The sequence below is a fragment of the Musca vetustissima genome, unplaced genomic scaffold (assembly GCF_032173495.1).
Source record: "Musca vetustissima isolate MV318-11 ecotype Yass unplaced genomic scaffold, APGP_CSIRO_Mvet_v1 utg22059, whole genome shotgun sequence".
NCBI classification, from domain to species: domain Eukaryota; kingdom Metazoa; phylum Arthropoda; class Insecta; order Diptera; family Muscidae; genus Musca; species Musca vetustissima.
Window position 1 is genome coordinate 104,475 of NW_026880791.1, and position 68,006 is coordinate 172,480.

General features: G+C 33.9%; 2 protein-coding genes across 2 annotated transcripts; one reads left to right on the forward strand and one right to left on the reverse strand.

Annotated features, from left to right (window-relative positions):
* Nucleotides 1-2,924: 2,924 nt before the first annotated feature.
* Nucleotides 2,925-55,977, reverse strand: LOC133326631 (phosphopantothenate--cysteine ligase). The gene is made up of 5 exons (XM_061535262.1): nt 55,841-55,977; nt 27,265-27,708; nt 11,090-11,275; nt 6,049-6,186; nt 2,925-3,090 (listed from the first exon to the last, which is right to left on the reverse strand). Exons 1-5 carry the CDS (start codon nt 55,964-55,966, stop codon nt 3,043-3,045), a joined length of 942 nt encoding a protein of 313 aa, XP_061391246.1. The 5' UTR covers nt 55,967-55,977; the 3' UTR covers nt 2,925-3,042.
* Nucleotides 47,526-48,956, forward strand: LOC133326633 (L-2-hydroxyglutarate dehydrogenase, mitochondrial). The gene is made up of 2 exons (XM_061535264.1): nt 47,526-47,641; nt 47,701-48,956. Exons 1-2 carry the CDS (start codon nt 47,526-47,528, stop codon nt 48,950-48,952), a joined length of 1,368 nt encoding a protein of 455 aa, XP_061391248.1. The 3' UTR covers nt 48,953-48,956.
* Nucleotides 55,978-68,006: the final 12,029 nt, after the last annotated feature.

Here is a 68,006-nt window from a genome sequence, read left to right on the forward strand (position 1 = left end):
ATCCAAATTGCAAACCTGAATAACGAGAAGTGCTTTAATTTGAAAAATAAAATAATAAAAGTGGATAAAAGGATTTAAATAAAAAATAAATGACAAATCAAAGAAATTTTTCAAATGAATAAAAAAAACAATTTTGAAAAATTATAATACAAAATCCAAAATCAAATAAACAAAATTAAGGATTATAATGAAAAATGCAAAACAAAATAAGTTTTGCAAAATAAAATGTTCAAAGAGGAAAAACTAGGGATTCAAAACAAAATTCAAAATAAAACACCAAATTTAATTCAGAAAATGTTCTGAGACTTTCATTATTATTTCATTGACAGACACCCAAACATTTATGTTATCCATAAAAATGTCCCACCAGTCGGGAATTTATTTGCATTTAATTGCTGTTTCTATAGTTTATTTTTCCTTTTCGACCTCCTAACCTTTAATTTCTAATCATTATTGACTACTACCTTATCTGACTGTAAATTGTAATGAATGTTACTGAAATTTGTTGTTATTTTACATGCCTCAAAGTCATTATCATTTATCAACATTGTATTGAAATTTTATAGTGTCGCGACCAATTCATTCATTCATGAAAGAAGGTTAAAGGGAGCGGCCGAATGGTAGGGTTATGGCTGCTTAATTTGCATGGCACAAATGGAAATGACATTTTTATCAAGGCTTTCCAAAGGCAAAGGAAATTAATTGCCCAAAGGATAATGCACCGACCGACAAATTGAAAACAGTGGAAAATTTCTATAGGGCTTTTGGTATAAAAGTTATGGGTCAATAATTCATATTACTTCCATAACTTGTAAAATATGAACTTATTAGGATGGCAAATAATGGTTTACGGGATTTACGCTTTAAGTCTGTCAAAAGATTTAGTTTACAATTGCTTTTACCTATAAATCGAACATGGAATTGTTAATATAAATTACCACCCAGCCATTCATTTTCGTATCCACCCATCCATCATCGGTCTACAAATTCCCATACATACATTACTGACACATTTGTCAGAAATATATTACCGCAGTTAACATTTTACAAAAGCGAATACCAACAGCAAAAGGATATTCAACATTTATATGAGGTGTTGGTTGTGTTGTTTTTTGCTGTATGTTGGATTTTTTTTATAGATTTGTCCTTGCATTTAGTAGGTTAGGGTTTTGAAGCCTACAACGTTCGTTCGTTGGTATTTTGATATTCATACGAAGTCTTTTTGTTGTAGTATTTTGTACTTTTTCCATTTGTGTTTAGATTTTGATGGTGGCGGTAGTTGGCGTTAAACACTTAAAGCAGGTCACGAACTTGGTTTTGATATTTTGTGGCAATTTATGAGTTCTTTTTTTATTCTTTGCGCCATTAAAAAGGAGGTAAAAACGTTTAAGTTGGCATACAAACGAGAAGGAGTTTTGGTTTAAAGAAATTTAAAGGCAGTTTAAAACTTAAGTGGATAAAGTCGGAAAATAAACGGGGAGAAAAATTGTGGCGTCGAATATGAGAGTCTATTAAATATTCCACTTTACATTGATAGAAAGTTCAGCCTTTGATAAGTGTTGTTTAGAAAAATATTGAGAGCTATGCATAAGACATCTAAAAGAATGCCTATAATCTGTCTTACATCAGATAATTTTTAATCGACAAAAACTCTCTGAAGAAAACGATATTTCGGAACTTGAACGATATTTAGAAGGCATTTCTTGCAGAGCTCTTCTTTTCTCTTTCAATAGAAATTCTGTGTGGATCTTTAACATATATTCAATTGATTTAGGACCTCTGTGGATATTATACATATATTCAAAGCTTAAACGATATTAAACGATCCTGTGGATGGCACAGTTTTTTGTAATATAATAATATCACAAATTCTATTGGCGCCCAACGTATAGCACAATTTACTAAATTCCAGTTTAACCCTGAATTTAATTCTCTATAAACCATTTGACCCCCGTCAAGGACCTGCAGAATTTATCATAATGAATATTTTTGTTTTGTGGAGTGGTCATGAAATGTTGACAACAAAAAATGACACAAAAAAAATGATGATGAAAGTGAATAATGATGATTGATAGGTAACTGATAATAATGGACACCAGGGAAGGATGGCCATTGCATGACACTCTAACCCTAATGAAAAAACCAAACAAATTAGGACTTAATTACTTAAATGTAATAATAAACCCAAAAACCCCAAGACAAACAATAATAATATTAATAATGAAAAAATATCCCTAGACATTTACAATAAAAAATGTAGTCTTCATAAAAATTCTAATTATGTTTAAAGGTTCGTGAAGAAAGTTCGGTTACAATTGTTATAGCTTCTGTAGCTTATAGTTAATTAAACAATAACAAAAAATAATATTTATAGAATATTTAAGTTATTTATAGAATAATAGCTGAAGAATATAAGGAGAAAGAAAACAAACTAATAATAAACTAATTGATACTAAGAATAGATAACATTTTTACTAAACTACATTCTGACTTTTACTCCTCCCACACACGCAGTATTAGATGTCAAAACTGGTCACAAAATGGATCAATAAAAAAACAACAGAATGTAGACCAACGGGCTATCCGGTAGATATATGAGGGATGGGGGTCTCCGGTATAGGTTATGACTATCCCAAAACAGTATGGGTATGTTTGTCTGGGCTTTGCGGGAGTTATAATTCTCTCTTGGGTGGCGTCGTGGTGATAGTCGGTGTAATTTGGGGGAGGAGTAAAGTCTAATAACACAAATTATTATTTGTTTACCTGAATATGTTAATTTGTTTGGGTGGTGTTGTTGTTCTTGGTTTTATGATGTTCTGTTTTATGGGATTGGTGTTGTTTTCTGTTACGGGATTTATATGTGTTGTTGGTTTGGTGTTTTTGTTTTCGGTTTTTAACGTAAACTTAATCATTTTCCTTTTTTCAATACCGTCGTCCAATACCAGGTCCAGGATTCAGCAATCGACAAAAATGCGGCGTTGTCACGCGACAATCAACTTGCATGTGATGTCGTTGCTGTTGTCGCTGTCGCATTGACATTGGTCATTGTCGAGACATACCCGAATTTATGAATTCGCTGTGTTTTTGTACCTGTAGAAAAGAAGGGGAAAATAGGTGAGATGATGTAGGAAAATTATAATTTGAAATTTATTTAAATTATTATAATAGTTTGGATGTAAATTAAAACTAAAAAAATATTCTATAAGTGAACCACCTTTGTAAGGTTTTCTACGTGAGATACCAATATCGGGTGTCGAGAGAAAAAATGCGCCAAAGAGTCATTATAGAATGAAGATACGACATATATTACTTTATAAGGACCTATATCTATATACGACATATAGATTTTGCCCAAAGGATGGTCCATATACAAATTTGTACAAAAAAGGGCATCTCAAAGAAAGTTATTTAAAGCCTTAAAGTTTTCTCAATGTGCCTGAAATTTAAGGATTGTAATAAAAAAAAAACATCCAAATGGCCTCACACATATATAAGAGGCACCTGAGGGATCCTTTCCTCTGAAAAGTGTTTAGTGCTCGTAGAATCCGATTTGAAGGTTTCCTGTGAAGACTTGGGAATGACTCCCCTGAATAAGAAAAATTCTCTGTGCATGGAAAGACCTTTAAAATTTCGCCTGACCAAAAAACTCATTTCAAATTTCTTATATCTGTATTAGACATCTCAAAGATTTCTTGTACAATGTATTATATCCTTGTGTGACCTGAGGAATATGTCCAAGGCATTACAAAATTATACAGGACATAGACGACCATATGTTCTTAACAAAAAGGTACCTGAGAAATAATGTTCTATTAAAAGACATCTCAAAACCTCTGTTTGCCATGAATACTTATGTTATGACGATAGAAATCTTAGGGAAGGACTTTTGAGCCAAAATTATCTGAAAATCTCCTACATAAGAACGCTTGTTTGGATATTGAAGTTTTCTGACAGGCGTCCCGGTAGATATCTCAGTAACTCTAATTAGGAAACTTAAAGGCCTTTGAAAAGTCTGGTAGGTATGAAGAAGATGTTTTTGGAAAGTCCCCTGGTTCCGGCTCTGAACGGTTTCCATGAGACAGAAGATATTCGAAGGCATTCGAGTCCTCTGAAAGGTCTTATATATCTATAATGACCTCTGTAAGCTTTTGATAAAAAAGTGTCATTAACTCCGGAGTATTAAAGGTCTCTGATGAGTCTCCGGCATAGGGAAACACCTAGGAAACTTCTAAAAGAAATTTGAAAGTGCTACAAAACCGGTCTAAAATTTCTTCGGGGTATTCTAGAAAGCATATAATATTCCTGTAACGCATAGGACACAATTTTTCTTTAAAGTACTCTCGCAGGCCAGGTCCAAAGACCATTTTTTCTAGAGAAAAAAATCGTCCAATCCAAACGATAATTTTTTCTACAAAAACAAATTCGTCAGGTCCGTAGGATAATTTTTTTCTATGGGAAAGAATTCGTCAGGTCCGAATGATAATTTTTTCTATAGGAACAAATTCGTCAGGCTAGAACAAACATTTGTGTCTACAAGAAAAATTCGTTCGAAGAATCATTTTAACTATAGGAAAAAATTGTCAGGTCGAAGGATCATTTTTTTCAATAGGAAAAAATCTTCAGGCCTAAGAATAATTTTTTCTATAGAAAAAAAACTTCGTCAGGTTCGAAGGATCATTATTTTCTATAGGAAAAAATTGTTTTCTATAGAAAAAATCCAAGGATGATTTTTTTCTAAAAGAAAAAATCGTCAGGTCTGAAGCATAAACTTTTTCTATAGAAAAATGTTAGTAAACCCCAAAGGATCATGTTTTTTCTATAAGAAAAAAATCACCAATTTGAAGGATAATATTTTCTATAAGAAAAAATTCGTCGGGTCCGAAGAATAATTTTATATTGAAAAAAACTTCGTCAAGTCCGAATGATCATTTTTTAATATAAGAAACATTTGTCAGGACCGAATTTTTTCTACATTTTTTTTATTTTTCTTCCAATGAAAAACATTTACAGGTTCAAAGAATCATGTTTGCTATAGCAAAAAATTCGCAATGTAAATAGGAATATATTGTTATAGAAAAAAAATCGCCAGATACTAAGAAATATGTTTTTTTATTAAAAATATCTGGAATATGTTCTTCATTTCGAGTTTACTGGCCATAGAAGATCACTAAACGTCTCTATATGATTTCCTGGGCATAGTACCAGGAGAAGATCTCTTAAAGATACTTTCAAAATACCTTCTTCGCTGCTACTGGAAGAATGCCTGAAATTTATCCAGGTTTTGAGGCATTTGCTGGAATTGAAGTCTATTGAAATATAATGGTCTCTGAATAATCCCCTGGGAACAGATGCGTCCGCAAAGTTTTGTGGGCATAAAAACCCTTTACATTTTCTAATTTGTTTGTAAAAACTTTTGTAGGTCAACGATTTTATTATTATTTTTTTTTTCAAAATAATTTTTTCGAATATCCTTTACCTTTATAAAACATTTAAAATGGACACATTGTGGAGAATGTTCTAATTTTTCTTGTTTAAGTTTAAGACATTCAATACCCCATACCACAACACATTAGTTCGAAGAAACAATAATTTTTGAAAGCTGTTTTAATATTAATTTCAAACGTCAAAAGAAAACAAAAACAGCAAAAAACTTTTTTTGTAAAAAGTATGAATGTTGTGTTGTGGCCTAATGAAGTCAAAAGGTTAAAATGACGTTGTAGTTGTTGTTTTCTTGTGTGTTTAATATTAAAATGTGAGTTTTGACGTTGATTTCGTTGTTGTTGCCGTTGGTGGATAAGGAAAGTTCAAACAAAAGTTTATGGCATTCCACAACCATTGTCCCTTTAACATTCTAAAATGTTATTTATTTTCACAGTTCAGACGACTGCCTGTTTGCAATGGCAAGCAGAAAATTTTCAAAAAAAAGGCCAATGTTTTTAGGACCCCAAGAACAACAAAAACAAGTGTAACAAAGAAAAAGGAAAAGTGAAAAGTTTTTTGTGTTGTATTTTTTTAGTTTTTGTTGTAGTTGTTGTTTGTTATACTTACTACATCAGCAACAATTGGTTCCTCAATTTCAAGGCCTTGCAGTGCTTGTTCTCTACTTAGGTGTACTTCATAGGAGCTGTTGGGCGTAACAAAGACCACACGATGTTTACGTGTTTGCAAAATGTTTGCAATAACCAACTACAAAGAGAAATGTGAAAAAGTAGAAAGAAATAGAACAATTAATATAACTATAGAAGAAAACTATAATATATATATATATATATATATATGTGGTAAATAGTAACAATTGAAAGAGAAATAATTCGGAGGTGGCCGGAAAACAAGTTTGACGTATGTTTTATTCACACCACCCTACATTTCTAATATCCTGGTCAACACAGAAATGCTGAAATATAGACATAAACCAGTAAGGAAAGTAGTAAAGTAGGACTAGCCCGACTACATATGGATCCTGAAATATACCTAAAATCGGATGAAAATATATATGGGAGCTATATCTAAATCTGAAGCTATATCTATGTCAATGCATGTACGTCCTATACTGAACTTCCAACAATCGCAATCGCACTTAACTTCTTTTGCATTTTATCTCAGAGTGTATATGGTGTAAATATCTCTCTAAATTATTCTAGTGGACATATACATATGCTTGCATGTTTGTCGCACATTTGTGTTGAAATTATTGTGTAAATACTTTGGCAACCTGCTGTAATTCCATAGTCATTGAAAGGTATTACAAACAAAAATGTAACTATGTATGAATGCAACTGCATACAGGACACATTTTACACCTACACACAATCTTACATACATATAGAGTATACTCATATAGACAGCGTGTTGTTTTCAGTTACAAAAACATTGTGTCCAGCACTTCGTTGTCAGTAAATGACGACGACAAGTGTTCGAAATGAAAATGAAAATTGCAAAATACAAAAACACACACACATACTATGATACAAAATACACAAATGTGAAATATCCTTCCACAACTGTTCACAATTTTTAGTTTACTAGTCGTGTGTTGTCATTGTTTACATGTGTTCGAAGAAGATAAACAAAAACAGGATATTTGTTTAACAAAACAGAAAAAAACAATGCACACCTACTAGTGTTTAGACACACTCACATATACACGATGAGTCCCGAGAGTGAAAGGATGTTTAGTGTTGTCAGCTAGCAGAGATAATGTCGTCATTTTTCCTTTTTGGTTGTTTTCTGTTTGATTATTTGTATGTAGAACACGTTTGATATTAGCACAAAATTAATTTAAGGATACAAAAAGAAGAAGGAAAAAAGTTTTCGAATTTTTTATGAAATTTAAAAAGAATATTCGCTTCGATTATAAACTGGAGATTTTTTGGGTATTAGCATATTTAAGCAAAAAATAAATAAAATAAAATAGAAAGGTGTGGAAATATTAACAATAGAAAGACTGGAATTTTGTATATACCTATATTGCCTAAAATCGGTCAAAATGACCTCATTCTGAAAGAATTTTTATTTTGTAAAGAAATTTTTTTAAACTTATTTTTTAATACTTTTTACATTATTTACAATCATACAAAACGTTGTTATTATTTGTTTTCGGCGGGAGGGCACTCGAGTTTCCCTTTTTGAAAAATAAGAACGCAGACAAAATGTTCCAAAAAGAGTAAGTCTTTACTCTAAGAGTGAAATCGACTGGAAATATAAAATTTATTTTTCCCGATTTGTGTGTTCGTTTGTGTTTCTAGAGTAGCAAACGGGTTTCGATGTTGTTGTACTGATCTGGTCATATAAGAAATTTACTTTATACCAATTTTAGGTCATATAGGTATAGCACATGTGAATACGGGGAATGAAAAATGGGAGGAAGCAGCTGCTATGATTAATAAACGTAGTTCTATGTCACCAAATTTTAAAAAGCTGTGTCATAATATACACAATTTTTTTTGTACTTGAAATTGAAAAACCGTCAAAATGACTGCTTTCGGCAATCTAGTGTTAAACAAGAGGAAGAGGGATTTAAAAGGTCATGGAGTTAAAAATTAATAGTTTTTAGAAAGAATTTTGAATTATTGTTTAGAAACGTACCAAAAATCCTTTTAATTCCGAATATCCCCCACATATTCGGATCTATCTTGGAGCCATCGTAAAAAATTGTCCAATATTGATATGTTTTGGTATCAGCAAATTCAAATTACAGCCTATCCAGTTGAAAAAAACGTGCCAAAAATCCACAAACTATCGAAAATTTGGCGGTATTGTTGTATGGGGACTATACCAACACGTATACCGATATATCCCATTTTCAATACCAAACATGCGATGAGTAGTAACAATTTATTTGCAAAATTTAATATACACCCCCACATATAGAAGAAAGACATTACTCTTCACACATCAGATTTTTGGAAGGTTTTCTAAATGCCTTAGAAAGGATAATTGAAGAAATATCTTCTACAAGGAAAGGAGACTTGTATAGACCTCAAAAAGGCACCCAGATACAGAAGACTTTTTGAAGTATTTTTTTATACACAGAATTTTTTAAAGTTATTTCCATAGCCTTAAGACCAGAAAATTGTCTTATATAGATGAAAGACCTTCAAGACCTTATGTATACAAAATACATTCTTATTTCCTTTTATAGACAGGGTATCTTAGGAATGACTCTATGAATATCGACAAGACGGATGTAATTTTGGATTCTAATATAATCGGTAAAGGCTGTTTTCAAATAGATGCCATCTAGGATATCTTTCAATAGTCAGAAGACCCTTCTAAAGATATTCTTATATATGTACTTGGATTTTTCTAAAATCAATATATTAAGAATAATTTATTTCCAGTGATATTCCTTAGACATGAATCCTTTCTAAAGGCCTTTTTTGGACAGAAGAGATTCGTCATATAATTTATAATAGACTTCGGGACAAGGCTGAGAAGTCTTAATCTACCAAGAAGGCATTTGTGTTCTTTTTAAGACACCGTATCTCTCTAAAGAACTTTGAAGAAATTCTCCTATAGACCGAAAACCATTCCAGATGTTTTGCTATAGGCTAAACCTTTCTGATAGCCTTCTATCTTAGGCTTATATTCTTGAGATTTTACAAACCAATTTTGACAAATAAGAAGTAAAAAGTGTCAGTGGTTGCCGATCGACAAAATCTTACTTACTTATTTAGCTGGCTTGTTACAGAACGGTTGTTCCATAAGCCGAGCTTAAAAAAGATTTCAACGCGTGTCGGTCTTTTGCGCAAGTCCACCAATTTGGAAGATCACGTTCCAAGATTTTTTGATTTTGTGATCGACAAAATCAGCATATGATTTTTCCAGGTTGTCTTAATTACACACATGTTTTTATCAAAGAGGTTTCAGATTCGGTTATTCAATTTGCTTCAATTTATAAAATTTACAATTTTATAAAATATGGACGCTTTCTGGAGGATGAGGATATGCCCCAGGATTTGTGAAGATAATAATATATTGAATTTATAAATATTGAACATTTTGACCACTTGTGGGGGAGGTACCGGAAGGATTGCACCTATACATCCCATCTTCCTACTTGATCTAGGGTTGGTAAAGATAATACGTTGGGCAAAGTTTGCTTCAAATCGGACATTCCATTTGCCTCATATTTCATTTAAAAATATTGAAAATGTTGACCCTTTGTGGGGGAGGTACCAGAAGGAGTGGGCCAACGGGTCCCATCTTCGAACTGGGATTGGTAATGTTATTGTGTTGTGCAAAGTTTGGTTAAAATCGGATATACCATTCGCCTAAATTTGGAGTTGTAAATATTGAACACTTTGACCATTTATGAGGCAGGTGTCAGAAGGAGTGGATTAATGGGTCCCATCTTCCTACTTCATCTAGGTTTGCTAATGATAATAGGTTGTAGGTTTGGTTCTAATCGGATAGACCATCGCATATTATTATATAATTAATTTTTTCAACAATTTTGACCATTTTGTGGGCTATGTACCAGAAGATGTGGACCGATATTCCCCATTTTCGAACTAAGTGTGGAAGAAATATTAAGATGCGCAAAGTTTGGATAAAATCGATTACTACCTTCAAGAGTTATCGTTTGCACCAGCCGGCTAGACTGACAGCCTTTTTAAAGGTCTCCTAGGGCAGATCATTTCAAGAGACCTATAAACAGAATACCATTGAAATTGCTTCAAAGACTTCTTTTTTATATACGGACCTTTGATAAACCATTTAAAAACACCTCATATCTACCATTATCCGTCTCTCTCCCTCTCTTTCCCATACCTATTTTTCTATAGAAAGTTGTCAATAAGACCTATATCGAAAATTGTTGTTCTAACAAAATCATATATGAAGTTCCCGCCCATTTCCGTTATGTAAAAGATCACCGTAAAATTTGTCAAGGTGTTATTTTCGCCCGAAATTTTTTAATTATTGTTTACAGAGGATAATAATTCTCCTGAAATACCTTTCTCGAGAACTGATATGTGCAATTCAAAGTTCAAAAACCTTCTGAAAGCTTTGAAAATTAAACAGAAACTTCAAGTCCCTACTGGCAGAATAATGCCCCTACATGCGTAAAACCATCAAGGAACTTCAAAGGAAAAAATTCCGGAATCTCCAAGTAGCATGTCATCTCTTGAAATGCCTAATTAATCCTTTTGGAGAATTTTCATAGGTACCTAAATACAGAAGGTATTTAATAAGTCTTCTAACAAAATTTTCTCTAATTTTAAGGGATGTTCTTTAAAAAAAGGGTTTAAAATGCCTTTATGGAACATTCTATAGACAACATACGATTTTTAAGGCTTTGAAAGGCGTAAGATTATTGAAAGTGGTCTACTTAACAATGCCTTTCGCATACTTATACTTGGAAGTCATTTGTCAGTCAAAGGAGTTTTGAAAATCGTCTAGGTCTACCATAGACACTGGGTGGACGCTTCTAATGACCGTCTAGGTCTTCAGTAACTATATAAAATAATAATATATAAAACTCTCTTCAACTATATAACTTCTATTATGAATGACATTTTTTACCCCTAATCCAAACTAAATTTAAATTTTTATCTTTAACTTAAATCGAACATTTTTCGTAACTTACCTTGTGCTTGTATTTACTCAAACTATCACGAGCTTTGGTAATCAATAAATTCTCATCGGTTTCCAATTTAAAGGAGACAACAAATGCCTGCGGCACCCAAAGGCTAACCAATGGTGCCAACATTTTTGGCACCAGCTGTAATGAAATTGTGGGCGCACCTTCACCCGATTGCATTTTGTGAGTGGGCTGTAAGAAAAAGAGAAAATAAAAACAAAAATTAGAACATGTTGTGGATATACAACAAAAAAATTTTAAATATAACTATATATAAGGACACAAGAATAAGGGATGTAGACAGGTATAGAGACTGCGGCTAAGAAAAAAATTTCTATGGAAAAAAATTATCAAAAAACTTTTAAAGATACCTTTTAATAGAAGAAATCCAAAATTTATTTCCGGCGAATTTTTTGGAGATTTTATAGAAAATGACACATTTAATTTAACATTTTTTGTTATTCCAATTTATTGAGTATTAATATTATGCCCTGTCAGTGTGGCGTATAACTATTGTCATCAGTTATACGACACGCAGACCATATTAAACACTAAATTTCCTATTTGATTTCAAATAAAATTTAACTAAAAAATATTAATTTATAATTCCACTTAGAATCTCAGTTGATTTTTTAAAGATTATGTAGAAAATGTCACATTTCATGAGGATTTACTTGTTTGCTATTCCCATTTATTGAGTATTAATTATTATGCCTTGACATTGTGGCGTATAACTGTTGTCATCAGTTATACGACACGCAGTACCATTCTAAAAAATTAATTTTCGATTGCATTTTAAATAAAATTTAACTAAAAAAAAAAATTATTAAATTTATAATTTCATTTTGTTTTTATTATCTCGCCGTGAAATGTATAAAATACCACAATAAAATGCACCGCAGCCACAAACCACATCATATCGCGGTCAACAAATTGCCGTTTTTTCGTTGGAAATTAATTAAATTCACCACAATGCCAAATGAAACATTTAATGTCACTTAAATTGTTATGACCGGATATTTTTTCCTAACTACCACGATGAAGAAGGCAAAAAAAGGATATTTAATTTCAGTTACAAATTCAAGTATATAAATTATTTGTATGAGAATTTGTAATTTGTTGTAATTTTATTATTACATAGTTAGGAGGTTTTGTTTGGTCATGTGTGGCATACTTTTGGCACATATTTTTTTGCTATTTTTTCTAATTTAGAAAACCCTTACCACACAAACAAGAATTTTACTCAAATTCAGTGTAAAAATTTTGTGTGGCTATTTTTCATTTCTATTTTTCTAACAGATGAAGGATGAAAGTCAGGATTTGTGAGCAGTTGCAGCAATGTTGTACAAAATTATTTTGTTGCCATCCAACCATCCATCGATCCATCCATCTATGGGTATGGCAGCAATGTGCTTTAATTGTTTTTGGTGTTTCGATGGTTTGTAGTTCTACGAAAGCTATTGCAATTCGGAAAATATGTATGACCACCAGCAACCAACTTAAATAAGTTCACTTGTTTGGCGGTTATGATGAAAGGATGTTGGCTATTTGGCGTGTGTTTTTTTCGGAATAGTAAAAATTCCCATCCACAACAAAGAATAATTTTCAAATGAAAACAAATCGTGCGGTTTCTTGTTATTTACAATAGTTTATGGTTATATGGGGTTATAGTGTTGTAGTAGTACTTGTTGTTTTTTGTATTGTGTGGGATTTTTGTTTCAAGTTTATTTGTTTCGTTTTTTGTTCGGTTTGAGTATGCTTTACTTTTTATTGGTAAAAGAGTTTATGATGGAATTCAAGGATTTGCATTAAAATGTTGTGGAATTTAATTGCTGGTATAATTTGAGGAGTATATAATTGGTTAATTTTTTAAAGAAATTAATATTGTTTCGTGAAAAAAATGTGAATATTAAACATATTAAATCTGCGTGAATCAAATGTGCGTATACGTGCCGTCAATACGTATACGCCAACTGGGTGCAAATATTTCTGAAAAATTAAATCAGTAATTTAGAATTTTTTGGTAGAAAAACTTGATCATCTTTAAGGAATATAATTGGCTCTCAGTGACAGGCTATCATTCTATGGAAGAAATTTCCAAGACAAAAAGAAATTAATATTTATTTTCTATAGAGGACAGTTTTTCAAAAACAAAAAATCTATCAGTTCTTGGAAAAATTTGTTTCTATAGAAGAAATCTAAGTTTTAGATTTGATGATGATTAAAGGGATCAATTTATGAGGTTTGTAAGCAAGAACATTTAATTCAACATTTTCAATCTAACACACAGAGAAAATTATTATGAAATATAATCAGCTTAACTTCGGAGCAATTTATTCTGCAAAAATTATGACATAGGTATCATTCAGAATAAAATCCCCTAACATAGGCAATCATTTTTCCCCTCCGTAAAAATTAGTATTATTAATTAATTAATTTTCGAAAAAATAAATTTCAATATCCAAATGAAAATTTGTATAGAAAAGAATAACAGAATTCAATAGGGAACTAAAGAGTTATATTTCATAGAAAAAATCTACGCTCAGTTGTAACCTTAGATCCAAACAAAAAAAAAAAACAATTTTCATTGGAATAGAGTAATTTATGGTGCATAAATAATAATAATTGCAAAAAGTATGCCATAGGTCGTATAAGTACTGTCGTAATTCATACGCCCTGCTGTATCATTCAGAATAAAATCACAGTAATCCTCTAATACCAGGCAATAATTCCCAGCAAATAATATTCGAAATAAATGCCATAGGTCGTATAAGTATTGTCGTAATTCATACGCCTTGTTGTATCATTTATAATAAAATCACAATAATCCCCTAAACATAGGCATTCATTTTTTCCCTCCGTAAAAATTAGTATTATTATTTAATTAATTTTCGAAAAAATAAATTTCAATATCCAAATGAAAATTTTTATAGAAAAGAATATCAAAATTCAATAGGGACCAAAAAGAGTTGTATTTCATGGAAAAATCTACCCTCAGTCGTAAGCTTAAATCACAAAAAATTATTGTTGGGACAGAGCAATTTATTCTGTATAAAGTAATGCATTTTTCTGCCAACGTATAGTCCCTTTAATGCAAGTAGCTTTCATTGGAATAGAGCAATTTTTCTTTATAAATAATGAAAATTGCAAAAAGTATGCCATAGGTCGTATAAGTGCTGTCGTAATTCATACGCCCTGTATCAATCAAAATAAAATCCTATATCATTCAGAACAAAATCGCAGTAATCCCCTAATCCCAGGCAATAATTCCCAACAGATAATTTTGGAAAAAAACCGATTTACAAATGATAATTTGTATAGAAAAGAATAACAGAATTAAATAGGGAACTAAAGAGTTGTATTTCATGGAAAAAAATCTACCCTCAGTCGTATCCTTATATCACAAAAAATTAATTATTGTTGGGACAGAGCTACTATACAGAGTAATGAATTTTTCTGCCAACGCTTAGTCCTTTTACTATAATTTACTCAGTACAATAATCCTTTGCCGTTTAATAAATTAAATATAATTTATTCTTATAGGAAAATTTGTCATGAGAATCCACAGTTATAATCACAGCTTCCTTAAGGAAAACACTGCTCAAATCCCATTAATTCCAATTAGGGGCAGAATAAGATACTCAAGTATCTAAATTTACAAGTCATTTGCAATTTGAACAAATATTTATACGCAAATTATCTTTATCTTCCTTTAAGCCCTATTTTTGTTGGTTTGGTCCCCAGTAACGTATACATGTTGTCATAAAGTATACGCCACTTTGGACCCTTCCCAACAAATAAAGTAATGCATTTTTCATTTGGAACGGAAATGAATACAAATTATTTACATTTTTATTTCGAACAAATGCTAATTTTATTAAGAGTATATTTATACGAATCGTTTTCCCCCTTCAGTTCATATATTTAAATAAATTCTTTTCGTTTACAAAACATTTATATTTATGACCTGTCTTTGTCGAAGAAGAACTGAAAAGAAGAAGAAGACAAGAGTAAGCCAATGTCTTGGCATTGTTATGGCAAATGAAAAATGATATTCAACTGTATTCAAGATACAGTAATAAAATGTTATGAGCTCTTTGGAAATGTCTGTAAGTCCATAAAGAAAACGAAGAAGAGAGAGATTTCATAAACCATTTTAGACAACAAGGAATAGAAATAACAAAATTTTTGAAATTGAAATTTCAATTAAAAGGAAATATATAGCAGAAATGAAATTAAATGAAATACAATAAATTCATATTTTATTGATCCGATTACGATAAATCAATTTCCTTTGTTAGCTAAAATTGTATCTTTAAATAATTTCCAAAAAAAAAAACTTAACATAAATTTTAATGAACCCAATAATTGCCCCAAAAGTCAAACCACAAAAGCTCTTAAAATCAGTAAGTCCATCAGTCAATATTTAATGAATATTAGTTGAATTCTGTGCACCATCCTCCCCCCTTAGGGTTTGAGAACACAACCACATAATGATAGGCTTTTGAAGCTGCTGTCAAACACAAATAGGATTACAAAAGGCAATTTTTTTGTCTGGTCCTTGTTAAAGTGTGTGCCTATGACCTTCGTCATGCGTCTCATTATGGGGACTATTGTGTGTATGGGTCTGTGTCAATAACAATTAGATGATTGTTCAAATTTGCAATGGAAGAAGACATATTTAAGTCAATGTTTATTTTATTGCCTAGAAACTCATGTGTCATGATGGCTAACACTTATGTGTTGTACTCGTATACTAATCTACTAGACGTTTTTGAGATAATGAAGGGCGTATACATACTGTCGTTATGTATACGCAGGGGAATTTTTTTGTAGTGACAGAAGGATAGACATTTTTATATCAAAAACATAATCTCCATAAGCGAAGTTTAATTTTTTACAAACATCAAAATAAAATAAAAAAAAAAACATTCAAATGAAAAAAATCTTTATTGACATCTGAGGATTTTTATAGAAAAGAATTGCGAAATAAAGAATTTTATTCCATGGAAAACAAATCCAACCTCAGAGTAATAATCTTAAATCACAAAAATCAATTTTCATTGGAATAGAGCAATTTATTCTGTATAAATAATGATAATTGCAAAAACTATGGCATAGATCGTATAAGTGCTGTCGTAATTCATACGCCCTGCTGTATCACTTAGAATAAAATCACAGCAATCCTCTTATTCCAGGAAATAATTCCCAACAGAGAAATTTTCCCCTTAACAGTTATTACTATTAATTAATTTTCAAAAAAATAAATTTCGATTTATAAATGAGAATTTTTATAGAAAAGAATAAAAGAGTCGAATTGGGGACTGAGGAGTTGTATTTCATAGGAAAAATCTACCCTCAGTCATAAGCATAGATCGCAAAAAATTAATTATCGTTGGGGCAGAGCAATATATTCTGCACAAAAAAACAAAAATGCAGAAAGTATGCCATAGACCGTATACGTGTTGTCGTAATTCGTACGCCCTGTGTCACTCAGAATAACATCATAGCAATCCTCTATTTGCATAGTATTTCGACGCAACTCACATTGTTCTCTGTGTCACTATTTTCATCCCCTGATATTATAAACCCAGGCAATAATTAACTTCAGACAATAGAAGACTCTGAATCGTCGAGGATTTCTTAACATAGAATAACATAATTCAATAATAAACCGAAGAGTTTTATTCCAGGGAAAAATCGAACCTCAGTCGTAACCTTAGATCACAAAAAAACCATTTAAATTAGGGCGTATACGTGCTGTCGTAATTCATACACCCTTTAGCACTCAAATTAAAATTGTAGAAATTTGCTATTAGGGCAGCATTTTGACTCATTTCTTTTTGTCTGTCTTGATATTAGAAATGCCTTTTTATCGTTAGAAAAAAAAAAACAGAACTAAGTTCAGATCTCGGTTAAGATTTTTTTTTCTATTAAAAAATCAATGGCCTCAGTTCACAACTGGACGATTTTTTGCTATATAAAAATCTCTACGACTTAATTTCCAAACTACGAATGAGCCAAAGGCAAATAATCTGGCTTCGGGCCCTGATATAAGATTCTTCTCTGTTGAGAAAAATTGTCAGATGTTTGTATAAATAGAAAAAGGGAATTACTTCTAGGCCAACAGTGCGTAAATAAAGTCTACAGCTCTTTTATGAAAATCTACCTAGGCATCAGTTCGTCTTAAAAGACTCCCATCTGCAGGCCCATAAATACTGCCATGTAGCTCAACTATAAAACTCCTTTCAGCTCGTCTATAAACACTCCCATTCAGTTCGTCTATGACTTTAAGACTTCATTTTTTTTTTAGATAATTTTTTGTAGAGACGAATTAAATCCTAAATTAATGAAAATCAAGCCGAACAATATTTTGGGGAAAAAATACCTCCAGTCGTATACGTGCTGTCATAATTCATACGTCATAATGTACCCAGAAAGATTAGTTTCTGTAAAGACAATTCTTCATATGTTTGTATATTTCATATATAAAAAAAACGTATACCTATATAGATTAATTTACCTATATTGAAAAAAGAAATCACTCCCAGGAACTGTTTCGAACATAAAGACTCCAGCTCATAAATACTGCAATACAATCTTCTATAAAAACTCCTCTTCAGCTCGTCATAAGTCTCTAGGGAAATAATTTTTCTATGGACAATTATTTGTATACAAAAATTCACTCCTTAAAATGAATGAAAATCAAGTCGTTCAATATTTTAGGGAAAAAATACCTTTGGTCGTATACGTGCTGTCATAATTCATACGCCATAATGTACCCAACATTAAATAAAAATTCAGATTTTCTCTTTACAGCTATTCCAAGCAAATCCTCCAAGCGAATTACCCAACAATTTCACAACTTTTTGCTAATCTCTTGACATTAGTAATGAAATTTGAAAGCAAGTAAATTTAATTCAACATTTTCAATCTAACACAGAGAAAATTATTATGAAATAGAAAGAAGCCTTTAACCTTTTAGTCAAAGGCAGACGCAATTCACTTAAAAATAGATCAAACAAGTATTAAATTTCATCCTTCTTGTTATTTCAACAATTAACCAGAATTGAAGAAAGGGGTGAAACATCATTTTATTCATGGGAGCAATCCTATAACACAGAAAAATAAAAATTCCCCATTTTTTGGAATATTATTTTCCTATAAAGAAGTTATTAGTACATTAGTCGTATTATTAACGACATTATGTATACGCTACGAAGCACACTCGCTAAAATAAAGCATTCTTGTTGAATTTTAAAATAAAATTCCATAACATCAATGAATCTTAATAAATGTTGCTTTTAGTAACTCCTCCGTTTGAAAACTTTTTAAAACAAAATATTTAAAACTTTTTCATTTGGTTAAATTAAAAATCAATTTCCCACTTTTCATTCAAATTAATGGCATGCTTTGTTGTTTTACTACAATAGAGGAAAATCATTAACAATATTCCGCTCCCTCCCTTTCCCCCTCACGCAATACTGAAATTAAATTATGGTATATGGAAGTTATGCCACCCATCCCTCGACAAAGGAAACTTATTAATATAACATTGAATAAAATGCTGCTGATTATGGATATTTATGTGAACATTGAAAAATGAGACGGATGAACACCATCACCACACCTTGAAGGGCATGTCAAGGTATTTTTTTTTTTCGCTTAATACGCAATCTTCATATACACATACAGGCCAAAGTGTCCTACTTGCACAGTAAGTGATGATATGACACTCTTCTCAACCACTTACTTAATCGAAAAAGGAAAAAAGAAAAGAAAAAAACTGTGAACCTGACAATACCATCGTATGCCTTCAACAAGATTACCAAGGGCAAAATGTAAATCTCCAACACACTCAAAAGCCCACGACCTTTTCAACAAGAATAAATGAAAAATAATTTAAATAATATTCATCTTGTTTTATTCTCCTACTGCCGCTGCTGCTGCTTTCAAATTAAAGACCCCTGAAAAATACATGACATTATAAAAAATCCTAACATTTCATTTCCAAAGCACATCTTTTCCCATGGAAATATACAACCGAAAAAAAACGAAATGAAATCAAATTAAATGAATTTTTGGTGGCGAATGTGGTTTAGAATTTGCACTTCACAACAATCACTCTGCGGATTCTATTCATTTCCAACACAGACAACCACCAACATTTTCGGTGGAGAGGTGCTCTTTGACTTTTCAAAAGAAGACGATGAAAAAAACCCCAACAAGGACGAACGATTACTTGGTACTCAAGTCCCTATACAGCATCAAGTTTTTTTGTTTGTTTGATCCTTTTTAAATTGAATTATGTCTGCTGTTCTACTACGAACTACCATGTCAGGCGGTGTTAGGTTGAAAGGTAAAAACCTTCCTTCTATTTCGTAATAATTTGGATTGAAAATGTTGAATTAAATTTCTTTGCTTTCAAATTTCATTACTAATGTCAAGAGATTAGCAAAAGTTGTGAGATTTGTGGGTAATTCGTTTTGTTTTACAGAAGTAGCAAATTAAATAACGAACAATAGGATTTGCTTGGAGAAGCTGTAAAAAGAAAAAATATTATTTTATTGTGGGTACATAAGGGCGTATGAATAGTGACAGCACGTATACGACCGAATGTATTTTTTACTCAAAATCGATTTTTATTCACTTAGGACAGAATTTTACAAAAAAAAATTGAATATTAAGTAAACATACGTCCTTTTGTTACTGAGTTCTCTAACTTCCATATAAAAAAATACTTCTATAGCCAAAAATAATTTCGTTGTGAACTATGGATCTATACATGTCGATCCAAAAATGCAAGTGTGATTTTCAGAGTGATTTTCTTCCTGAGTACAATGAGGCGTATGAATTATGACAGGACGTATACGACCGTAGCTATTTTTTCCTCAAATATTGTGAAAATTGATTTTAGTTAACTGAGGAGTTGTATTTCTAAATATTAGGTTGTCCCATAAGTTTCTTCCGCGCCAAAGTCTCTATTAAAATTGTTTCTACCCTGTTCAATATGGAGAAGCAAAAGAAGCATTTACGGCATGCTATGCTTCATTGCTTTAAATAATGCAATAGTCCAAAGCACACGGCATACGAGATTTGCACCGCAATTGCTTTAAGAAATTTAGAGCCGGTAGTTTTGATTTTTTTTATTTGCAAGATGAAAACCGCAGCGGCTGCCTAGAACGACGGATGCGGACCTTATCAAGACTGTGCTCGCTGAAAATCCGCGAAATATTGGATGATACTAACATTCCCAAGACAACGGTAACTACACAAGAACGAAGAAACTTATGGGACAACCTAATAAATAATTGATGAAAAATATTTCCTTTAGAGACTCAGATTTCGCAAAATAAAAAATTGTATCAGTTGGATACTCTATAAAAAATTGATTTTAATGTAATACAGAGGTCAAAATGATTTCTTCTACAGCTCAAAAATGTCTCAGTTAAAAAATAAGGTGTGAGTTAAATAAATTTATTTGCACAAAATACAAAGCGTTGTTCAGATCAAAGTGCTTTTCTATCTGGGTACAATGGGACGTATGAATTATGGCAGCACATATTCGACTAGGGTATTTTTCCAAAATATTGTGAGAATCCATGGAAGAGATCCTTTTTAGGGACTGAAATTTGTATCTTCCTTATAGAAAAATGAGCTCAGATGGATGTGATTCTGGATCTGTAATGTTTCTTTTGAGAAAAAAATATTGAGTTCAGTGTGCAGTCTATCAGATCAGACTAATTAATGCCAAGGTGTTTTTCAAAACGAGCTGAAGTGAGTCTTTTTTAGACGAGCTAAAGTCTTTATAGACGACTATATGAAAGTATTTATGGACCAGTTGAAGGGAGTATTTTTAGACGAGCTTATGCCTAGGTAGTCATCCATAGAAGAGCTGAAATCTTTATAGAGGAACTGTTGACCAAGGAGTGATTTCGTTTTTTCATATAGGCAAATTAGACATAGTTTTTTGAGGATTTTTCCTATAACAAATAGAAACATCAGTTCTGAAGGATTGTCTTCAAAATACATATCTTTCCTCCGCAACCGAAACCAGTTTATTTTCATTTGGTTCGTTCACAGTTTGGAAATGAGGCCGGGAAGATTTTTCTTAGCAAAAAAATTTTCAAAATTTGGAGCTGAGGCCATTCAATTTTTTTCATACATTCATTTTTTTCTGTAGAAAAAACATCGCCCTAGTCGTGTTCTGAAGACCTTGAGAATTTTTCTAAAGACACCAATCAACTCAATTAGTAACTGAGGTCGTTAGGATATTTTCTATATAAAAATCACATCAATTGGTAAATGAGTTCTTAAAGATGTTCTACTTTAGAAAAATGTCCTAAATTAAGAACTGAGATCGTAGGAATTTTGTTGCATTAAAAATTGTCTTATTTAAGAACGGTTTCGTTGAGATTTGTTTTTTAAGAAAAAATTTACCTTCGTCGAAAATTGAGATCATTGAGATGTGTTTCTATAGAAAAAGTTCTCTGTTAGAAACATAGATCGTTGAGATTTTATGCGAAGGAAAAATTGCCTCAGTTGGAAACTGAAAAATATTTAGCACAATAAAAAATCTCTGCTGGGAAAATATGTTGTATTGAAACATTGTTTTCTATAAAAAAAAATCGGCTGTGTTGGGAATTGAGATAGTTGCGATTTCTTTTCTGTAGAAAAACCGATAAAACCTTAATTGGATAATGATGTAGTGTAGATTTTTTTTTCTATATAAATAATCACTTCAGTTAAATTTTATTTTTATAGAAAAATTGTCACATTTGGGAAAGTTAGAACAGTATAATTTTTCCTATAGAAAAAATACCTCAGAGGAGGAAAATAGTTTTTTTAATACCAAAAAAAAAAAAAAATTGCACCCTTTATTTTTTTGTTTCTTTGTTGAATTTTTAACCTCCACATCTTTATCTCCATGTTCGAATGTTCATATTAAAAATTTGTACTTAGTCCGCTTATTTTTGCCAGCATCTCACCAAATCCCAGCTCAACAAAAAACCCACTGACTGACCTTTTTAGTGCAACAAACACAAAGGCACCTCAACAAAAATTCCCAACAGACGATGAGAAGTGACCAAGTTAGGAAGCAGATGAAATGAAAAGCTGCTTAGGACACAAAAAAATGTGTGCACCATGACAACAATGTCAAGATTACAGAAAAGCACACAACAGAAAAAAATTTGGTATTTATTTTTTTAAATAAAAATTTTCAAATTTTCTTTTTGGCCAACGAACGAGAAAACACCCACAGACCAGAATTCTCTATAGAATTTACAAAGTCATTGTCATTTTTATGAGGATCCCACAGAATAAAGAAACATAAATTCGAATAGAAAAAAAGTAGTAGTAGTTGAAGAAGAAGAAGAAGAAGAAAAAAGGAAGTGCTAGAAATAATATATACCAACATCATGTCGGACAGGATGTTCCTAAATAATAACCCCTAGAAGTAGGTAAGGACAATGACGAAGAAGGAAGAACATTGTAAAATTCACTTCTACTGCTCGCACACACACACTCTGAACCACAAATTATGCAAATGAAATTATTATTTGACGACAACGATGACATCGTTAAGGATTCTGTAAAACATGAAGTGACAACGACAATGACAATCACTTTTCATTCATTCAACAGGAAGGAGAAAGGAAGGCACACAAAAAACCTAAACGAATGTGGGAAGGTTAAAGAAAATGGAAAACGCCAACACTAGAAGGCCAGCAAGACCAGATTCAAGAGGCCACAGAAAAAGAACCAACTTCTAGTAAATGTTCCACAAGAGGCACCTCATCTGGGTGACATCCCTGAAAACAAGAAACAACACAAGTTCAAGACAACGTCATCTGGTTGGCTGGTGGGTTTTTCCAACAACCGCCTCTAAAGATGTTGCATTTACCAACATCAGGCCGTCGTCAGCAACATCATCACGGTCACGATTCACACAAAGAAGAACAGTCCATGAATGATTGCTGCTGTTGTTGTTGGCGATGTCAAAAGGTCTGGTTAGCTTTGAAATCCTTGAATTCTCTCCATTTGCTTCAATGTTGCTGAGTTGGCGTTTAGTTCCTCCACTAATGTCAATGTCAAGGCAACATCACCATCATCATCATCATCTACCATCACTCTACTAAGCCGTGTAGTACCACCACTTTCACTTCAACCCGCGCCCCGGGGCAATAAAAAACAACAACACCAGTCGTCTCTAAGTGTTGTTAGAAGAAATTGAGCGGATGATAATATTAAGGCTTAAGGAAACCAAAGCAATGTGCCGTCATCACAAGCAGTCATGTCGTTAAAAATAGAACACCCATGGCCCATTAGAAACTGAAGCAGAAAAATAGAGTTCAATGTCAGGCGGCTATGTGGAGGATTTAATTTATGAGTTGATTAAAACCGAGAAGAAGAAGACGAAAAAGGATAAGGAAATCGAGCAAGAAATTGTTTTAAATTGAAAGAAGTAATAAAAATATGAAAATTAAATATTTTTTTAGCCACAAGGCTGAGTATTTATAGAGGTGTGGGATGCTTCGGATTTTTTGAGGTGATCTGATATAGGATATAGGCAGCCCATACGATGATCAGAAAATATTATAGGCAATACCTAAATCTTTATAGGGTAGGCTAGAAAATCTTTCTGGGTGTGTTTAAGACCACTGAGCCTTTATAAACGAGCTGAAGAGTATCTTTATAGGCGTTCTGAAGGGAGCCTTTATAGGCGAGCTGAAAGAACAGTTTATAGATGAACTGAATGAAGATTTATAGGTGGGCTTAGGCCTAGGGAGTCCTTTAAAGAATACCTAAAGCCCAGGTAGCCTTTATATGCGGTCAGAAGGGTCCATTATAGCCGAGTTAACGATCGTATTTCTGTGTGAGCTTAAGTAATTTTTAGGCGAGGTGAATGGAGTCCTTGTAAAGTGAAGTCTAGGGAGTCTTTCTTAGAAGACTCTAAGCCCAAGTAGTCTTTAAAGACGAGCTGAAGGCCTGTGAGTCTCTGAAGACTCATAGAAGTCTCTGAAGACTGACTGGAAGAACCTTTACAATTTTAAGTTCGGAGAACCTTTATAGACGAACTGAGGGTCAGGAAGTCTGAAGACAGAAGAGTTTCCATAGGGGAGTCTCTACAACCAACATTAAGGCTAGAATGTCTTTATAGATGAACTGAAAGAAGCCTTTAAAACCCTTATAGACCTTTATAGACTTGCTGGGAGTCTGCACAACCGATCAGAAGTCCGGGGAGTAGCAAATACCTCACTTCACTTAGATATATTTTTTGTATAGAAAAATATCGCCGAGACCTCAGTTACCAACTGAGAGAATTTTTTCGTATAGAGAAAACTTCGGCAGACCTCAAATCCCAACTGAGTACAGAAAACAAATCGCCGAAACCTCGGTACCCATCTGAGAGCATTTCCTTCGTATAAAAATCGCAAAGACCTCAGTTCACACTGAGGGCATTTTTTCGTATAGAAAAAAATCGAAGACTTCAATTCACTGAGGGATTTTTTTTCGTATAGAAAAAAATCGAAGACTTCAGTTTCCACTGAGGCATTTTTTTTTCGTATAGAAAAAAATCGCTCAGACCTCAGTTCCCACTGAGGGCATTTTTTTCGTATAGAAAAAAATCGCTCAGACCTCAGTTCCCACTGAGGGCATTTTTTTCGTATAGAAAAAAATCGCTCAGACCTCAGTTTCCACTGAGGGCATTTTTTTCGTATAGAAAAAAATCGCTCAGACCTCAGTTTCCACTGAGGGCATTTTTTTCGTATAGAAAAAAATCGCTCAGACCTCAGTTTCCACTGAGGGCATTTTTTTCGTATAGAAAAAAATCGCTCAGACCTCAGTTTCCACTGAGGGCATTTTTTTCGTATAGAAAAAAATCGCTCAGACCTCAGTTTCCACTGAGGGCATTTTTTTCGTATAGAAAAAAATCGCTCAGACCTCAGTTTCCACTGAGGGCATTTTTTTCGTATAGAAAAAAATCGCTCAGACCTCAGTTTCCACTGAGGGCATTTTTTTCGTATAGAAAAAAATCGCTCAGACCTCAGTTTCCACTGAGGGCATTTTTTTCGTATAGAAAAAAATCGCTCAGACCTCAGTTTCCACTGAGGGCATTTTTTTCGTATAGAAAAAAATCGCTCAGACCTCAGTTCCCACTGAGGGCATTTTTTCGTATAGAAAAAAATCGCTCAGACCTCAGTTCCCACTGAGGGCATTTTTCGCATAGAAAAAAATCGCTCAGACCTCAGTTCCCACTGAGGGCATTTTTTTCGTATAGAAAAAAATCGCTCAGACCTCAGTTCCCACTGAGGGCATTTTTTTCGTATAGAAAAAAATCGCTCAGACCTCAGTTCCCACTGAGGGCATTTTTTTCGTATAGAAAAATTTGCACGACACTGACCTTCCTTTCGATAATCTCTGAGGTATTCTATTCTATATAAAAATTGATCTTAGCTTAGTACTACAGAAAAAATTGGAACTTTGTTTTGAGGTATTTTTCTATAGAAAAAAATCAGACCATCAGACTAAGGTTTTTTTTTGTGAAAAAAATTGGACCTCCTGACCTTAGTTCTGAGGTATTTTTTTTTATTGAAAACAAAAATCGGACCATAAGACTGAGGCATTTTTTTTTTCTATAAAAAAATTGATCATACCGGAGATAAATTTTTTTATAGAAAAAATGTATTTTTCTGAGGTATTTTTTTGTTGAAACACATCAGCCCTCAGTTCTGAGATTATTTTTTCTATATTTTTTCTATAGAAAAAAATCTGACCTCAGAACTGATGTTTGATTTTTCTGAAGTTTTTTCTACACCAACAAATCAGACCTCAATTTTTTTTTTCTATAGAAAAAACTCTGACCTTAATATGGAGGTATTTTTTCTATTGAAAAAAATCAGACTTCAGTTCTGAGGTATTTTTTCTTTAGATTATTTTCTTATCTCATTCAAATTCAGACCTCACGTATACTTTATAGACAGTTCTTAGATATCGGACCTCACTTCTGAGGCATCTAATCTCAGATCTGAGCAATCAGACTTCACATCTGAGGTATTAGACCTCACTTATGAGATATCAGAAAGGTCACAGTTTAGAGGTATTATATCTCATTTCTGAGGCAATAAATCTCTGTTCTGAGGTATTATACCTCAGATCTGAGGTAATATATCTCAGTTTTTAGTAATTAGATCTCAGCTCGGAAGTATGAAATCTTATATTTTCCATAAAATTCTATAAATCCCATAATCTCCGAAGACCATAAAAAATATATATGAACAATTCTAGTTCGAAGAAAATAAAATAGAATAATAGAAAAAGGAAGGAAATTTACTGGCATTGTTCGCAAGACAATAGAAACCTAAATGTTAACATGAAAATGAAAAAAAAACGTGACAAAACAACAACAAAAACACGCATGAAATGTTTTTTCAAATCAAAATTCTCAGACTAGTATTGTTGATGCAATGACGGGCAAAAAGAGGTGGTGCAATGGGGCCAAAACGGGTATTGTGTTACGACAAAAAATACGACATAGTCTGGGGTTTAAAACAAAGCAAAAAAACTAGAAATGAACAATGTTGTCTGACGACAGATCGGGTGGTCTTCGTATGGTTTTGGCACGTGGATGGCATTATTAAATTAGAAAAAAGAAATTTCCTTTTGAAATCATTTTCATAAATCAATATTGATTCAATAAATTGTCATTGAAAAGAAAGAGGTGAAAAACAAAGAAAATAGGTGGACTAACAGAGATGGGAGGTATTGGCGTTTTTATTTCTTCCTACAATGGCACATGAGCATTCATAGGGCGAATATAATTACTGAGGCCTTTGATTTGTTAAGGAAAAAATACCTTAGAACTGAGGGTTTGATATTTTTCTCTAGAAAAACATACCTCAGAACTGTGATGTTATTCTATGGAAAAGAATACCTTAGAACTGAGGTCTTCGATTTTTTATAAAAAATATATATAATTATACATTTTATAATAATCAAAGGATTTCAGTCCTCATTTTCGTTATTCACATATGCATCTTTGAAGCGTTGCAGAGATGGGAGTTATTTTCCATTTTTTATTTATCTTCCTTCAGGAACTGTTCACATATGCATCCATTGCGTTAAGGAGAGAGGATTCCCTTATAAATAATTTTCTCTTCTTTCATTTCACTACTCACCATCATATCCTGTGGTATATAAAAGTCCGATACCGCCGCAGCCAAATACAACACCGCACGATCTTCAAATGCAGCCAAACATTCGCAGGCTGCCCTCAACAGCCACATATAGTCCACGACACTTGTAAAGCTGACATATAAAATCATTTGGGATTCACGAGCCTGTTTATACTTCGCCAAAATCGGTGCAAAAACATCTACCGAATCAGGATTCACGGTAATCGAAGTACTCTGGCCATTATCGGTTATATCGAGCATATCGAAAAATTGCTGACCGGTAAAATGGCGGGTAAATGGTTCCAACGATTTGAGACGATGCATAAATATGACCGCATAATTATGATCTAGGAAATATTCAGCGGATGAGGAGCCACGTGTACCGGCACTAAAATTATCCACAAAACGTACAGTGTTGTGCTCCAATGGGACGGTTGTGCCACCTGACTGTAAGAAGAGAAAAAGAGAGAGATAGAAAATGAATTAGTAAAATGGATACAAAAAATGGGGAAAAATCTAAGAGGTCTAATTTTTGCATATAGAAAAAAATGCCTTAACAAACTGGGGTCTGATTTTTCTATCGAAAAGTCAAGGACTTCAAGTTCTGAACGGTGGTTTCCTATATTTATATTTATACCTCAGTGGGAACTTAGGTCTATTCGAATTTTTTTCTATTCGAAAAAACTGAGGTCTGTTCGAATTTTTTTCTATACGAAAAAAATGACCTCAGTGGGAAATGATGTCAGGGAGATTTTTTTCTATAGAAAAAATACCTCAGTGGGAACTGAGGTCTTCGATTTTTTCTTCAGCTCGCCTATAAAGGCTCCCTGCTTCAGCTCGCCTATAAAGGCTCCCTGCTTCAGCTCGCCTATAAAGGCTCCCTGCTTCAGCTTAGCCTATAAAGGCTCCCTGCTTCAGCTCAGCCTATAAAGGCTCCCTGCTTCAGCTCAGCCTATAAAGGCTCCCTGCTTCAGCTCAGCCTATAAAGGCTCCCTGCTTCAGCTCAGCCTATAAAGGCTCCCTGCTTCAGCTCGCCTATAAAGGCTCCCTGCATCAGCTCAGCCTATAAAGGCTCCCTGCTTCAGCTCAGCCTATAAAGGCTCCCTGCTTCAGCTCGCCTATAAAGGCTCCCTGCTTCAGCTCGCCTATAAAGGCTCCCTGCTTCAGCTCGCCTATAAAGGCTCCCTGCTTCAGCTCGCCTATAAAGGGCTCCCTGCTTCAGCTCGCCTATAAAGGCTCCCTGCTTCAGCTCGCCTATAAAGGCTCCCTGCTTCAGCTCGCCTATAAAGGCTCCCTGCTTCAGCTCGCCTATAAAGGCTCCCTGCTTCAGCTTGCCTATAAAGGCTCCCTACTTCAGCTTGTGTTTAACTGTTAGCTTCAGACTTCAAATGAGCTATTTATTATTTCTGTAGAAAAATTACACGTCATTTATTCTGAGTAATTAAATTCCTAAAAGGATATTACCAGCCTACAAGCTACATAGTGACCAGTAGGAGGTATCATGATTAATGCGACACTTGTAGGCCATGCTGGCTTAAATGAATTTCACAAAATTAAGAAAATTACCAAATTCTAACAATCGTAAAAAGGTCGTTCAAATAAATCCTCCTTAGCAGAGAGGGAGAGAGAAAAACAAATGACCACTGACGAGATTAATTTGACTTTGGGACAAGTGGGTGCCCACCAACCAACTGACAGCTGTTAAATCCACCATGCCAATTCAGATCCAATCAGAAATTACAAATCAAGCATGGAAATCAAGGCGAATACAAATCAAATTAAATGGTAAATCATATTTGAGGCATGTCCAGTAAAAGTGAAAAATTGCCAACCCCAAAAACCGTTCGTCATGTCTCTCATTCTTGATATGTAAATCTGACAGTGATATTTATAATGGGGTTCTGATGATGATTATGATAATGTTCTTGGTCATCGATTTGTGGATATTTGCCAATTTGCCTACACACACACATTTTTAAAAATAGAAAATCAAATTGTAAAATGTGTAACTGTCATGTCTGCATTTTTTTTCAATTTCTTGCGTAGCTAGACATGAATTAAAAAAAACAAAACACCTGTTTCTTTTTGTATTTAATTTTAAATGACGAGTCATTTAGGTTTGGTGGCTTCTGTGTGTTAAGATGTAGTTTATTTTAATTTTTTTAATTCAGAAAAAATAATTACTCCCATAATGATATTTATGATGATTTTAATGAGGCATATACACCGAAATTACAATTCAACTGCAGCCATGGCTACAAATAATGACAAATGTTTTTCTTTGACTTATATTTTAACTAATAAATATGAAAACGACAGTTTATTCGAATTCGATACCCGGGGCTGAATTTTTTGGGGCATTCGGTAGGTGACCTAAATTGTTGATTTATTCATTATTTTTTTCGTTTGGGATTTTTTGTAACGTCGCATAGAATGAAATCATTTATGACGAAAGTAATCCTTATGGACAATATAAGGAAGGTGAAGGGAATATTTCATACACGATCTGAAAGGAGTCATTCATAGACGATCTGAAAGCAGTCTTTCATAGACGAGCTGAGTTGAAGGTAATATTTTCAAAATTTTTACACAAACTGGATAATGTCACTATAGAAGAGCTGGACAAATTGTTATAGAAGAATTGAATCGAGGTTTTTATAGACAGAGCTGATGAAGAGAGAGTCCTTGTAGGTGGTCGAGATGAAGGTCTGGCATTTAAAAGAGTCGAAAAACAGACTATACAGTCTTTAGACGATGAGTCTTTATAGACGAGTCCATTATTCCGGTTTCTCTCAGCTCGTACGTATAGTCCTTATAGGTAGTCCTGGTCAATATAATATTTACCTTAGATCATTTAAAACCAGAAAAGTTGGACGGGGCCGACTATATGATACGCTTCACCACTTTGGGTATATTCAACAGATCCTAACAGACACCTCTTTTCATTGGGGCAGATTTAGAGTCGTTTATGTACAATGGGGCAAAATTATGTAAATATATTTAAAGCAAACATGGCATACGATATTCGGTATGCTGCTGCACATCGGCATGTCCAATTTTTTATGCCAATTGGACACCTGATGATTATTTGGTGATCAAGATATGAGAGATATGTCTGTGCCTCCACCAATCGCCTAACTTTGGACTTTAGTGCACCATTTAATTAAAATCGGAAAATAATATATATGGGAGCTTTATGTAAATCTGAACCGATTTTCATGAAATTTAGCACACATCATTCTAGACTTAATTCAGTACACTATGCCAAAATTTGTACAAATCAAAGGAAATATAGGGGCTTTGGTGCCCCATTTACATAAAAACGAAAGAAAATATATATGGGCGATCTATCTAAATCTGAACTGATTTTCACGAAACTTAACACATATCATTCTACACTTAATTCAGTACGTCTTATCAAAATTCGTGCTAATCGAAATTTATATAGGGACTTTAGTGCGCCATTTAAATTAAATCGGACCAAAAAATACATATCGACGCCTCCGAACCATAGTATGCTAAGACGACTTAGCATGTTTTAAAGTTCTTTACGTTTTAAGATTCTACGGTCCTTAATTTAAATTCACTGAAATTTTGGTAATCATCGGCCAATCCAAACCAAAGTTATAAGCAAAAATGTACTTAGCATGGCACGTACGATTAAAGAAACTTCCATACTTTGAAAGCTTCTACTGAAAAAATCACTTTTCAGACTTAGCATACTATGGTTCGGAGGCGTCGATATGGTAGCTATATCTAAATCTGAACCGATTTTCAAGAAATTTTGCACACATTCTACTAGACTCGATTCAGTACGCTACGCCAAATTTCGTGCTAATCGAAAGATATATAGTGACTTTGGGGCATAATTTACATTAAATCGGACTAAAATATATGTATATGGGAGCTATATCTAAATCTGAACCGATTTTCCCAATTTGAGTAGTGTTTGCCATTTTACCAATTTCGTGATTTTTGCAAAATTTTATACAATTCCGATGACAAATTCGACCTGTACTTTGTTTACAATTTAACATGGACAGGCAGATGGACGGACGGACCAAAGGAAACTCATAAATCGACTCAGAAAGTGAATCTATGCATATTCTCAAAGGAACCAAGGGTCTATCTCGTTGGTTATGCAAAATGCCATACATTTTTTTAGCTCCAAAAAATTAAAAAAAGAAATGTTTATTTTAGGTTGTTTTAAAGGCTAAGAGAGCTTAGGCCAGTTTTTATAGATGATCATATTGAAATTTCTTGTAGCCGAACTAAAATGGGCCTCTTAATAGATCAGCTGAGGTTGACCAGTCATAATAAACCATAGAGAGTTTAGAGTCGGAGAATCCTTGTAGACAAAAAAAGAAATATGAAGCCTATGTAAGATTTATAGTCAAACTGGAGCCAAAACTTCTTTATATAAAAGTCAAGTCAGCAGAATGATTTGTTATCTCTAAAGGGGCGGATTCTCCATAGACCAAACACTACAATATTTACGAAGGAGCTAAAAGTCAAGACGATTTTACTATGTTCGTTCTGAAGATCAAGAAGTCTTTATAGTCGAGTAGAGGACATAAGGTACTTGTAGTCAAGAATATGCCACGGCTGCGGTATTTATTACCAAACTTAAGTCCAATGAGTCTCAAATAGGAAGCTAGTCTTTATCTGCTACCTTAAAACTAGGTAAATTATAATTGAAGATTATAGTTGAAGTTGAATTATGTTTGGAACAGCTGGAACACTAAGTGAGAAGCTATTTTTGAGCAAACTCGTAGTCGAATTTTTATAATCATTGAAGACAAGAATTACTTCAGAAAAATCCTGAAGTAATTCTTCGAAGATCTGAAAATGGTATTTCTTTTCCCGTTGAAACGGGAGCATTTTGCAACCACCAAACAATTTATAAAATTTAATTTTGTTTTTTTTTTCTATTTAAAATTTTTAAGCAGCAAATAAAAAAATCTCCTTTTCTAAATCAATCAAATTAACATATCATCGTCAACTCGAAACATCGACAACTTTCCATTCTTCTACGCTACCTAGAACATGTTATTTGCAAGTGAAAACTTAGCAGGAGGTAACATAGAGATTATATAAAAGAGTATATAAAAAAGAAACAACAAATACAACACTAACCATATAAAGAAAAAATAGCGGCATTTCTTTTTTAAAGAAGTCAACAGCAGAAGTGATACAGCAATGTGGGGGAGGAGAAGAGGGAGAGTGCGGTTCTGTACTTTAAAAATAGGCATTTTCCTAAAAGATACAACAGAAGTAGCATCAGAAACGTGTCCATAAAATACGAGCGGTGCATGATGGCACCAACAACAACACATGTTTGTCTATATAGTTCTTCATATAAAAAAGACCGAAACGAACAGCAAACCCAATGAAATGTATTCCATGAAATGTAAATCTTAACCGGTTTGTTTCATTCTCCGATGTTTTTTCTTTTCACTTTATGGGATTTAAAGCAGCCAGAAGAGTCGCATCATCACCAGACATCACCTTTCTTTTTTCGTATTCAATTTTGTACGAGTGTGTGTGTTTTGTTGTTGTTGTATTTTGGAAAGTGATTTTTTGAATACAATTTGTAAATTTCCTGTTAATCAAAGTTTTGTGTAGAAGGGCGTGGGGTTAATCAAACCGTTAAGTCTTTTTTATTCATTCATCCATAGATTTGATGTTGTTCCACTTGAAGATCAATGACCCAATGAAATTTTGAAGACCAATAGATGATGGAAACTAATCGATTTTTAATATAATAGAAACGCCAAAGCGGTGTTCAGAGATGAAGAAATGTGCAGGTGATGAACTTTTTAGATTTTTAAGCAAGCGCATACATTATATTGGCCAGCAATATCTACAGATGAGCTGAGAGAAACAGGGATGAGCTCTTTACCCCCACTTTATCCATAAAGAATCCTTCAATATCAAATCGTAATGTAAAGACTCGTCGATAAGCCCTTGCTCAGCCTTCAGTTAGTTTATAGAAATATCACCACCAACACCACCTTCAGTACTTCTATTAAGACTTCTTCAGCTGATCATATATGTATTCAGCTCTCCAGTCGTGTAAAAATCATTCCTTCCAGCACATTTATAAAAAGTACCTTCAGGTCGGGTGAGGGAAATTGAAAAAAAAAACTTCTCCTAGCTCGTCAAGAGAGACTTATTTTAGTTCGTCTACAAAGAATCACTCAAGTTCGTCTTTGAAGACTCCCCTTATCTGGTCTATAAATACTCCCTATCTTCACCTCGCTGCTGGTCAACAAAGACACCCTTTAGGTCGACTATTAACCCTTCCCTTGCTTCAGCAAGCTTATAAAGACTACTCGATCCAGCTCGCTTATAGACTCTCTGCTTCGGATACTCTACGAAGCAGAGAAGGGCCCCTGTCTCCTGATCAATTTGTCTACAAAGACTCCGATCATCTCCTCTATAAAGACTATAAATAGTCACTTCACTCGCCTGTAAGGACTCTTGTGTAAGACTGAGTACAGCTCAGATCGTCTTGTATAATCGCCTCAGACATTCAGACCTATTTATAAACACTATCTTCAGTTCTTCTATTAAGACTTCTTCAGCACATCATCTAGGTATTCAGCTCTCCCGATGGTGTAGAAATCCTTCCTTTGAGCACGTTTGTAAAAGGAACCTTCAGATAAGGTGAGGAAAGTCGAGAAGTATTCCTCTCAGATCGTCAAAAGAGACTTATTTCAGTTCATCTATACAAAAAAATCACGTCAGGTCGCCTACTCGACGACGACTCTTTGACTTCTCTCTATAACTCGCCTATAAAGACTCCCTGCTTTGGATACTCTATAAAGGGCCCCTGCCTCAGCTAGCATACAAAGACTCCGATCATCTCCTCTATAAAGACTATCAATAGTCACTTAACCTTCCTGTAAGGACTCCCCTCAACTCGTGAATTAGACTCAGTTCAGCTTGCCTATAAAGGCTCCCTTCAACTCTGATCAGCACGTCCATAAAGGTCCCTTTCAGCTCGTCTATAAAGGCTCCATTCAGCTCATATAAAAGGTCCCTTCAGCTCGCCTATAAAGGCTACCTTCAGCTCGCCTATAAAGGCTGCCTTCAGCTCGCCTATAAAGGCTCCCTTTGATTCGCCCTTCTTCTCTCTTACAAAGGCTAATTGCAGATCTCCTACAAAGGCTCCCTTCTGCTTATTCACGTCGTTTAAAAGGACTCACTTCAGCTCGCATATAAAGACTCCCTTCAGATCGTCCATAAATGCCTCCGTCTTCTTTCCTCCTCGCCCTTCATTTTATCTATAAAGGCTCTCTTCAGCCCGGGTATGAATGATCTCTTCAGCTCGCCTATAAAACGTCGCGTCAAGAGTATAAAGATTCACCTTACATCGCCATCAAAGCTTAATAAAGTCGTCATCACAGCTTAATAAAGATCCCATTTAGCCCTTCTCTCCCTTCTCCATCAAATCCCTTTCACCTAATTAATTTTAATACTACAAAAACTTTCGAAAATTCTCTTTTACATTTCTTTTTCATTCATACTAAAAAATGTAAATCCGCTGATGTTTATATTAAACCAGTTTAAAAGTAGGTCAACATGATCTGACGTTTACATTTTAGATATTTGAAACGAAAATCAAAATTTTATAAATACAACACAAATTTCAAAAATTCATTTTTTTATTATATCATATTGCACACTTTGCAAAATGTGTGCATGTGTCTAATAAGACATTAATACAATATTAAAAATAATACCCAATCCAAAAAAAAACTTGATTTTTTTCTTGTCTCACAAATGCAAGTTTCGCTGTCGTTGCTAACTGGTTTGGAATTTGTCATGGTTTATATTACCATAGACAGAAGTAGTTGTTGTTTTCAATGTTTTTTAATTATTCGCATGCAACTTAAATCTCACATTAAAAAAAATATTTCCTTGTTCTATAAAAAAAAGAACTGTCTGCGGGAACCATTTTGAATTCTTATTTTAAACACAATTTTCACATGGTATTTCAAAAAAACTGCAACAATAAAAAACTGTACAGCGTGAAAAAAACACACATTGTGGAAAGCGAATGATTTTTTGTTGTTGCTACTATTTGGAAAATTTTTAAAAATAAAACACACAATTTGGTGTTGGATGAGCTATGAAAACTCGAAATGCCAAAAAGTATTTTTAGAACTTTGTTTTAAGATCACCCGTTCTAATATGAAACTGAAATTCACTTTCGTATTTTTTTTTTTTTTTTTAATTTTACATACCTCGAGCCGGAAAAATCCATTAGAAAATTAATGCAAATATCCTTTATGATCCTTGTCCACATTTGTTTCTATGAACTACATTGTGCGGAATTTGTGTAGTTCTTATTGCTGCTGTTGCGCATTTCATGCGCTAGAGGTGAACCACTACTTTTTTGCCTACCGGTGATCTCTTGGATCGCCAAAAAATCTACAACACTGGACCATTATTTCGGTCTTCGACTTCTTGTGATCTCTTCGAATGTTCATTTTCAACTGAGCAGTAATGACTGCGCGCAGCACTCAAGAAGTCACCAAGAATCGCTAAATGAGAATATTTTCATTCATCGCTGGACGCAGTAGCAGCGGCGTCGTTGGTAAGACTCACACACACGCACATACTTGAACAAAACACAAAAAACAACACTCATGCTGAGAAGTATGTGTACATATGTTAAAAAAATAGATGTTCGTCGAGTGATCTCCTATTAAAAATTTGTCTCGTATTCTATAAATTGGATCTTTTATTAAAAAAGTCCTCATAGCAAACCAAATTCTGGTCTGGAAAAAAAAACTTCCTGGTTTCCTGATCTTATATCTCAAGAACAATTTAGTCTTCTCGTCCGACTTTCCCTCGTCTTCAAGTTTAAGCTCGTCTATAATGACTCACAGATATTCAGATCGTCTGTGAAGACTCCCATTTGCTCGTCTATGCATATTCCCTGACCTCAGGTTTTCTATAAAGCCTCACTGCTTGAGCCTTATTACAAAAACTCATCTCGGATCCCCTCGGTCCATAAAGACTCGCTGACCTTCAGGTCGATTTTAAAACCTTGTCTTTAGAACATTCCTAAATTTCAACTCATCTATAGCGACCTTTTGAGGTTTGTGTCGTCTATAAAGACTCCTGATATTTAATCTTTAGCTCGTATATAAAAACTCCATGATCTTAAGTAAGTCTACAAAGACTCCATGATCTTCAGCTCGTCATTAAACCCTCTCAGATCTTCATATATGCCCGTCATTAAAACCTCCATAATCTTCAGCTAGTCTATAAAGACTCCTTGATCTTCAATTCGTCTACAAAGACTCCCTGATATTCAACCCACCTTAAAAACTTCGTCTTTAGAGCATCACTGATCTTCAGCATATCTAAAGAGACTCTCTGATCTTCAGCTCATCTACAAAGACTGTCTGGTGTTCATCTCCTCTATAAAGACTCCCTGATATTAAAGCTGCCTATAAAGGCTCCCTGCTTCAGCTCGCCTATAAAGGTTCCCTGCTTCAGCTCGCCTATAAAGGCGCCCTGCTTCAGCTCGCCTATAAAGGCTCCCTGCTTCAGCTCGCCTATAAAGGTACCCTGCTTCAGCTCGCCTATAAAGGCTCCCTGCTTCAGCTCGCCTATAAAGGCTCCCTGCTTCAGCTCGCCTATAAAGGCTCCCTGCATCAGCTCGCTTATATAGGCTCCCTGCATCAGCTCGCTTATATAGGCTCCCTGCATCAGCTCGCTTATATAGGCTCCCTGCTTCAGCTCGCTTATAAAAGCTCCCTGCTTCAGCTCGCCTATAAAGGCTCCCTACAGCTCGCATATAAAGGCTCCCTACAGATCACCTATATAAAAAGGCTCCCCGCTTCAGCTCGTCTATAAAGGGTGCCTTAAGCCCATCTAAAAATAGTCCCTGTAATTCGCCTTCGAATAATTGAAAATTTTGTTGTAATATTAAAATTAAAAAATACCCTTATTTTTATCCTTCACTGTAATTGAGCAACCCCACACACAACAATCAACTCAAGCATAAATTGTTCTCACAATTATGCTGATCGAAATATTGCAGCAGTGGTATTCAAACTAGGCAGCAACACGATCATCGTATTGCCTACTAAAAGAAAACACAGCACATGCAACAAATGGTGGCAAAGGGGGTTTGGAATAGACACACAACATAAACAAAACAACATTAGAGACCATCCGACAGACAAATACAACATTCAGCTAAATTTAGAACAGACACACACACCCGAAAACACTTAAGGTAGATTCCCTACTGGGAATGTTCGTGCGGAAGATAGTATCGTGTTTTAATAAAAACAAAAATAAAAAACTAACTCAAAGGGAAACGAGGGGGTCAGCAGTAATGATGACAATAAAGTGATGATGATGATGATCGTCATCATCATTTTCAAACCGGTTGAGAATCGTTTCTCAAATTATCGGCGCGTCTGCACTTTTCTTCTCATCTGATGGTCAGGCCAGCAGCAACAAAACAATGTGGGGGTAACATTTGGGTTTAATGTTTTGGTTTTGTAGGAAAACTAAAAAACGAAAATCTTCATCAACGTCAAATGGACAGACACACACACACATAGGCAAGTTAATGCGGCAGGTACTATTGTGTTGTTGTGTTTTTATGATGCAATAAATTAGAAAATGTTTCAGGGTATTTTTTCTTTTGTTTTACATTTAGACTTTCATGTTTCTGGTTTTCGATAATTATTTTGAGAAAATTATGAGACTGGATTATTTAGAATGAAATAAATTAGTTATTTCAACTATTTGAGAAAACTGAAAGAAAAAACAGATGAAAAGGGTTTTAGATGTGGGGAATAGAGGACAGGTCTTTAGCCAGAGATCAATGCAGTAAGGGACGGAATGCATTTAAAACTAAATGTAATGGACCATCATCATGAAGAGTTGAGAGGGACGACAAGGTTATCGAACTCTACACAAATATGTTAGTCAGTTTTTTGAATATTTTTATGGTACATGCTACGGTTTAATAAATCGCCTAAAACTTTCAGAGATTGGAAATTAAGTAAATTTTGTTGTGATCAGTAGGTACCAAAAGAAGTGGACCGATATTCCCCATTTTCGAATTTCAACTAAGTTTGAAAGATGACGATGTGCAAAGTTTGCATGAGTTATCGTGCGCACCAGGCGGCCAGTCAAACGTGCATTTGTAAATCGACTCCAAATTGTCTGGAAAAGATTTCGTCCAAAGAAACATGGCGTCTAAGAAATTGTCGGTGGGGATATTTTTGCCGTATCAAAGTGTATATAACTTAATTTGCAACAACGCTGAGAGTATACAAATAATAATTATCAACCTGCAGACAATTTGGTTGAAAATCAATTTCAAAGCCTTAAAAAAATTTGGAGTACCGTTTAAAGGGACTCGCCATAAGAAGTGGGCGAATAAACATACATTTTGGAAGAGAGAAATACTACCCAACAAGAACGTAAAAAAACAGAAAATTCGGGGTCACCCATCTTTAAACATGATCTGCCTTCAGACAGAAAACAACTTTATGTACGAAATCGTAATGTTTCGATTCCACTTCAATCATATACAGTGCTACTTAGCGTGCTGTGTGAACGACGGAAGCCAATGGTCAATGGATCATACCAATGCGGCTTCAGACCCTGCAAATCCACCATTAACCAGATTTTCACTTTGCACCAAATACTTGAATAGACCCACGAAAAACACATCGACACATTCCACCTATTCGTCAACAAAAAAGCTGGATTCGACAGCCCTATCCGTTCAGAGGTGTTTAAAGTCATGCCTGCATTCGGCATTAATACGGCTATGTAGGATAACTTTAACTTTACCTCTCGGAGCCCTATAATACCTAACGAGAATTCAGACAAGGTGACAGTTTGTCGTGTGACCTATTCAACATCCTGCTGGAAAAGGTCATACGAGATGCAAAGGTGAACTGAAATGGCACTCTGTACACCAAAAAACACATGTTACTCGCCTACGCCGATGACATCGATATAATGGGTCGAACATTGCGAGCGATACCATCAACCTTTGAACCAATTGAGAAGGAATCGGTCAAAGTGGGACTGGCAGTAAATGGCGAAAAGACCAAGCTGCCGATATCAACGCGCAAGACGTCCAGTAGACTCGGACCAATTGTGGAACTTGAAAACTACAACATCGAGGTAGTGAACGATTTTATATACATTGGTACCGCCATAAACAAAACAAATAACATTAGGAGGAAACAGATGCTAATATGATCTAAGTAAGCAATTTAAAAACAAGGCCACATCTCGCCAGACCAAACTCCCACGCAACAAGAAAATCTATTGTATGAATTAGAAGCATGTTTAAGAGAAAAACTCTCCGAAAGATCTATGGGCCTATCTGCATTGACGGTAAATATCGCCGTCGTACGAACCATGAGTTGTGGCATATATTCTGGATATCTGCATTGTCATTGACATATCGACTGAGCGACTACGTTGGCTAGCATGGCATATAAATAAGGTCACCAAGGGAGACCAGCTGATTATCGATACCTCTCAAGTTGCTGTCAAAATGCATTATTGTGAATTGAATTCCATTATGAAAACGTAAACAAAGTCGAAATTTTTGTCGTTAGACTTGAGAAAAAAACAGCTGTTTTCCGATTTCGATTGCTATCTTGGTGACCTTATTAATAGATCTTGGTTGGCTAGGCCATGTTGTGAGAATGGATGAGGATGCCCCGGCACAAAAGACATATAAAAGCCAGCCAATTAATGGGTCATGTGGACTGGGAAGGCCACGTATCCGATCGAAAGATCAAGTAGAAGACAACATCTCCGAACATGGTCTTTAAAATTAGATGAGATGCGCACAAGACCGACGCTTGGCTTATGGAACAACCGCTTTGTCATAAGCAAGCTAAGTAAATTATAATTTAACTACATATCTAGTGTAACATCGGTTAATCCACCCCCATATCTTAAAATATGACAAATTAACCCAAAATTATACTTGAAATTATAACCCATACATGTAATACTGCACACCAGTTTTCTAAAGGATACATTTCTTAACTTTACTATGATTTCATATTATAGCGTCTGATTTTACAAACTTGTGTGTCCTTCTCACAAAAATTAAGATGCCTCACGGTCAAACGGCCTAGACCATCGAATTAAACACTTGGGAATTAACTCAACACTTTCTTATTTTTTGGCGAAAAATGTCATCAACTATGAAAGATGATTACACCGACCAAAAGGATAATGGATAAATATGTTAACCGCATCATCATATCGTTGTCACTATCGCCATCAACCAAATTGAACCCCAGGGCATTCGGTTGGAGATTGAAATTGTGTGGGTGCTGTTCTCTACTTATCTTTAGTTGGGATGATGGTGAATTTTTGTGCGTGGTTTTTCATTCAGGGTCCATGACGACGACGACCACACTGATGATGATGTGGTCTTGTGTGCGATGATATAGCTAACAACCGACAATGAAATCATGCCATTAATTATTTTAATGAGAGACTTGGCTGACTGAATGAACAGATTGCATTTCTCGCAGGCGAGGGGTGTAATAGCCGTAAGAGGATATCAGAGAGGCAAATTTCTACTCATGAAAGTAATTTGTCTTTACTCTAAGAAATTACGATTAACTTATTTTGTAGTATGGCATTTTTAATTCCTTGCCACAAATGTAAACAGATATTTGAATTGTAATTTAGAAGGGAATACATTTGTTGAGAATAATCGGACATTTATAAATCATTTTGAAGTTATCTGATCAAATGTCCAGATGTCCGATGTTGATAAAGTCAAATTAAAATTTGTCATTAATTTGAATTTTAAATGATGCCAAGATTCTATGAACATTTTGTAGAATAGATATCATTTGTAGTAGATGTGTGTGTGTGTGTATATCGGGATATATTGAATTTTTATTATTAGAATTCAAATTACAAATTCAAAGAATTCGGGGATAAAATGAAATCAAATCGAATCCAATATGTTAATGCATGATCGTGAAAAAACGTATAATTTTGAAAAAGTGTGAGATAGGGAAGGAAGTGATGTCCAAGTTATACAGTATTAATATATATGATTCACGTTAGTCCCTTAGAAACTTTGTGACACGCATATCTTATCTGAGTATATGCAGTAGGGTTATAACTTTTTTTCCACCTCATATCCCAGCATCATATTTGCAATAACCAATCAGGTGTTTGAGTGGAACACAATAGATTTTATAGAAACATATCAGTCTAATCAAATCGATCATAGATAGAGGGGTATGTTGACCAGTAAAATTATACATCACAAAGCTAAACTATTCAGGTTGATTAAAATATATCACAATATTATCCCAAAACTACATTTTTAGAAAAAATGATGTTTATTTATTTAAGCCTATCCTAAAGGCAAAACGTTACATTCGGTCACAATTTAAGCAATCTGAGCCGATCAGCAAAATCTTAGCTGTGTGATATAAACTTATACTCTATTCATAATCGTTTTGTTTAGACTAGTATTTTTTGATAAAAAATATTTTTTTCTACTCAAACAACTGATTTGATGTAACCTATGTCATTATAAATTGATATTCTCTCAGATACTGCAAAAATATACATGGATTTTTCTTGAAATCGAAGGTGTCCTTTAAGGGATAACCCCATTCTCGATTTCAAATTTTCATGATTTTCAATGGGCTGGTAAATCAAAACTTAAAGATTTAAAGAAAAAGAAAAATTATTTACAAAATTTGTCTGGCTCTCTTATGAACTAGCATTATTGACTTCGCTCAAAAATTAACAAAATGGCGGACCTTTGAAAAAATATTTTTGGAAAATCACCCATATTTTACCACAAATTAAGTTGAAAAATAAGGAAGAGAAACATGTTTTCAAAAAAAAAGAGGAAAGAACAAGAAAAACGTGAGCGTGAGCAAATCGAGATGTACAGGAGTCAGAATGGAGTCCGGAAAATTTACCAACGAGTAAAACACTAAACCGAAAGTTTTGCTGCAGGCACATCCTCCTGTAGAGGTGAAGAAAGAAACCTGGTGACAGATACAGACAGCGTGTTAAGGATCTGGAAGGAGCATTTTGTAAAGCTGTTGGTATCAAATAGTGGCGGTGATGAATATATACTCAGAACCAATAAGAGATTATGGTATAGAGTGTATACCACCTAGCCAAGATAAGGTCATAAATGAAATTAATCGGCTCAAGAACAATAAAACGGCAGGAGCCGATGGATTACCAGCCGAACTATTCAAGACTGGCGATCAGATGCTGGTCAGGTCAGCCAATGGTCAATGATATTATTGGACCATACAAATGCGGCTTCAGACCTGGCAAATCCACCATTGACCAGATTTTCACTCTGCGCCAAATCCTGGAAAAGACCCACGACACAACACATCGACATATACTACCTATTCGTCGACCAACTGTAGAACTTGAGAACTACAGCTTCGAGGTAGTTAAAGATTTTATATACCTTGGTACTGCCATAAATAAAACGAATGACATCAGTTTTGAAATTCGGGGAAAGATTGTGATAGCCAACAGATGCTACTATAGTCTATGTAAGCAATTTAGGAACAAGGCCACCTCCCGCCAGACCAAACTCACACTTTACAAGATGCTGATACTACCATTGCTGTTATATTGATCTGAAACATGGGCACTTGAGGCAGCTCTTGTGGTGTTTGAAACGAAAATTCTCCGGGCCGATCTGCGTCGACGGTGAATATCGGCGTCGAATGAACCACAAGCTCTACAATTTATACGCGGACATCGACATAGTCAGTCGTATTGAGCTGCAGCGACTACGGTGGCTAGGTCATGTTGTGCGAATGAATGAGAATGCCCCAATGCGTTCCTACTGATGGTTCCCGCAGAAGGAGAAGGCCACGAATTAGATGAAAAGATCAAGTAGAAAAAACACCTTAGAACGTGGTCATTCAAATTGGAGGAGATGCGCACAAGACCGACGGGCATGGATATCTTTTTTTAAGCTCGGCTTATGGAACAACCGATCTGTAACAAGCCAGCTAAGTAAAGTAAGTTATTAGCTTTTGAGTTATCGGACCCGCCATTCGCAAAAACGCTGTTTGGAGAAAAACGCGTTTAAAGTTGGAGAAGCCCTTTTGCATTTACACAATAAATCGGGTATATCTTCAAAAAGTGTTGAGATAACTCAAAAACTAATAATCCAATCGGTTCCAAATTTTGCAACGTTTCTCTGGTAGTGTATAGCTCTCGTATGAACAAGGATAAAGTCAATCGGTGAAGATCTTCCTTATTTTTTAACTTGGTTTTTGGTAAAAAAAAAATTCCAAAAATATTTTTTCAAAGGTCCACCATTTTGTTAATTTTAGAGCGAAGTCAATAATCCTAGTTCTTACGAGAGCCAGACATGTACTCTTTCTAACACCGTTGGAATTTTCGGATTCCGATGTTCCAGTGAGGAGTTATCATGCCCGCCATCAAAAATAAAGACTTTTCTTTAATTACAAAAAAACAACAACAAAACAATAACAAAAATTTTTTGTAAATTATTTTTCTTCTCTTTTAAATCTTCAATTATATATGTGCTAAGTTACAAACCTTAACAAGCATTTGTATTCATTTACCAGTCCATTGAAAATCTTGAAAAATTAAAATCGAGAATGGGAGGGGTTCCCTTAAAACAGTTTTATGGTAGATTTTACCGGAAAAATAATGGATTTATATTTCCCCAACCTAATATTAATCCATTGAAAAATGTCAAAATGTTAAATCGACTATATTAATTAATTAAAAAACTAATATATTTATCAGAGAGGTCCGAGAATAGTTAATCGCGCATAAATAAAGTCATTCTTATAAATAATACAATTCAAAATACTTCTTAAACAAATCTCAAAATTCCCTTGAATATCGTTTAAAGAGAAAATATCGAGCCATATTCGCCAAAAAAAAGGTAACCCTCAAATTTGAAATTTTATAGTAGAAGGTTTCTTTTAATAAATTCGGATTTAATAAAGCTATTACTTTAAAATTTAGAACTATAGTTTTGTTATAAACTAGTTTTCTTTTAAACTACAGTTCTAAATTTCAAAATAATTGTTTTATTAAATCCGTATTTATTAAAACTAAATATATTCAAAAATAAATAAAAAATTTCCTTATGAAATATATAATACAAGAATTTCGTATTTTAAATTCCCTTGAATATCGTTGAAAGAAAAATTATGAAAACATTCCACAAAAAGTAATCATACAGTGGCACGAAATGGGTTAATTGTTTTATTAGATTAATCATATCTAACAATGCATTAGTGCTAACATCAAATGAACAACATTTTACAAAGATAACAGCATATAACAAAAACAACAATGAAAATAATATTTGAGATAGAATAAGTGTTAATTTTGAAGATTATAAAAATAAATTTGATAAGAAAAATAAATATTTATTTCATTGTTTGCTTCCAGTTTTCAAACATCAGCGTTGCCAACCTATTGGCGAAACTAAAAAAATACTGAAAGCTACAACTTGTTTAGTGTATACACTTTGTATTTGCTTGTTTTTTTTCGTTATTTTATTTTTTTCTTTTTTTGCCATGTTACAAAATCATTTTAACAAGTACACTGCCGTTCATTCAACTGGCTGTGGGTAAACCACCGCCAACCAGAAGGAAAATTGTCATGGTGAAATTTTGCGGCAATGCAGCAATGGTGAGAATTCTGTTAGCATGTGTATAACAACATGACAAAGTGAGTCACAAGCAAAGGCACAATTCAATGCAATAGAAAAATGTTGAAAAACATTTTCTGTATCCATTTATATGAACTTTTATATGTATTAAGAGTTTTTTGTTTGAAAATAAAATTGGCATGTTGAAAAAGACTTTTCAAAATAAAATTTTTTGGACAGTTGCCATGCGTCAATATTCATGGTGAAATATTAAGAATTAAATGGGTTGACTGGAGCACAGCTGATGGGTGATAAGAATACCATTTGGTAGGGTTACCAATTTTCATTTTTAAATTTAAGAAAAACTGGGGAGAAAAATGTTCATAGACGGAATTATTGAAATACCAAAAATAAGAATTAAGTATTCAAAACCTACTTTATGAGGATTTATTTGACATATATGCAAAGGTATTGACAATTGAAACCCACTGGGTTAACGAAATTTAATTTTTTTAGGTTATAATATTTAGATTTATTTAATAAAAATTTATAATAATTAATTATTTTCGAATTTTTTTAAATATTTAATACTTTAAAAATTTATGGTAACACAAAATTGAGAAGGGCTGGACTGATTTCACTCATATTTTCTTACCGTTGTTTGTAATCGCAGTGAGAAGGTATTTTGAGCCTCAAGAAAAGTCGAAAAATTGGAGAAATCGGATTTTCTAAGTGTTCGCTGGGTCCGCAAGTATATGTATATTTACTTAGAAAATACTTAAGCCAATTATTAATCAAATGACGTGCTTTAAAATTTTTTAACACCAAAAGCCTACGTGGATTTCTGAAGAATTTTTTTCCTGACTCAAAAAAAAGGCGTGAATTTTTAAATATTTTTTAAAAAGCCTGTTAAACATATTTTTAACACCCAAGAAAATCGTTTTTTTTTAAACAAAAATTTTTCCAAGAAGCCCGACTGACGAAGTTTCTAAACAATATTTTATTCAATCCCCAAAAAACGAGTAAATATCTCAAAGACTATTTTAAAAGCAGCCCTGCAGGAGAGAATATATAAGCGTGGGCTCCTTGCAGAATATTATATATAGAAGAATGAAGCTGCTAAATCGAATAATTAGTTCCCAGCTGGAAAAATAAAATACAAGATATTGTCGATGCAATAAATACCCTAGGTATGTCAGGAAGGATATTCACGAACTAGAGAGAGGTACAGAAATACAGAAAAGAGAGTCTGTATATCAACAGTACTATTAAACAGGATTGAACTGATGCAGGTTAGGTAAACAATTCAAAATTACAGGGTAAGTACAATCCTCGGAGAAACTAAGTAATGTGTTTAAGGTCTACATAATACACAACACCCTTTCAGGTCGCCGAATTTCAGTTACTCAAGTTAGAACAGTAAAACAAATAGGTAAAAAGTGTCAGTCGGTACTTCCCACAGACATATATACTCCTATAATATGAAATATCGTATGTAGTGTACACTAATCCTGACATTTTTGGTGGAGATACAACAAATGATGGACCTATTAATCCGATAGATCCACTAAATATAAGAAATGTCATTTACCACCCAAATCGGATACTCCATTTGATTCATAAGAAATTTTCTAAATTTTTACACTTTTTGAGAGAGGTACCAGAGGAAAAAGGAAATCCCGTCATTGCACTCGACCTACATTTGGCAAATCAATGTTTGAATTATATTTAAAAGTTTTAAAAATGTTGACACTTTGTGGGTGAGATACCAGAAGGTATGGACCAATTGACCCTATCTTCATGTGTCAATTTGTATGAAATTGTATATTCCGTTGAGCATTATAATATAAAATTCATTTTTAGAAAAATATTGATGATTTTATGATTGAGGTACCAGAAAAAACGGATCGATTGGATCATATTCGAGCTTAATCTAAGTTAAGAAGAAATAATACTACGTGCAGAGTTTGGAGTAAATCTGTTACACCTTATAAGAGCTATCGAACACAGAACAACCGGAACTGGACCGTTATATGAGGGCCATACCCAAAGATAGACCGATATGTATATGGAGGAAGATTTGCCACCCAATGTTAAATCAAAATATAAAATTATAGCCGATTCGCTGAAAAAAATTTCGACTAAGACACTTAATAATATGGAGCCTACAAATAAATTTGGGACAAATTTTAAAAAATAAAATAAACAAAAAAAAAAACTATATATAATTTGTTTTCCTATTTTAATTACTCAAATAATATAGCATTTTTCATTTACCGAGGGAATTACTTGTAAAGCAAAATCCCCCACATTTTTGTACTACACGGCAACCCTATCACGCTGTAGTAGTAAAGTGCGTGTGTTTTGGATTCACTGTCTGCTGCTTTGCTGCTGTTTTTCAGTTCAGTCAGTCACATTTCGTTTTTGTTTATCAGCTGATATCGTTCCAGAGGAAAATTGTACGGAGACGACGACGACGTCAAGGTTAAGCAAGGTCTTCGTTCGATGTTCTTGGTTCGGTGTGTCGTGTGGTAGTTATTAAATTTGAAAAAAATAATAATAGAAAATAATAAAAAACCAAAAAAATATGTTGAGGACACAAATTCAGAGTTTGCGTTCGTTAAATAATTTACGTTCATCGTTGGGTGGTGCTGCAACAGCTGCGGGAGGTCAAAGATGGCAACATACACAAGGAAAACCCAAGTAATGAATGAAAAAATTGAAGAAAATCAATAAAATTAATAAAACCCCACTCTTTTTAGAGACTATGACTTGGTCGTGGTTGGTGGCGGCATTGTCGGTACGGCATCTGCCCGGGAAATATTAATGCGTCATCCGTCCCTTAAAATTGCCGTTGTGGAGAAGGAACACAAATTGGCATTCCATCAAAGTGGCCACAATTCGGGTGTAATTCATGCCGGCATTTATTACAAACCTGGAACGTTAAAGGCAAAACTATGTGTGGAGGGTTTACACTTGGCCTACAAGTATTTGGATGCCAAAGGTATTCCCTATAAGAAATGTGGCAAATTAATTGTGGCCACCGATGAATTGGAAGTATCACGTCTTATGGATTTACATGAACGTGGTCTGAAGAATAATGTACCTGATTTGCAGCTGATTGAAGGTTCCAAAATCCAAGAAGTTGAACCCTATTGTAAGGGTGTCAAGGCCTTGTGGAGTCCTCAAACTGGTATTGTTGACTGGGGTTTGGTAACGGAACATTTCGGTCAAGATTTCAAACAAGCCGGTGGTGATATTTATTTGGATTTCAAAGTAAGCAAATTTGAAGAATCTAAGAATGAAGGTTCCTCCGAATACCCTGTCACAATTCGTGGTGATCGTCCTCATCAAGTGATCAGATCTCGCAATGTCCTCACCTGTGGTGGTTTACAATCGGATTTAATTGCCGAAAAGACCGGCTGCCCACCCTCCCCACGCATTATACCCTTCCGTGGTGAATATTTACTGTTGGCCAAGGAAAAATGTCACATGGTTCGCGGCAATATTTACCCAGTACCTGATCCACGTTTCCCCTTCCTTGGTGTCCACTTTACACCACGTATGGATGGCAGTGTTTGGCTCGGCCCTAATGCCGTCTTGGCTTTCAAACGTGAAGGTTACAGATGGGGTGATTTGAATCTATTGGAATTGTTTGATGCTCTTCGCTATCCTGGTTTCCTTAAAATGGCCTCAAAATACATTGGCTTTGGTCTTAAGGAAATGAGCAAATCTGCATTTATACCATTACAGGTTAAGGATTTACAGAAATTTATTCCTGAAATTACCGAATACGATGTTAGACGTGGCCCAGCCGGTGTTCGTGCTCAAGCTTTAGATATGGATGGTAATTTAGTGGATGATTTTGTTTTTGATCGTGGTGTTGGTGCGGGTTCTCTTGCAACAAGAGTGCTGCACTGCCGTAATGCTCCCTCGCCTGGTGCTACCAGTAGTTTGGCCATTGCTAAAATGGTTGCCGATAAAATTGAACATGAATTTGGCATTGGAAAGTAGTGTGTGTACAGATGGATGTATGTACTGATTTATGTGTTAAGGACGATTTAAAATAACAAGAAAACTATTTAAACAAAAAATGCATTTTGTTATTAATTTTATTTTTGACTAAATATTTAAACAAAAAAAAAAAACAAAAAACGAAATAAAAAGGTTTGTTGATTTTTAATTTAATGAAAAACTTTTCTTTTCTTATTCAACCAATGGGGGTTCGACTAATGTTGGAATTTTGTTACAATGCATTATAAAAGAGAATATCTAATTTGAAAATCGGTTTCTTTGAGATTTTATTTTCAAGTTCAATATTTTTTTTTAATTTTGAAAAGAAAGACAACTCATGAATATTTATGTAGGTTTCTGGGGTATTGTATAAATTAAATATTTGCTTCGATACTCTTAGCGGGAGAAAAATAACATGTTGGTATTCCATGTAGCTATATATTGTATAGGTATTCCATATAAAAATTCTACATTTAATTTTAGTTACTGACGACGAATTGGAAATGTCATCTTACGATTAAAAACTTCCGTTATATAAAACATGTAACAACGAAGCTAAGTTCTAATGGGCCGAACTTTGCATTCCCTCAGCAATGAGGTGGACATTCAAAATACATAAAATCGATCGTGGACTACATAAATTAGTGGCAGACATAAAATAGTGTGATATGAAGACATATGGTTATATAAAGAGATCCATTTCCGTATATGAATCTCTTATGACAAATTACCGATATTACAAGAGTGAATATTGACAAATTTCTACGAGGAGGTATTGAATCTCCTGAGGACTTCGTTTGAAAAATGTAGTTTCAAATTCAGCTAGGACCCAAAAATTACGAAAAATGGGCAATAAGGTAATTATTATGTTATTAAGCACACATGCCGGACGGATTGTCTGAAACGTATTTGGACATTTATTGTATCAAAATATCGTAGTGATGGTGTATTGTTATTTTGTTTTCTTTTAACATTAAAGAATAGTAGGTTCACAACATACATATATATGTAGATAAATGAGAAATATTATCAACGAGATTATCGTTCTCCTCATGTTATGGTTGTTGTTGCTCTTTAAATTTTTTGTTATTAAACACTTTTTCATTGCGTGCTACCAAACAAAACATGCCGATACGAAACTATGTCAACAGTATCAACGTCTACCACACAATGAGCTGTGTTATCTCGCCTCCTACATTTCTATTATTTAATCTATAAATTTTCAATACATCACAAAAGAAATCAAATACATCTTGATGATTTATCCGTCTGGTATTTGAAATTGACCAGCTAGATAGAAGGGGACACGGGGAATCTTAAAAATTTTCAAAACGTTTGAAATATAGCCTTGTTGCGATAATTTCCTGTGCCATGCTTCCGAACCCAATGGATGAAAAACTGAAGGAGTTCATAATTAAAATAGAATTCCTAGAAGACTAGAGAAAACAAATCTAAATATGAATTCTTCTAACTTTCATAGATCACGACAGGCCACTCACAGGCCTTTGTGTAAACCATCCCTCTTTTTAACCTAACCTGAGATCAATATCTGAGAAAAAGGACCAGTTATTAATGTCGTACATTGTTGAAATTCGTGAGATCTTCTACGTAAAAGCCGCAATAAAAGGTCTCAGGAGCCTCGACGCAGAACTTCAATCCATGTCAACTGCTGGGACAAAGGAAAAAGGAGATCAAACTCACTGTAGAGATATACACTTCAGAATTAGGATGAAGAAAAGCTGTAAATATCGACGAGGCTATATTGACGTGTTAAATAGCCAATCTTAGGTCACCTCCTTTCTTCTGTAACGCTGGGGTGTTAGGAGACCTCTTGAGCAACAGTGTTTCACGATTTGCAGTCAGGTATTTGATACACCTTTACAAGTTATTCAGGCTTAGATGTCAAGTCCGTATCAGGCACTATGGACCAGGAACCCAATTTTTTACAACCAAATTGACACGTTATCAACCAAATGGTTCATATTTTAAATTAAGCTTTTGTGATAGTTTTATGCCCATTATACATACACCAACGATTTCATGCTAGTTTTATATACAAATATGATCAGAAATTAAAAAAAAAATTCTTAAGGGGACCTCCCCCATTCTCGATTTTAAATTTTCAAAATGTTCATTGGACTGGTAAATGAATACCAATGCATGTTAAGGTTTGTTTGTTTGTAACGATAGATATACACTCCCAGAGAAACGTGTCAAAATTTGGGGGATACCCTTAATTTGATCCGACATTTTGGATTCATTGAAAATTTGCTCTACAAAACTTGTTCAAAAAAATTGACTGCCTTTTTCGACCCACCAGTGACCCCCCCAGGTCGATGGGGGCATCATCAGCATGTTCCAATAGTTTGTCGCAAACCACAATTTATCTACGAAAGTAGGAATAGGGTCCTCAATCGCTTTGCCGGCAGCACTTCGGGCGCAGATAAGAAAACCTTGTTGACCTCTTAAAATTCGATAGGCTACGCAATGAAGATGTTTTAAGACCTGTTAGAACGTCGCCCTGAGAACAGGGTACAACATCATGACACCCGTCAGCATGTCAATATGCCTTCGTTTCAGTATCTGCTTGGGTGCTTCAGGGATAATCTTCCTAATCATTATATAGAGGATAAAACTTATCCAACCATGCGGGTCAGTATGGTTCTGTGTGATCTAATGAGAGCGGTCCAACGTTATGAAAGATAACCTCCAGATCATATTGTCTTTCGATCCGATCTAAAAAGCATTCTTACTGATTTGAATGCTGTTCTCGGAGCTCACCTTCCTTCAGATAAAAAGGAACCTAAAATTTTCACCGGAAGTTCTCATAAAGCTATCCCAATCATATTGCGAAAGACTTCCGACATAGCGCGTCAAGATAGCCCAAGAACGTCGGAGAAAATGATGCCAGAAATGTCTAATCAATCGCAAACTACGAAGGGACCAAGAATTATCAAAAATCCTTGGCACCATGGTAGATGGTGGAAGACAAAGGAATATCTATGTCAGGTAGAAGTAGAGTTTGTAAGATAGCCTCCACCAAGTGTTTCATGAGGCGATTAAAAACAAAAAAAAAAGCGATGCAGATCTTTGGACACGTATTGTTTTTGGCAGAAATGTTCTCTTGCCAAGTACATACCATCACAACCATAGGTTAGTAAGTATGGGGAGTAAAACAGTATCATCCAGACTTGAAATATTTAAAATAATATATCAAATTACTGCACATAACTTTCCGTAATTTATTTCTCATGTGTGTATATCGTAAAAAGGAGTAATTCCCTAAATTATTACATGCCGGAAATGTTTCATTACTGCTGTTACTATGAAGCTGCTGTTGGTAAGCAATTTTCATAATGTTTCAAATTACACATCGCATAATTGTGTGCATAATAAACAGTCAAATAGGCAATTTTTCAATGTCGTTCAAAATTACCGCATACATACAGTTTGCTTGGGAGTATCGAAAAGTGATACAACAAAAGCATATTTACAAAAGTAATTTTGCCATTAAGCAAACTTAGACTCGCTTGGCGTAAATTAAGGAGCTAAGTGTTACATTTCTTCTTGTATATAAATATATAAAGTAACAGTACAAAGCTACACATGTCCATATGTAATGATATTCTCTGATATTCCCTCCTTTGACCCTGTGTCGTGTGAAATGTGTATTATGTCTGTATGGCATATCAAATACATATACCTACTAACATAATTAAATGTTTTAATTTTCTTCCAATCAAGCGCTTGACGTTTCGTGTGGCTACTCTCACTTGCACACTCTTTCGGCTCTCGCATAAAATATTATTGCCATGGGCATTTCCTTTTTTTCGGACATTGCATGTAAAATATTCATGATATTTTATCATTAATATTGTTATTACTATTCTAACACCTTAGTGTTATCATCAATAATAAATCATTTTCTTCTTCTTTGTATTTTTGGAATTTTTTGCTTATATGTGGTATTATTAATAATAATAATACACAGCTGGAGGTGTCACACAACTTATATACAATTATATCCTGAAGGTGTGTTAGTTTGTAACGGTAATTCAATTAATACACACACATTCATAATTTATGATAAAAGGAATTTCTGGTATTGGGATGGAGGATTTTTTTCAGTTTGATTATTTAAGAGAAGGAGGTATATAAAATTGTAAGTATTAAAGTTTTATTTAAAGTAATTGGCAGATAGCAAAAAAAAACAGAAAATATATTACGACGTGAAAATATACATCGTTGTGAACCATATCAATTTATATATGTTTTTTACCTTATTTGAGGTTTACCTTATTTGAAAGGACTGGACATATGTTGTCCATCTTTAAAAAAAAAATAAATAAAAAATATGATATGTGCCGCGAGTTCATCCATAAGAACTATAAAGAAATGGGTTGAGGCGTTGGGTTAGTTGCCCACACTCGGAAAACCCTTCTTACTATGAAAAAAAAAACAATGAAAAAGAAAACCCCCCAATGTTCTTGACCCCCGCAAACGTATAAAGGACCGCGATCAGCATTTGGAATGTGCGCACGTTGTACAGAACAGGCGCCTAGAAACTGCATATGACCGCTGGCCTGGCCATGACATTAAAATTCTGCTAGGAGATTTTATTGCAAAAAATCGGAAGGGAAAATATTTTTTTACAGGAAATATGTAAACGGCGGAAAGGTAGTTGCCATGAAACTTTCTGTCTTGTTTGTCTGCGGATTAGCCTCCATGAAAAAACATCCGACAACGGCATGAGGTTGACTAACTTCGCGGCAGCAAAAACATGGTAGTTAGCAGCAACAGATTCTAGCATCTCGATATACACAAGGTCACATGCATTTCTCCTGATCAAGCAACGAAATCAAGTTTATCATGTTGCGATAGACGGAAGGCATTCATCCAGTTTTTTAGGCCTGGCCATGACATTAAAATTCTGCTAGGAGATTTTATTGCAAAAAATCGGAAGGGAAAATATTTTTTGGATCCCCGGCGGAAAATTCAGCCTCCATGAAGAAACATCCGACAACGGCATGAGGTTGACTAACTTCGCGGCAGCAAAAACATGGTAGTTAGCAGCAACAGATTCTAGCATCTCGAAATACCTCGAAATACACAAGGTCACATGCATTTCTCCTGATCAAGCAACGAAATCAAGTTTATCATGTTGCGATAGACGGAAGGCATTCATCCAGTTTTTTAGACGTTCAATCGAGGAGCTAATATCATTTGGGACCACTACGTTGTAGCAGCCAAGGTTCGCACTCGTCTTAATGTAGCAGCAAAGGTGCGATCTAACACAACAAGGAAACTCGTCGTCGAAAAGCTGTAAACACAACAGGTAGCAGAAGCCTACTCCGCTCATATTACCCAACTGCTTGACGAAAGGACTTCATGTCCCTATAATAGTCTAGAAGCACAATGACAAAGAATTGCAGGCACATCCTCCTGTAGAGATGAAGATGGAAACCTGGTGACAGATACAGACAGCGTGTTGAAAATTTAGAAGGAACATTTTGAAAAACTTCTGGTATCAAATAGTGGCGGTGAAGAAGATACCACAAAACAAATAAGAGATGACGGTATAGACCGTATACCACCTAGCCAAGATGAGGTCAAATAGCAATCAATCGGCTGAAGAAGAAAAGCAGCTGGTGCCGATGGGCTACGCGCAGTGCACAAAAAAGAGACAAGACGATATGTGCCATCTATAGAGGAAGTAGCCTCCTTCCAATCGCATTTAATATTGTGACATTTTTAACATCCTGCTGGAAAAGGTCATACGAGAAGCAAAGGTACTGTGTGAATGACTGAAGCCAATGGTCAATGATATTGGACATCGGTATGGAATGGAAAAGGCCCACGTAAAATACATCGACACATTCTACTTATTCGTCGAATACAAAGCCGCATTCGACAGCCCACTCCGCTCAGCGGACTGGAAGTAAATAGCGAGAAGACCAACACGCAAGACATCCAGTAGACTCGGACCAACCGTGTAACTTGAGAATTGCAGCTTCGAGGTAGTTAAAGATTTTATATACCTCGGTACCGCCATAAACAAAACAATAACATCAGATTTGAAATCCGGAGGAGAATAGTGTTGGCCAACAGATGCTACTATGGTCGGAGTAAGCAACTCGCCAGACCAAACTAACACTCTACAAGACGCTGATATTACCCGTGCTGTTGTAGGGATCTGAAGCATGGGTACTTGCACAAGCAAATGAGGCAGCTCTTGGAGTGTTTGATAGAAAAATTCTCCGGATGATCTATGTGCCGATCTACATCGACTACGTTGGCTAGGTCATGTCGTGAGAATTGCTCAAAAGGCATATAAAAACTGAGGGGTTCATGCAGAAGGGGAAGCCACGAATTAGATGGAAATACCAAGTAGAAGAGAACATTTCGGAACATGGTCTTTCAAATTGGAAGAACTGCGCCTGGAAATCTTTTTTAAGTTCGGCTTATGGAACTAATGTTCTGTCACAAGACAGCTTAGTAAATATATTAGGTTGGGGGAAAATAAATCCATTAGGTCGTCAAAAATGTCGATAAAACGGGAGAAATGATCGAAGTGGACCGGCATTTTAGCAGACGTAACATCGCAGACGTAACATCGACCATAAACCGTTTTAAACTATTTACACAAAACTGGATTCAAAAAGGAGCTCGATGTTTGGGTGCCACACCAATTAACAAAAAAAACAATTAACAGAAAAAATAGGTGGGACTGGAAGGGTATAATTTATTGTGAGTTGCTTCGATATGGCCAAACGCTAAATTCTGATGTCTACTATCAGCAACTGGACCGTTATTATATAAAGTATCAAATATCATAACGTTAATAAAAATAATAAAAAATATATAAGTATATACATTGTTTAAACTTACTGTTACAAGGACGATACGGTTTTGCAGTCGATTATGACGTTCACAAAATTCCTTTAGTAGTGAACGATTATCCTCAAAATCTGCTGGAGGCAGATGAGTATTGTAGAATTCTTCCCAGTTTGACATAATGAAGATAGTTTGTTTTATTTGAGCCGAGTTATTTCCTGCCGCTACTGCTGAGCAATGTTGTGGAGAGCGAGAGAAGAGATGGATAACGATGTGGTTTGTTATTACAAGCAAGCCAAACGACTAATGTTGATACCACAGTTAATATTGCCGTTTAAATTAGGCGATGGCGATGACTATGGTGGCTGGGGTTATAAATACAAAACTGTAGATTTTCCTCAGCTGTGCAGCAAGTCAATAATGGACCAGAAACGAACAAATATTTATGTATTTTATTTGTTTGTTTTTTTCTTGTTGCTATTGTTTTTTTCTTGTTGCTATTGTTATTTTGTTACTCTCGGGTATACAACAACAAAGGATATGGTCTGATGACGATGATTATTATAATAGTTTTCTGACGTTGTTATTTCATGTAATTTGTTCAGCAAGGATATAAAAAAAATCAGTTTTTTTGTTGTTGTTTACACTGTAACTTAATGTGTTCTATATTTTTGGTTGGTGTTTTTTTCTTGTTGTTTCTGTTTTAGTAATGCACTTTATATAAAAAATCTTCTTCTTGTTAACAATCAAGTTATTTCCTGTATTATATAAAACTTGTGTTGTTGATTTTCGATAAATGTTCCACGTTGTAGTTTGTTGTTTTATTTTTTGCTTGACGAACAGGATATTATATAGCTGTCATTAAAATACACTCTGGACCAACAACAATTCGGTCTTATGTATTAAGGCCACTCACATTCACCCACACCAGTTTTTGATGGGATCAACTTTGTATAGTCCTTGTTCAGTATTTTTTTGTTTTTGTTCCTTTAGCCTCCTTTTTGTTAAGTTTGTTTTTTTACTGCAACGAAAAAAGAAGAAGAATGAAAATTATTACAAGTTCGTTGAAGAAAAGTGGTGGTTATTGGGAGCATGAGGAAGAGGAGGAACCCCATCTATATATATGGTCGACTGACCAGTTGGTCAGGATATACACTGCAAAATCAATTAAAATAATTAAAATGTATTTCACAATGGCAACAAAAACATGTTATGTTACAAATAAATAATCCAAGCGTTCAGTGGTAGAAGGAGGAAGATGGAGAGGCAAGGAAATGTCTGTGTTAGTGTCAAAAACCCCCCAACATGTTGAACACAATCAACTACATTTGTTAATTGAATAGTTTTATATCCTCTCCAGTTTTTTCCAAGGTAAACGGAAATATTACAAAATAAAATGGGAATGATGAAATAAACATGTCAAACATGTTCGACCAAAAGCGAATGAATGGCCCAGTAACACCAAGTGATGATGTACAACGTGCTGAGTTGTGTTGTCTACCATCTTTCGCACAATAAATATGAATTTTTCTCCATCATTTCCAACAGTCATAAATGGGAAGTGTACACAGTTAAATGAAATATGGAGAATGTGTGATAGTTATCTATATTGGAAATTTATTTACTGGATAACAAATGTGGCATATTGAAGACTAGACTTCAATGAGGAACAATTGTAATTGTAGACAAATAACAAACTTGTGGTGTGAATTAAAATTTCCTTAATTTCGCTAAACAGAAATTAAGCGGTATTTTTGTGTGAGAGATATTTAAAAATTACAAATTACAGCCATTTGATGGGAGAAAAATATAGCAAAGTCTATCGTGAATTCAGCAGACGGATATTAGAAATAAATCCACGCTTATATATCCAAAAATGTCGGAAAAAATCTATTCTTAAAGGTAAATAGATGCTAGAACGAATTCATTTGAAAGACCAACGCTTGGAAATCCACAAATTGTGGAATAAATTCAATTTAAAATCTACGATTTGTGGTCCATAGATGTTAGAAATAAAATCTTTAAACAAATTATGTAAAAATCCAAAAATTAGGAACTCCTAGACAGTCGAGCGGATTGATGGTTAAACAAGTAAAAAAGTGTCAGTCGTTGTTGCCGACAGATATATACCCACAGTCATGGAGGTCTACGGAATAAAATACAGTTTTTTTTATTCCCTCTATAAAAAGTATGTGTTTTTTCGAATAGTTGACCAGAGTGGACCGATGGGTCCCATCTTTGGATTCGATCTGGGCTAGGTAAAACTATTACGATGAGTAAAGTTTGGATGAAATTTAGATATTCAGATCTTTTAATATAAGATTTACAAAGCTTCAAAATGTTGACCCTACGTAGGGGAAATACTAGATAGTTTGGTTTTAAACCAGGTGCTCTGTTCGCATGATATTATAAAATGAATTTTCATTACAATTTTTACCATTCGGTGGCGGTGATACCAGAAGGAATGGATCGATTTCCCCAATCTTTGAACTTAGTATGAGTTTGAAAGAAATGTTATCAGTTTGGATCAGATCGGACATTCCTAACCTAATATTAGAGGGCCTAGACGGCCGAACAAATTCATTAAAATATTTAGAAATACTCTTTAAATATCTATTGAGGATGTTAAAACAAATCCATAAAAAACGATTTATTTAAATGTATAAATGGCACAATAAATTACTTTAAAAGACGGTCGACCAAGATTGTAAATCAAATTGTTTTAAAACCCCACGGATAAAGGTAAAACAATTTGTTTTAATTTAAGGTTAGAGGTCCATATATTCTGAAGAAAATTCTTTTAAAACACTCTCTTAGAGGTCCATACATGTTCAAGCAAATGCTAAAAAATCCACACTTAGAGATTCGTAGATGTTGGAACAGATTTCGTTAAAGCAAATACTTTTAAAAATCCGCACTTAAGGGTCCATAGAGGGTAGAAAAAATTATTTCAAAGAGCCATGCACAGAGATCCTTGGTTGAAAAAAAAATTCTTTTGAACGTGTAGTCTCTAGAGAGACTAGAAAACCAAGCAAAAATAAAGTTTTTGGCCCATTTCATCTCCTAAAGAGCACCGCGAAGAAATCATTAGATGGAAAAACAAATTCTTTTGAATGAGACGGATGAGCTTATAAATTTGTGATGTTCGGCTTATAATTATGACCTCTAGAGCGACTAAAATCCCAGACATAAATATACTGTTCGGCCCATTTTCATCTCCTAAATATTATCTGATCAATACCGAAAGTAGAGGTATCGCCCTTAACCATAACTTCATGTTAAATTGCAATGCGATTAGCGCGACATTACCGCCCTCTAGTATGATGGTAATATTAAACAATATCAGAATACGAAGCCCCCTGTAAATATTTAAGTGCATACATCAATATAATTGGTATCTACTTAAGGGACCTACTTAAATTACAAAAAAAAAAATTGTAATTGTTTTGTTGTTGTAATTAAAGAAAAGTCCTTGTTTTTGATGGCGGGCATGATAACTCCTCACTGGAACATCGGAATCCGAAAATTCCAACGGTGTTAGAAAGAGTACATGTCTGGCTCTCGTATGAACTAGGATTATTGACTTCGCTTTGAAATTAACAAAATGGCGGACCTTTGAAAAAATATTTTTCGAAAATCGCCGATTTTTGACCAAAAACCAAGAGAAACGTGTAAAATTTGGAATCGATTGGGTTATTAGTTTTTGAGTTATCGTGCCCGCCATTCGCAAAAGAGAAAAACGCGTTTAAAGTTTGAGAAACTCTTTAGCCGTCATTTGATGCTGACGCAATTAATCGGCTATATCTTCAAGAGTTCTTGAGATTTTTACATGAAAATTTGTAGGGACATTCTTGAATTAGTGTAGATTCGAATAAATCAAAAAAATGTTTGACCCCGAGAATGGGGGGGGTCCCCTTAAATGAACACCACTTCTCTTAAATACACTTCCAACTACTCCAGTCTATGTCCTTCTGGGTAAATACATATACCACATAATGCAAATTTCGTCATTATTCACAGAAAAGTATGTAACCCATTTACCACGTGTATTCTTTGTTCAGATCGCCTTCTTCGTGTAAAATTTCGTGATGTTTCGGCCATAATTGTGGCTACTAAAGCGACCAAAAAAGCATACAAAAATAAAGTTTTTGGTTGTTGGTGGGCACAAAGCCCCATTCGCAAAACACCTTCAGTAAGCCCGTTTTTTATATAAGTTCTGCCCAATTATCAGTCTCTCAAGGCTTTAGATGAAATTTCCGATCTTTAGTGTCTGAAATTTGGTATTTAATTTTCTGAGAAGATACAAAACTCTGGACAGATAATCTTCGCCAATTTCTGGCTGGTATAAAATGCTCGGGCCAGTCGAACTTACTCGTTCTGAATGAATGAGTTTTCAATAAAAAATTGAATGCAACCTTAACCTCAAGGTGTATAAAACTAAATTAAATTTATTTTGCCGGAATGGAATACTAAAGAAACTACCAACGTTCAGCCTATTTTCCCCTCTTCGTATTTCACAGATGCCCAGAATAAGAACAAAGGATAATAATTGTACAAAACGTGCGCTACCCAACGTTGACCTATGTAGCCAATGAAGGCAATATTTCAATTTTTCCGTTCAATACCCGTGGCTGAACTTATATACAGATATACAAATAGCGTCTTAAATTTCTTTGCAAAGTGTATTATTCTAAAAAAAAACTACGAATTCTTCATTACTGACCCAAGAGGTGCGGAAAATTAAGACGTAAATGTGCTAAGAAAGTAGTTTCCTTCGTTTTTTAATCATTACCTTTTCTGGCTTACTGCTGCTGTTGACATGTACGTTTGTGTAGAAGTTTGAACGATGAGAAACGGTTGAAAATTGTAAGTGGTACTTGTGGAAAGCAAAACCTGTGACTAATTTCATAAAGATTCATAAGGACGAAAGAAAGTTGGTCGAGTGCCGGTAATAATGAAAAAAAAAAACCCCACAGCATCAGCCACAAAGTAACACCAACAACAAGAAGCAAAATGTATCAAAAGAAAATAAAAGTGAAACAAAGTATGAATAATTCATGTTATTCAAGTGTATTTACAGTACAATTACGACAATCATCTAACACAACATTCAAATGCAAAAAAAAACGACAGAAGGGTAATAAAACGAAAGGAAGGTATATACGACGACGAAGATGAAGGGAAACTAGTTGGGAAGTGAATATCTCTTTGGTTAGAAATAAAAGGGCAAGGACTTTGTACATGAATCGTATAAAAGGACACAACCATAATGTATGTGGGGTATATGTGGCAAGCAAGCAAAAAACAAAGAAAATAAATAAAACAAAAAATATGCCGAACAAGAAAACATTTATTGTGTGTGGCTTACATGAAAAACGATGAACAATAATAAAGTGCCAAACACTGAGTGTAGATGTGGGGGGGAAAGGAAAACGGCATGCGACAAATCTACAATATTTGAAATATGTACACAGCTATGTATGTAGTATGTGAGCTATTGCAAATTAAACAAAAAAAGGCCCTTCCAGTTTATTCTCATGTGTGTGTATCGTATGCATGTGGAATTTCCAAGTTCAAGCCACGTCCTATACAACCATCATTGTTCACAAAGAATTTCTGCTAGAGTAGAACAAAAAAAGAGATTCGTTCGTTACAAGGAAATGTAATGCATAAAAGAAATAGAAAACAAAAAAGACAAACACAAGGGAATTTCAAAAATTCTCTTCATCAACAAGTCAATTTTGATATTCTATTAACATATGCGCATAAAAATTTTTTATGTACATATGTATTTTTTTGCGCTTGACACTTTTGGGAAATTGCTTTATAAATGTGTAAGTTTTATCTTGTCGTGACTTTAATGTATATATAAACATACAGTGAGTGTAAAAAGTATTTTGCCTCAACAAAAATTTGAAAAAAATCCAATATATACGTCTGAAGCCAGCAAACTAAAGATGTAAAATGACTTATGTATGATGGAGTACATTTGTGGACATATTTAGATCGTATTTCTGCAAGAATCACAGCGAAAGACCTATTGGTCTCGAAGATATCGGCCGAAATATATAATAACCCAAAAATGTTTATCACAAAGAAGTATTTTGCTTTTTATTATAATTTTAGAAAAAATTGTTACATTGAACACGTTTGGTCTTTTTATAGTTACAATTGCGGTTAAACACATACTATAAGCGATTTGACCACGATTCAATTACATCACGGCATTTTTTCGTGGGTATTTTCTCACATTTACATTCAATACATTCTCCATCAGTATTTCACTTAATATTTGGTATTTTCTCGTCCTAATCTTAAGATGAGAGTATTAAACATAGTCATTGCGGCTTCAAAACATCCCAAATATGTTTAGAATAATAAAGAAGAGGTTTTGCCAAATATAACGCGAGGACAGAACCTTAAAAACTATAAAAACCAAAACCCGACAAACAAATTATTTAAAAAAAATTCGCGAAACCCAATTTTTCTGACTTCGAAATTTGTATGGTCCAGTAATATTGATCTAGGAACCAATATATGCAATGGAAATACCAATAAGGGGGTCAGATTCAAAGATATGGACAGTTCTAAAACAATAGTAATAAACAACAATACATGAAGTTGGGAGAAAACATCATTATTCGTCAAATCCTATTATCTTTTGAAAAACGGTGGTTGCTGGTGGCGAATACGCATTCTATATTTTATCTCCGATTAACACCATCAGTTGCGAATAAAATGCAGTAGGGAATAAACGGGTCGATGTATTCATTTTCGAAATAAGATGTATTTCTATTGCCAGAAAACCGTCCATATATTTGAATCTGACCTCCTTATTGCTATTTTCATCGTATATTTTGGTTCCTAGATCAGTAAAAATGAACTATAAAGTTTTCGAAGTTAGATAAATGGGGTTTCGCGATATTTTTTTAGATAATTTGTTTGTCGGATTTTGGTTTAAATAGTTTTTAAGGTCCTGTCCTCGCAATATATTTTGTAAAACCACCTTTTTATTATTCTTAACATATTTGGAATGTTTTGAAGCCGCGACGACTATATTTAATTCTCTAATTTTGAGATTAGGACGAGAAATTACCAAATATTAAATGAAATATTGCTGGAGAATGTATTGAACGTAAATATAAGAAAATATGCCGTGGTTTATTAGAATCGTTGCCAAATCACTTATAGTATGTCGTTACCCGCAATGGTAACTATAAAAAGACCAAACGTGTCCTATGTAACATTTTTTTCTAAAATAATAATAAAAAGCAAAATACTTTTTTGTGATAAACATTTTTGGGTTATTATATATTTCGGCCGATATCTTCGAGACCAATAGGTCTTTCGCTGTGATTCTTGCAGAAATATGATCTAAATATGTCCACAAATGTACTCCATCATACATAAGTCATTTTACATCTTTAGTTTGCTGGCTTTAGGCGTATATATTGTAAAATGTTCATATTTTTATTGAGGCAAAATACTTATTACACTCACTGTATGTTGAATTTGGATTACTAAATGGTATCATGACCTTGTAAATATTTGATTTTTATTTCTTATATAAAAGTAATGCACGATGTTTTCTATCTGTAGAAAGCCTGTAGGATGTATTTTGTCTATAAAAAGCCTGAAGAGGGTTTTTGTGCATATAGAGATCCTAATAATAATTTTTCAATTATAAATACAATCAGTTGAAGGTCCTCTTTAGAAAGTCAGTAGGAGGCAATGTTGCCAATTTAGCACTTTTAGTGCTAGATTTAGCATTTTTTAAACTCGTTTAGCACCGAAAAAGTGATATAGCAACGTTGTTAGCACTATTTTTCAGGAATTTTCGTTATTTTTGGTTTTATTCTTAAATAATTTCCATTTTTTGATTTCACGTTGACGCATTGAAATTTACCTATGTTTCACGCTATTAGTTTGATTTTCTCATGTTAAAAAGATGTCTGAATATACTTAAATAAGTCTTAAAGTTCGTTCGGGTAATTGTAATAGAACTAAATCGAACATTTTTGGCAAACTTATTTTTTTAAAATTACAGTCACTTCGGTTTTTCCCAAAACCCCGCAGTGTGAAATTGGGGTGGGTAAATTTGGTACCGTTATATAGTACCAGTACCAAACCGGTATACATTTTTTGTGGGAATATTTGCCATCCCCCTGGGATCAAAAGTATCAGATTATAGTCGAATAGGTAGAAAATGCCAAAATGCTGAAACATGGACATGGTAAAACGTGCCTACAGGACCAAAATATTGTATAATGGAGGTATCGCTCTATGGAAGCTAAACCGAAACATGTATCCATATTGATAATTTTTATAAATGATATTTGTCACCAAATGAGGGCTACACTAAAAATGGACCAATATTGACCCTTTATACTATGAAGATTTTCTACCCATGGATAACGCAAACAAAAAATACATTATTATTTAGTATAAACAAATTTTTCTCAATAAATTTCTTAGTACTTTTATTTGGCAATTTTTATAAAATATTTTAGCACTTTCTAGCATTTTTTTTTAACAAAATCCAGCATTTTTGTTTTGGCAACACTGGAGGGAGGATATAATACCTCTACTTCGATGTATGTTATCTATTGAAGACCAAAAGGAGATACTTATGGGAGATCTATAAAGGGTTTACTATCCATAGAAATTCCTGTCCGGGACTTCAATATATAATGCCTCTGCCTCCAAAAATTGTAGTATAACTTACATCTATAGAATAAATATGGGAAGCTTGCTTTGAATATATGACCGGTAAAACATCTACAATATCTAAAAATAAACAAATTTAAATAATAAATGTCTATCTGAGGACGTTCATTCTGCCGATTTGTAGAAGCCTTACTTGTTTTGGCAACCTGCGGTTTATGAAAATAAGGACGGAAAAAACGAAGAAGACTTCTAGATAAGAGGTGGAGGATTTGACTGAAGAAATGCGATCTCAAAATAATCTGAAATCGCCACAAACAAAGATATAAAGCTTTTTTATTCTTGAACATTAGACTTGCCAGTAAAACTTCTGTAGGTCATAACAGGCAAATTTAAACCGTTTACCACAATGTGGTATAGGGTGGTTTTATGTCTTTGTGCATAATACCAGGCAAAAGGAAACAATATATAGTCCTTTTGAGAATATGCATAGAATCACTTCCTGAGTCGATTTATGCATGTAAGTCCGTCCGTCTGTCCATGTCAAATTTTAAACAAAGTACATGTCGCATTTATTATCTGAATGAGATGAAATTTGGCACATATCATTTATTTGACTCAAGGACGAACCGTATTGAAATTTGTGAAAATCGGCTCAGATTTAAATGTGTATATCTCTCATATATATATATATAAGAAATTCCATACTAAAATTACTAGAACCCGAATGTCGACGACAACCAAGACGAGGTACAATACCATGCGCCAAAAGTCTAATAATCCACATTATATTTTGAAAAATATTATGAAGTTAGCATAATTATTAGGACGGCAATGAATATGTGGCCGAACTATACTGAAATATAGGCCACATTTTATAGGAGCCCTTGAAAAAAATGGTTAAAAAATTCATGCCTATCGGAGCCATTGAAAAAAAAAAAAATTAAATTTAAAATTAAATTGGAATTAAGAAAAGCGATCATATTAGTATTTATTTTTATATTAATATGATGATCATACTTTCTCGCACATTTTACGTTCATTGACATAGTTGAACTATGAATACAATTAGAATGGATATTGTTCGACTATTCTTATATCTAAAGAAAAGTCAAAATAAGGAAAAGATAACGACCACATGGTAGATTGTCTAATATCTAAACACAAAAAAAAATGCTGTGACCCTTATGTTTAATTGCATCAAACCATTACTGTACCCAGTGAAGTTGCAACATGACTGTTGTTAGGGGCAGAAGTAAAAAATTAATTATTATTAATTTACTTAATAGATAAAATACTTTTATTAAAATATATTTTGATCAGTAAAATCCGTAGATCAAATTAAAAAAAATCATTTTTGTTTGTTAACTCTTAGCCCGTTTAATTGTTGAGCTAAACAATTTTCAGACACTATTTACTTATTTTGTGATTAGATAAAAAAAACTAAAGGTGTGTCAATAATAAAATCTTAAAAAAGAAAGTTAAATTAAAAATATACATAAATAAAATATACAGATTATATACTTTTATTAAAATATATTCTGATCGGTAAAATCCGTAGATCAAATTAAAAAAAAAAACAATTTTTTTTGTTAACTCTTAGCCCGTTGAATTGTTGAGCTAAACAATTTTCAGACACTATTTATTTATTTAGTGATTAGATAAATAAACTAAATGTGTGTCAATAATAAAATCTCAAAAAAGAAACTTAAATTAAAAATATACATAACATAATAAAATACAAACATACAGTTTAAATAAACATATTATCTGACCATACCGAACAACATGCCAGACAATTTATTATCTTTAATTATAATTATATTTTTTAAAGGCTTAAATTTGTTCTAAACTATTCTATCTTCATATGTTTTTATAGTTGTTCAAAAATAACAAAAACGAACCACTTCACTGAATAATATTGTTGATAATTATATATTTGCAACAAAATGTGTTTTTCTACGTAACCGAGCAATTAAATGTGTACTAATAATATGGTAGAATAATGTTGCAATTACGGAAATAAGAGATTTTATTTTAATTCATTTAAATTACGTAAACTTGTTATTATCATAACTCAAAATTGTATTTAATTTATCATTAATACTGACGAAAATTGTTGTTCCTGAAAAGTACAATTTAGCCTCTGGAGCATATACAGTCTTTTTCAAGTCCTAAATTTATTTAAACTTATGGGTGGATAGCATATATTTTAGTAAAAATTAATTTAAAAAATCCACATTCTCAATTTAACAAATATTTAAAATGATCTAAAAATGTAAAATAATTTTGAAGATAGAGATTTGTGGTCTCAAAATCTGGCGGTAGATAGTTTAGAAAACGCCTTCGTGTCATTTGCCATAAATGACTATACAGAAAAAACAATTATATTTGAAAGAAAATTTTGATCGCGTAATATTTAAAATCAGGCTATGTAAAATATAATTTAATGCTGAAACATCTTAGAAATCAAAACATGTCAGACATTTTTATTCAACTACAGACTCCCAACCAAACGGGGGGACAATTTAAGTGATATGTTAAAACTTGGACCTATGTTGACAATTTACTGCAAATTTTTTCTTCCTCCAAGTACACTGAATACTAGATTACGGCCACTTCAGTTGGAAAATTTGACAAGGACCATCAGAACATTGATGGGACACTAAAGTGGTTTTTTCCACAAGGCCATAAATCAAAAATAATACTTGAAACATGGCGAACATTTTTTTGTGGGTGATGTCCAAGCCTGGAAGATTTGAGAATTTTATAAAACGATATTTTTTCATCTTGCAAGAAGAAGACTAACAAATTACATTGCCTTTGATAATGCAGATATGGGTATGTACCGGTGCAAAATTTCAATTTTATATTTTAGATAGTATTTTTTAGGCGCAAGTCAAGTTTAGAGCCGGTCGGGGATCGTTTTAACCCTTTGAGTCCCGATTTTTTCCGTAATCATAGAACAATTTTCTGTTCACAGATTTAATGAAACTATCCTAGATAGGAGATACGGTACATTCTTTCTGAAAAATAAAAACCCAAATTAAAAAAAAAATCGACGAAAAAATCATTTTAAATTATTCCCTATATTCTTTTTTACAACAATCAAAAATAATTCTGATGACGGAATTCGTACATTTCGAATACATAGCGATTTAAATAATTTGGAATTGTGTCGTCCATAATCAGATCTTGACATAGGAAATCCAAAGAAAGCATATCTACTAGCTGCAAAATAAATATAAGTTCTAAAACATGTTGCTGCCTGTGGGCAACATTGGGCCATAAAGGGTTAAATATTTACTACGCTGATAAGATATATAATTAATACTGAGTCTCTACAAAGACTCTTGTAATTGTAATTTTTTCATTTATTAAGCATAGTAACAAAGCCAAATATGCCATTTAAGTTACACAAAACAACATAACTTATACTACTCGAGAAACTCATACCTATAATAAAATAACATATCATAAAGATTTAATTACACTGTGCTACAAAATAACAAAAAAATTTTTTTCAGGGGTTCTAATGTACCAATTCTGTTTAGTT

Coding starts and splice junctions, on each gene's coding strand:
- LOC133326631 (XM_061535262.1), bottom strand. CDS start 55,966: ATGTCAAACTGGGAAGAATTCTACAATACTCATCTGCCTCCAGCAGAT. Junction 27,709..55,840: donor ACCGTATCGTCCTTGTAACA/GTAAGTTTAAAC, acceptor CTCTTCTTACAG/TCAGGTGGCACAACCGTCCC. Junction 6,187..11,089: donor TGAGTAAATACAAGCACAAG/GTAAGTTACGAA, acceptor TTCTCTTTGTAG/TTGGTTATTGCAAACATTTT.
- LOC133326633 (XM_061535264.1), top strand. CDS start 47,526: ATGTTGAGGACACAAATTCAGAGTTTGCGTTCGTTAAATAATTTACGT. Junction 47,642..47,700: donor CATACACAAGGAAAACCCAA/GTAATGAATGAA, acceptor CACTCTTTTTAG/AGACTATGACTTGGTCGTGG.